This window comes from Nymphalis io, chromosome 11 (genome assembly GCF_905147045.1).
Source record: "Nymphalis io chromosome 11, ilAglIoxx1.1, whole genome shotgun sequence".
NCBI lineage: Eukaryota > Metazoa > Arthropoda > Insecta > Lepidoptera > Nymphalidae > Nymphalis > Nymphalis io.
In genome coordinates, this window is record NC_065898.1 from 8,486,011 (window position 1) to 8,558,099 (window position 72,089).

At 32.8% G+C, this 72,089-nt stretch overlaps 2 protein-coding genes, 2 long non-coding RNA genes and 1 pseudogene across 5 annotated transcripts; 4 read left to right on the plus strand and 1 right to left on the minus strand.

The window, feature by feature from the left end:
• Positions 1–13,029: 13,029 nt before the first annotated feature.
• On the plus strand, positions 13,030–16,594 carry LOC126772058 (uncharacterized). Its single transcript, XM_050492234.1, has 4 exons — positions 13,030–13,087; positions 14,428–14,810; positions 15,568–15,680; positions 16,456–16,594. Exons 1-4 carry the CDS (start codon positions 13,030–13,032, stop codon positions 16,592–16,594), a joined length of 693 nt encoding a protein of 230 aa, XP_050348191.1.
• Positions 16,595–30,109: 13,515 nt separating this feature from the next.
• Positions 30,110–33,934, plus strand: LOC126772059 (uncharacterized). Its single transcript, XM_050492235.1, has 5 exons — positions 30,110–30,167; positions 31,526–31,905; positions 32,668–32,780; positions 33,429–33,572; positions 33,776–33,934. The coding sequence occupies exons 1-5, from the start codon at positions 30,110–30,112 to the stop codon at positions 33,912–33,914; spliced, it is 834 nt and encodes a 277-aa protein (XP_050348192.1). The 3' UTR covers positions 33,915–33,934.
• An 11,750-nt stretch (positions 33,935–45,684) lies between these two features.
• On the plus strand, positions 45,685–46,450 carry LOC126772017 (uncharacterized). Of its 2 annotated transcripts, none has more exons than XR_007669615.1 (2): positions 45,685–45,888; positions 46,286–46,450. It is a non-coding gene; the product is annotated as an uncharacterized LOC126772017 (long non-coding RNA). The 2 variants fall into 2 exon arrangements; XR_007669614.1 differs by having other exon boundaries at positions 46,294–46,450.
• Positions 46,451–60,450: 14,000 nt separating this feature from the next.
• LOC126772060 (uncharacterized) lies at positions 60,451–61,076 on the minus strand (annotated as a pseudogene).
• A 7,406-nt stretch (positions 61,077–68,482) lies between these two features.
• LOC126772012 (uncharacterized) lies at positions 68,483–69,740 on the plus strand. Its single transcript, XR_007669608.1, has 4 exons — positions 68,483–68,602; positions 68,676–68,785; positions 68,866–69,022; positions 69,673–69,740. It is a non-coding gene; the product is annotated as an uncharacterized LOC126772012 (long non-coding RNA).
• Positions 69,741–72,089: the final 2,349 nt, after the last annotated feature.

A 72,089-nucleotide genomic window follows, 5' to 3' on the forward strand; every position in this document is an offset into this window, starting at 1 on the left:
TATATATACTCATGCGAGATGATTTAATATTCATTTATATAATTTGTATTTATGATGAAACGAACAAATATTTAATTTTTATTGTTTATTAGTGATTTACTAGATGGTGAAAAGATTTAATTCACTATTTTTAAATATAGAAATGTGTCCAGGGAGAAAAAAAGTGGTATGCAATGAGACCTCATTATTTTTAATTTTATTTTGCAAATGATTTAAAAAATAGACTTTAAAATTTAATGGGAACTCTAGATGAAGTCTCTCCGGCATTCCAATTACCCACATAACATAAAATAATCATGACCTTATAGGCTAGGCCACCCGCTTAAATTTAGTTGTTTAATTAATAAATGTTTGCGTTCAAATTTATTGTTAATAGATTTAATAAAAATATTGTATTAAACATGTATTTTTTCAGACAAAATATAATTACTAAATAATGAAATTTGTATAATAAGGGTTAACAAACATTTCAAAAAATGATTTCATTTAACTTTATTTGGATTTAATCGGTTATATTGCTTAGTACAACTTTAGTATAATACCTACTAGTTTAAAAAGATACAAGTAGAAACATTCGTTCTAGAAAAGAGGATCCAAAAGGATAAGGAACATAAACAATAGGTTTATTGAGGTTGCCTTGTTATACAAAGTAATGCATAAAACATGTACCTTATATTTTATACCTGAAATGGACAATTTAAAATCACGGTACCTTGAATAACTGCTGACAATTGCTATCGGAATCTTATTTGAACTGTAACTACTAAACAAAATCGAATCGATAATTTTACTGTTTCTTAGTGAGCTTTTATTAAGAAATATTTATTTATTTTAAATTGCAATTCATTTCCCTTTACAAGATGTTCACCGATATCGAGGCGGCTGAAGCGCTGCTTGAGCTTCGCTACAACACACGTGGTAAGTGATAGCTTCTTTTATTATAGATAGATAACAAATCTGAATAAGGATTAATTTTAATCTATAATGTTTAAATTTTAACAGTCGAAACAATATCTATTGGCGTCGCAACGCAGGTAACGATAAAACTAAAATGGTTTCTTTTGAACTAAGGATACCTAAGTACCCAACATTTGTCTCCCAATAAATATCAAACAAAAGATTTCGTTACACATGAGAGTACGCAACCGATGCATTTCTCAAATGTTTTAGATCAATTAATAACTGAAGTAAAATATTATTAGAATATTATAACGATACTATTACTGACCGAACTATACTATATTTATAACTTATATACCTCCCTTGAATACACGGGCGAAAATTTGTAAAAAATAATTTAAAAATTTTCAAGCGAGCCACCTAGCTTAATTTAGGGGAATCATATAACTGTAAAAACGGTCATTATATATCTAAGCCTAAATTTATTTAACTATGACCAGCCTTATAGTTATTAAGACTTATAAAATCTCGTATATTTTATGAATATAATAAATTGTAAGAAGATCGTATATCGATATCGAGATCGCGTCGTAGTATACATTTTTGAAGCATTTATTTTTCGACAGAAGCAATCTCACATTAATCAATACGGTTTTTTTAATCTTTACTATATCCTCGTATATAAAATATATAAACGGAGTACCTATGTTTAATATATACCTACCGAGGTACTAATTAGTATTTGAGTTCTTCAAAAAGTTGTATAACTATTAAGTATGTATACCACATAAAATAATAATCGACAAATAACAGATGTGCTTAAATAATTATAAAAACAATAATCTTCTGCGAAATCATGAACAATATTATTTTGTCATGCATTGATTGTGTGTAAAAAGTGAGCTCGTCGGGAAAGAACGCGTAAACCTTAAGGCCCACGATAATAGTTTTACTCAAATATCTTCCATGTACAGACAGTGATCAGTTACATTTTATTATATATATATATATATATATATATATATATATATATATATATATATATATATATATATATATAGGTATAGGTATAGATATAGTAAAAGACTAAGTGTTCGAAATATACGATTAAATTAAATTAAAAAGTTTTTTGTTTTACCTTGAAAACTTTCAACGCTAGGCGAGCCAGCCAACTGACGATGATTGGTCGGCCGCCGAGTTACAGTACTGATTCAAACATTTACAATTATGTCAATAGGTTACGATTAAAAGTGGTATATTAGCTTTGGGTTACCTTCTCCTGTATATAACGTATTCCCTTTTGACTATAGAAAATCAAAAATAGGAAAGAAGCAATGCAATGCTGAATGTATTATTAAGCCAGTCATAATAGGTTTACTCTTAGCCATTTAAGTCATAAATAACAAGATTTTCTTTTATTTTTCAGCCGCAAATCAGAGGAACGTTCAGAATCTTAAACTGACATTCGATCAAGGAACGCAGACCGATCCTGTTCTCGATTATCCTTCAATTGTCAATTTAGAAGAACTGGAAACGGCATTAAAACACTTGTACCAGCAGGTCCTAGCTGTATTATATAATTCCGAAAAAAATAAAAGTCGATCAATATTGGATAGGACATCTGAAGATCGAGGACTAGATGAGAATGAAGAGATTTTAGCAGTAGAAGAACCGACCATTGTTCTTCAAAATACGTCAAGTGTTGAGCTCGAAATGGATGAGATGGCTGGTGGCTTAAAAATACGTAGAGTATCAGCGCAGACTACTAACGCATGTTTGCCATTGTCGGTTAACAATGTTGATATGGTTTGTATGTTTATATATTATTCATGTGTATACATAAGTAGTTAAGTATATAAAATTTAATTATCTCTAAAGTTCGACGTAAACTTGACCTAATGATCCAAATAGACTTTAATATTAGCACAGAATATATAACGTATCTCTCTATCACTGGCGTCCAATGGGTAAAAGTAATTTTCTGAAAGAGACCAGGTGCAGATCTAAAGGCTTTCGAGCTTTCCGAGGCAAGGCTGTTAAAACTGCTAACTTCGGAAGTCCGAGCTGCTACTGACAATTTCTTAAAAAAAATCCAGCAACATTATTATTGGTCCATCCGGGATCTTTATATATGTGCTTTCACAACTTAAAGGCTGCAAACATATTTATATACATTATCAACTGAATTATAAAATTTCTATGGTCCTAATTTGATTTCAAAATTTTTAAATAAAAACAAATAGCATTAGACTAAAGTTATTTTTTATTATGAATTACGATACAAAATATTTAATAAATTATTATACTCGATTATTTATAGACAGCGATTCTATTTATTCTATGGTCTATTTTGTATGTGGCGCTGTAATGAGGTGCTGACTATATAATACCTTAATCACCTGTTTATAGGGAAAAGATCAATCAATAAATAAAAGCCATTATTGATTAATATAAATTCTAACATAAATAAGTGAATAATGAAAAAAATTAACAACTACCTACTTATACCGACAGTGAAATCAATATAATTATTAAAGTATTTTTAATTCGTAGGTTTCAATTGGAAACGGCAATGTCACCGTGCCTGCCAGACTAATGGCAGAAATCGATTGGACTTCTCACTCCTCAGCGACGAGACGATTGTTGCAATCCGTCTTTCCTAGAAGGTAATTACTAATTTCGGTTAACATTTAAATAGAAATTAATCAAATGCATTATTTCTTACATTGTCCTTGTATAATGCTCCGTTTTAATTATTCTTAGTAAAATTAAAATATATTTAAAAAAATATATAGTTTAATTAATAACGTAATAATAACCGAGATTAATATTTGAAAGCATTTTTCATTTAGATTAAGCCTAATAAAATATGGTACGTAAACGAATTGCCTCGGTGGTCAAGTTCGTTTAATCCGCTGCTGATCCTTATTATACATTAATTTAAAAAATGTCCCTAATAAACGAAGTTATTAGAGTCACTTGCCTCAAACTGAAATCTGCGGCACCAAATGTTAAAATAAAGGACTATGTCTTAATACGTTAAGTATCTTTGAAAATATTAATAAAAATGATTAAATTAAAAATAAACCTTTTTAGAATTCTAGCCACTCATTCCTTAACTGGAAAGCAGTCACCAGCGTTTGCGAATAAACCACCGAAAAAGCAATTGGACCCCAAATTAGTAGACGATATTGTCAACACCGTCGCTGAAAGGTGCAATGTTCCTAAAAGGATTGTTAGGTTGGTATTCATATTTTAATCCCATAACTTTTGTACCCTTAAACTTTTTAATGTTTAGATATTTTATTAAGAAAATAGAATATATTTGTATTATACCATCTAACAAAAATTTTTTTACCTAAAACTAATTATTAAAAGTAATTAAGCAAATGACAAAATATGTTTTTGTAGTCCGGAGACTTAGTGTTAAAAAAATTACAGGAGTTCAATTACGACAAAATGTTCGGACGAAGCAAAGTTATATAGAAATCGTCAACGGTACAGAAAAAAGCGCGAACAACAAAACCGAGAGAACGTCCCGCCATCTTCTGCGACATCGGGCGAATCCACCACTGTTTGAGATTAAGGAGACAAAGATCTAAGATCAATTTTTACCATTTATTCAATTATATATTATTCAATTGAAAATATGTAATTACTATTAAATAAAATATATTTTTTAGCTTTTTTTTTGATCACAATGACCATAATGAATCAAGTACAAATTTAAATGTCATTACCAACAAACCGCGGTAACTGTAACTATAGATATGAAAATAAAGCATAACGGTATCTTAGTTTTTTTTTTGCTCATAAATATAACAGCATCGAAATAACCCAATGTAAACATGTAAAGTTTAATCTAAGATCGAGGGTACACATTTGAACATTTGTAGTAGCAGGGTCAACTAGGTACCTACCACTGAGTTTTCATTTTTTGTGTCAGTCGTTCGCGACTGTCAACCATTGTAAAGCAGTGTAATAGATTAATCTTATGACTTTCTCTCTATAAAAAGAGTCGTACGTTCTTAGTTACTTAACTCAAAAAAAAATATTAAATTTATTATTATTTTAGTAAAGACGAGAGAATTAAAAAAAAAATTCGATTCATACAGAATTTTCGTGTCATATAAACTACATTCATTGGATGTTTATTCAGGGTTTAGTATTTTTAGTATCGTCTATTATAAGTTAGTTATCATAAAACTAAATCTTTTTTAAATTAATTTTCAAATTAAGCTTTTAAAATTGTCGCAATTCGTACCACTGGCACGACTTACACGACTACCACTGTTACGAATAAAATAATACCTTTACAATTTTACCTATATGTTTACAATACATTTGCACTCCATAGATTGGAGACATATTTGAGGCTGCAACAATGTTGGTTAAGATTTGCTTTTAGTAGGTACGCCTTAGTAACCTTGTTATGGAGTTTGATGTAATCTAATAATCGGTAAGTTACAATAATAATCAATGAATCGGTAATCTAAAGTTATAGTCAGACAATCATCATTGTATAAATACAATTACTAGGTAACTAAAATTCACTAAGGATTCACGAAAAAATGGCGTATAGATTCATATCGTAGACAGAAAGTAATAGACGCAATGACGATTTCCTTCTTACTTATACAAGAAAGAGAACGAAAATTACGTTACAAAAGACAAAGATAGAATTATAAAATCTTTTGTTCCTTATCGCATAACTAGTATTATCATATATTTATATATCAGTTCATTGTGTTTATTGTTCAATTTTTGCTTATTTTTATGTTAGAAAACTATTCTAACCCAGTGAAAACCATCCTTATATCATATCGAAGATTATCCAATGGTGCATTGTCGTTTTATTTCATGTTAAAGCGATAGCAAGTAGCAAATTGCCGGCGTGTATTATCACGCGTAAGAATGACGGTTTTATCCCTAATTATAGTTTATCAGTGATCATTATTGATGTTATAGTACGCAACCTTATGTCGCATTAAAATCCTGAACATAATAGGATTTTCTGTTGTTTATTAATCATAACCTATAATTATTTATCACGTAAGTGCTGGCAGCGTCAGCTAATGAAATGTCTGTGAATGCAGTTACTATGGCAACATTATACGCACACATTGACATACTAATTCTGTCTCAATCGCGGTTTGACGGCCCCTTGGTCTATTAGTTTCTCTGTCTAAGTCAAGTATCTAATGTTTCAATTTTCCAACTATGCTGTTAACCACCCTAGGTGGGACAAGGAATGTTGGCATTTATTATCTGTAATAAGTTAAATGTTAATATTTTCAATTTAACTTTTTAGCTTTTATTTGATAGTTTGCTCTTTTACATAATACTATGTTTTAAGAATGAATTAGATAACATATGAAGAATTTTCTATCATTGAGATAGGGTGGGGCTGCGGCCTATCATACTAAATTTTAATTAATATATTTAATATAGAAAAAAAGGATCATGAAAAAAACAGATTCAAAACGCAATTTTTCCCGTACCTATAACGAATATCATAGATTATTTTTTATCTCAACCGTAGACAGAGAAACTAGTCTATGATCTCAAACAATTATATCACGTCAATTGAACGTCAAAGTTTGTTTATTTGTCTTTACTCCTCTAGTGATTAAAAGAGGCTTTAAGTAGGTGTAATGTAAGGAGTAAAACTTAACTTAACTTAACTTATATATAACTAAACTTATATATTAACTTAACTTAACTTATATATATATATATATATATATATATATATATATATAAATATTCATATCACAATTTATAATGGTATATCACTCACACTACAGTAGTACCGCAGGCAGATAAGCTTAGTTTCTCTGTCTACGAGTAGTACCCTTAATTTTACTGCACTCAATGATTACCACATTAAAAATGAAGTTGTTTTGATTCATTTTATTGTTTTGTAAATATTAATGTTTGAGTAAATTAAAACGACAGCACCCGTGTCTATGTTTTATTGAAAATTTTCAGTTGGTAGGCGAAAATATTATTCAATTAAAAAATTAAATTTTAATAGTATATGGTTAAAAAAATGATATGACACGTTTTCAATATTGCATGCAGCCAACTCTCCTCCTAGTTCCAGGCTTGAGACTGGCACTACGAGTCCCTATCCAGCGGCGGAACTACGTAGCGTCCAGACGTTCACGATCCACGTTAAGAGGATACTGCATTTTATCTGAAACATTAGATAACATAATCGGTATTCTAAATTTTCAGAACTTAATTATTCTTTAATATTATTTATTGGAACCCACTACATTTATTGGACAAATAAAATAGCCACATATTAGATTGATAATCTTACATACCTGAAACTTGTGTCCCGGTTCCCCTGACCCCAAATAACTAATTCTAATTTTTAGTTTACTATTAATTAGATGAATTCGAGCAATCGGATTCATAGGGAGAAATATTTTCTTTCTCAACTATTTTGCGCTTCTTCTTATTTTGTTCACGGGTTCTAAACATTTTGCTTTCGTCAGCACATTTCGTGGTTATGCTGGTTCTAAACACAAGAAATAAGAAAAATGAATACAAACTGATATAAAATCAATATATCTTTACATTAATGAAAGTTAGTTAAGCTTTACCTTACTACATTCTCTGGTACAGAACAATTTTCTACCACAGTTTAAACAATATCATATCAGGTTTGTCAGGAAAAGCTGGTGAAGGCTTTCCTGTTAACGAATGAGTTGCCAATACCCTGAAAAGAATATTGTTGCATGATAATATGAATATCGACTTTGAAGTGGTGAACATATCCAAGAATGTCACTTAAACCTACTTTCTTGAAAAGACAGCTGTCAAAAATTTACGAGTGCGATTCGTACAAGATGTCCAGTCCATGTTTTTGAAAAGTCTGGCTGGAACTGATGGATTTTCGTCTCCAATTAAAACCTAAAAGTATTAAGTTTATCTTCTTCTTCGTCGTGACACTCTTGTCAGAGCGATCGTGGTCGCCATGAAGTATTATGAATTATTCGGCGCAGATGTGAAAATTATTCGCCTCACTAGCCTTCGCCATATGTCCCTGTTAGTGGTAAGCCTCGTGCATTCATGCAAAGGACCGCCAACAGTTGTTTTTATTTGGCCGGCCCATAGCATGGGCGTCCTTCCACGTGGTCTGGTGCCATCCACCTTGCCTTGAATGACAAGGCGCTCTATGGAGTTATTTCCTTGCCTTGATTTAGTTTATATTAATTATTAAATATATTCCGTTTAAAATAAACTAAGGCGCCAAAACCCATACCATTTCTTTATTTGACTAATTCGTATTTCTTAGTTTTAAAGTTCTTTTCTCTTCTTTACGAGCTCTCATGTTACTGTTTGTAAAGTCATCGCGTTCATTTGCAAATGTTGAATCACAGTTTCCAAGAGGACTCTAAAAATAATTATAAATAGAAGTTATTTAGTGATGTCAAATAATTAACATTAAAAAAACTATATTATTAAGCAAGTAATATTTTACTAACAAAGTCAGTAGTAGTAGTTTGTTTTGTTTTACTTTTGTAGGATTTTCGGCGGTATGTGTTTTCCGAATATTCATCACTAGAAACACCCGATTTATTACATGTTTATTACATATGAAACAGTAATTGAGGATGTTTCCGTTTTTTTTCTTTTCAGCTTTTACTTAAGACATTCTATTTCAGCGTGTAATTCTTTTATAATATACGTCTTTTTAATTTCGGGTAAATTCAACTCAGTCAGTTTGCGTTCCTTTGTCAGACATCAGTTTATTCTTGACATATTTTAAATTATTTTTCTTAGATTTTTCATTACAATATTTGGGTGAATACTCTTTGGGGTGCTTGTATTAGGAAGTGGCAGTGGCGCTGGCTGCAAAAATGTAGTATTAGATTATTAATTCGAATATTTAAAAAAATATTTATCTTAAATATTACCTACTGTAAAGCTAATAAAGCTGCTTAAAATGCTTACCACAGTTCTTGTCCCGTGATGAAGGTCCAGTAAGGCTTGCGCAGCGTCCATATCAGATATTACAAATGAAGTAATCATTTTAACTGGTAATTAAATAATTAAACAAATATTTCTTAATAAAATCTAAGAAACACTAAGAAACAGTAATCGACTATCGACAAACTACATCGATTACTGTTTATCGATTCGATTTTGTTTAGGTTATAGTTCAAATAAGCTTCCGATAGCAATTGTCAGCAGCTATTCAAAATAGCATTCTTTTCAATTGTCCTTTCCAGGTATAAAATATAAGGTTTTCGGCTAAAATCTTAATATTTCTATCTGTATCTTTTTAATCTAGTAAGTATATTAAAGTTGTACTAAATAATATAACCGATTAAGTCCAAATGTACAAATTTCATTATTTAGTAATAATATTTTGTCTGAAAAAATATATGTTTAATATAATATTTTCATAAAATCAATTAACAAATTTGAACGTAAACATTTTTTATTAAAAAAAAATTATTTAAGCGGGCGGCCTAGCTGATAATGTCATGATTAGTTTATGTTATGTAAGTACGATAACCCACATAACATAATGTCGGAGAGAATACTGTAAGTCTGTTCAGCTAGAGTTCCCATTACATTTTGTTTGTTTTATAATAAATACAAATTATATAAATAAATATTAAATCATCTCGCATGAGTACATATAAAATTTGCGAGGCGAAAAGGTTTTCTACGGAAAGGATAACGGAACTTTGAAATCGAATCAATATAGGTATAGCAGTACGCATAGCAACAACAATACACACGCCACGCATGCCTCATTATACAACGTCATCGTTTGAAACAATGAATAGTTCTGAAAAGAACTGTTTATTTGAAACAAGAAGCAGCATGCAATGACGTAGTATGAGGTAATGTCAAGCTCTTAAAAGAGCTATTTTATATTCATATAATAATCTTCGCTTCAATTGGCTTCACTTCTTCAACGAAAACAACTCAACTTGCTGACTTCTTGAAACACGTCTTACTCCCGCGCTTAATTCCCCACTACCGACGATGCGCGGCTGATTTTACAAATAATCGTTTTACAGCGGCGTCGCGTTCAGTCAGTTCGAGCGGCGCAAACAGTAATTAATTTTATAATGAACCAAACATTTTAGGTCTGTCCTAAATACATATGAAAGTAAAAAATAAAATATAAAATAATATGAGGAAATAGTTGAAGATCTCCTTAGCTATTTTCAAGATGCTTAAATAAATAAATAATATTTTAAATAACATTAAACACTATATAAATAAATAAATTCTCACCGATATTGCCAATTTAGTGTCTCAGTTACTCTTGCAAGAATGGCACTTAAACCTAGATAGGTAATGTTATGTACATATATAGTTATATGGGCGCTGGACCGTGATGCCATCTGGTTTCATTGTAAGTAATAAATTAAACCAAATTTTTATGTATATTTGTAAAGCGCTATCTAATTCAGAACTTAAACAACACAGGAAATATTATTAACAACTTTTTGCTATAAAGTGAATAAAATGTGGAATAATAAATTATAATTCATAATTTAAAGAACTTTCTCATTAAAATAATTTTGGTATGATCAATGAATTAAGCAAGTCACTAACATTTTGTACTTACGGTATTAACACTATGATTTCCTTACAGATTATTTTAAGTAACGAATTAAATAAAATAAGATTTAATAGATATTTTGGGTATGTTTTATGATTATCTAATATTGTTTTAATAATTTTGAAATGTAAATATGATTTATTTTTGTCGCGACTGTGTAAACTCGATATTTCCGGTGCATGTTTTTATTATAGTGAGTAAGAAATAATTAAGCTAATTGAAATATATTTCGACTTTTAATTAAGATTAAAAATAATTTAATATTTTTTTTATAATTATAAACAAATATTGATTTCATTGTCAGTATAAGTAGGTAGTTATTAATTTGTTTCATTATTCACTTATTTATGTTAGAATTTATATTAGTCAATAATGGCTTTTATTTATTGATTGATTTTTTCCATATAAGTAGGTGATTAAAGTATTATATTGTCAGCACCACATTACAGCGCCACGCACAATATAGACCATAGAATAAATAGAATCGCTGTCTATAAATAATCGAGTATAATAATTTATTAAATATTTTGTATCGTAATTAATGTTAGTCTATTTGGATCATTAGGTCAAGTTTACGTCAAACTTTAGAGTTTTCGAAGTAAGATCGAAGAGCTTAGTGCGTGTCAGTATTTTAATAAATATCTTTGTGTTAAAATAAAAAAAAAAACTTATATGTAAAGTCTAGATCGAGAGACAGAGAAATATGTGTAAGGTTCCATTTTATAAAAAAATAATTCGATTGGTAAGAAATAAGTCTTTATTCAATTACAAAATTCTTAATGTTGTCTAATAATGTCTAAAGCCTCCTAACCCTGTTTTAAGATGATCTCCTTAAGATAACAAAAGCGATTGAAGATGAAGAAAATATATTTTATAAATAGTAACATTTTACAACTTCAATAAATTTTATTCATAATATTAGAATTTTAAAGATTTCTAATTGTCGAGAAAATGTGTAAGATAACTCTAAAATAATACAGCAGTAAAGCGCTTAAACATTAATTGTTTCAAAGACAATAAGTAACAATAGTCGTAATTTTTATGATCCCTTTTAGGGTACTGGACAATGAAAGTAGATAGGAAACCTGAAGGCTATAAAACATTATTTTATAAATGCAAGTTCTTGGTAGCTTAATCCGCTGTAAAACAAAATTTTATTCAATATTAAACAAAAGAAGATAACAGAAAGGAGCCGAAACTACAGCCAGTTTAGGTAACTGATTATGAAACAATGGGAGTCGTGTGGTGGTTAAGAAACAGCCCCTCGACTCGAGTTGCAAATTTTCGTCAGTCTTGAGTCAGACGTTGACGTTGACGTTGTGATATTGTAAAGTGACCACCTAATTGGCAATATCAGTGAGTATATATATTGATTTATGTAGTGTTTAATCTCGAAAATAGCTAAGGAGACCCTTAACTATTTTCATATATTATTTTATTTTTTACTTTCATATGTATTTAGGTCAGATCTAAAATGTTTGGATGCATTAAAATTAATAACTGTTTTTGCTTAATCAAAATGCCGTAGTGGATTTTGAGAAGACAAATGTAAAAAAATCCAAAACTCATTTAATATAAAAAACTGTTGCCAATTTTCTATAAAAACATGATAAACCTATATTGATTCGATTTTAAGGTTCCGTTGAAAACCTTTTCGCCTCGCAAGTTTTATATATACTCATGCGAGATGATTTAATATTCATTTATATAATTTGTATTTATGATGAAACGAACAAATATTTAATTTTTATTGTTTATTAGTGATTTACTAGATGGTGAAAAGATTTAATTCACTATTTTTAAATATAGAAATGTGTCCAGGGAGAAAAAAAGTGGTATGCAATGAGACCTCATTATTTTTAATTTTATTTTGCAAATGATTTAAAAAATAGACTTTAAAATTTAATGGGAACTCTAGATGAAGTCTCTCCGGCATTCCAATTACCCACATAACATAAAATAATCATGACCTTATAGGCTAGGCCACCCGCTTAAATTTAGTTGTTTAATTAATAAATGTTTGCGTTCAAATTTATTGTTAATAGATTTAATAAAAATATTGTATTAAGCATGTATTTTTTCAGACAAAATATAATTACTAAATAATGAAATTTGTATAATAAGAGTTAACAAACATTTCAAAAAATGATTTCATTTAACTTTATTTGGACTTAATCGGTTATATTGCTTAGTACAACTTTAGTATAATACCTACTAGTTTAAAAAGATACAAGTAGAAACATTCGTTCTAGAAAAGAGCATCCAAAAGGATAAGGAAATAAACAATAGGTTTATTGAGGTTGCCGTGTTATACAAAGTAATGCATAAAACATCTACCTTATATTTTATACCTGAAATGGACAATTTAAAATCACGGTACCTTGAATAACTGCTGACAATTGCTATCGGAATCTTATTTGAACTGTAACTACTAAACAAAATCGAATCGATAATTTTACTGTTACTTAGTGAGCTTTTATTTAGAAATATTTATTTATTTTAAATTGCAATTCATTTCCCTTTATAAGATGTTCACCGATATCGAGGCGGCTGAAGCGCTGCTTGAGCTTCGCTACAACACACGTGGTAAGTGATAGCTTCTTTTATTATAGATAGATAACAAATCTGAATAAGGATTAATTTTAATTTATAACGTTTAAATTTTAACAGTCGAAACAATATCTATTGGCGTCGCAACGCAGGTAACGATAAAACTAAAATGGTTTCTTTTGAACTAAGGATACCTAAGTACCCAACATTTGTCTCCCAATAAATATCAAACAAAAGATTTCGTTACACATGAGACAGTACGCAACCGATGCATTTCTCAAATGTTTTAGATCAATTAATAACTGAAGTAAAATATTATTAGAATATTGTAACGATACTATTACTGACCGAACTATACTATATTTATAACTTATATACCTCCATTGAATACACGGGCGAAAATTTGTAAAAAATAATTTAAAAATTTTCAAGCGAGCCACCTAGCTTAATTTAGGGGAATCATATAACTGTAAAAACGGTCATTATATATCTAAGCCTAAATTTATTTAACTGTGACCAGCCTTATAGTTATTAAGACTTATAAAATCTCGTATATTTTATGAATATAATAAATTGTAAGAAGATCGTATATCGATATCGAGATCGCGTCGTAGTATACATTTTTGAAGCATTTATTTTTCGACAGAAGCAATCTCACATTAATCAATACGGTTTTTTTAATCTTTACTATATCCTCGTATATAAAATATATAAACGGAGTACCTATGTTTAATATATACCTACCGAGGTACTAATTAGTATTTGAGTTCTTCAAAAAGTTGTATAAGTATTAAGTATGTATACCATATAAAATAATAATCGACAAATAACAGATGTGCTTAAATAATTATAAAAACAATAATCTTCTGCGAAATCGTGAACAATATTATTTTGTCATGCATTGATTGTGTGTAAAAAGTGAGCTCGTCGGGAAAGAACGCGTAAACCTTAAGGCCCACGATAATAGTTTTACTCAAATATCTTGCATGTACAGACAGTGATCAGTTACATTTTATTATATATATATAGTAAAAGACTAAGTGTTCGAAATATACGATTAAATTAAATTAAAAAGTTTTTTGTTTTACCTTGAAAACTTTCAACGCTAGGCGAGTCAGCCAACTGACGATGATTGGTCGGCCGCCGAGTTACAGCACTGATTCAAATATTTACAATTATTTCAATAGGTTACGATTAAAAGTGGTATATTAGCTTTGGGTTACCTTCTCCTGTATATAACATATTCCCTTTTGACAATAGAAAATCAAAAATAGGAAAGAAGCAATGCAATGCTGAATGTTCTATTAAGCCAGTCATAATAGGTTTACTCTTAGCCATTTAAGTCATAAATAACAAGATTTTCTTTTATTTTTCAGCCGCAAATCAATCATTACCCATGCCAAATCTACCCGAGAGGAACGATCAAGGAACGCAGACCGATCCTGTTCTCGATTATCCTTCAAGTGTCAATTTAGAAGAACTGGAAACGGCATTAAAACGCTTGTACCAGCAGGTCCTAGCCGTATTATCTAATTTTGAAAAAAATGAAAGACGATCAATAATGGATAGGACATCTGAAGATCGAGGACTAGATGAGAATGAAGAGATTTTAGCAGTAGAAGAACCGACCATTGTTCTTCAAAATACGTCAAGTGTTGAGCTCGAAATGGATGAGATGGCTGGTGGCTTAAAAATACGTAGAGTATCAGCGCAGACTACTAACGCATGTTTGCCATTGTCGGTTAACAATGTTGATATGGTTTGTATGTTTATATATTATTCATGTGTATACATAAGTAGTTAAGTATATAAAATTTAATTACCTCTAAAGTTCGACGTAAACTTGACCTAATGATCCAAATAGACTTTAATATTAGCACAGAATATATAACGTATCTCTCTATCACTGGCGTCCAATGGGTAAAAGTAATTTACTGAAAGAGACCAGGTGCAGATCTAAAGGCTTTCGAGCTTTCCGAGGCAAGGCTGTTAAAACTGCTAACTTCGGAAGTCCGAGCTGCTACTGACAATTTCTTAAAAAAAATCCAGCAACATTATTATTGGTCCATCCGGGATCTTTATATATGTGCTTTCACAACTTAAAGGCTGCAAACATATTTATATTACATAGGACTCATAATCAACTGAATTATAAAATTTCTATGGTCCTAATTTGATTTCAAAATTTTTAAATAAAAACAAATAGCATTAGACTAAAGTTATTTTTTATTATGAATTACGATACAAAATATTTAATAAATTATTATACTCGATTATTTATAGACAGCGATTCTATTTATTCTATGGTCTATTTTGTATGTGGCGCTGTAATGAGGTGCTGACTATATAATACCTTAATCACCTGTTTATAGGGAAAAGATCAATCAATAAATAAAAGCCATTATTGATTAATATAAATTCTAACATAAATAAGTGAATAATGAAAAAAATTAACAACTACCTACTTATACCGACAGTGAAATCAATATAATTATTAAAGTATTTTTAATTCGTAGGTTTCAATTGGAAACGGCAATGTCACCGTGCCTGCCAGACTAATGGCAGAAATCGATTGGACTTCTCACACCTCAGCGACGAGACGATTGTTGCAATCCGTCTTTCCTAGAAGGTAATTACTAATTTCGGTTAACATTTAAATAGAAATTAATCAAATGCATTATTTCTTACATTGTCCTTGTATAATGCTCCGTTTTAATTATTCTTAGTAAAATTAAAATATATTTAAAAAAATATATAGTTTAATTAATAACGTAATAATAACCGAGATTAATATTTGAAAGCATTTTTCATTTAGATTAAGCCTAATAAAATATGGTACGTAAACGAATTGCCTCGGTGGTCAAGTTCGTTTAATCCGCTGCTGATCCTTATTATACATTAATTTAAAAAATGTCCCTAATAAACGAAGTTATTAGAGTCACTTGCCTCAAACTGAAATCTGCGGCACCAAATGTTAAAATAAAGGACTATGTCTTAATACGTTAAGTATCTTTGAAAATATTAATAAAAATGAATTAATTAAAAATAAACCTTTTTAGAATTCTAGCCACTCATTCCTTAACTGGAAAGCAGTCACCAGCGTTTGCGAATAAACCACCGAAAAAGCAATTGGACCCCAAATTAGTAGACGATATTGTCAACACCGTCGCTGAAAGGTGCAATGTTCCTAAAAGGATTGTTAGGTTGGTATTCATATTTTAATCCCATAACTTTTGTACCCTTAAACTTTTTAATGTTTAGATATTTTATTAAGAAAATAGAATATATTTGTATTATACCATCTAACAAAAAATTTTTTACCTAAAACTAATTATTAAAAGTAATTAAGCAAATGACAAAATATGTTTTTGTAGTCCGGAGACTTAGTGTTAAAAAAATTACAGGAGTTCAATTACGACAAAATGTTCGGACGAAGCAAAGTTATATAGAAATCGTCAACGGTACAGAAAAAAGCGCGAACAACAAAACCGAGAGAACGTCCCGCCATCTTCTGCGACATCGGGCGAATCCACCACTGTTTGAGATTAAGGAGACAAAGATCTAAGATCAATTTTTACCATTTATTCAATTATATATTATTCAATTGAAAATATGTAATTACTATTAAATAAAATATATTTTTTAGCTTTTTTTTTGACCACAATGACCATAATGAATCAAGTACAAATTTAAATGTCATTACCAACAAACCGCGGTAACTGTAACTATAGATATGAAAATAAAGCATAACGGTATCTTAGTTTTTTTTTTGCTCATAAATATAACAGCATCGAAATAACCCAATGTAAACATGTAAAGTTTAATCTAAGATCGAGGGTACACATTTGAACATTTGTAGTAGCAGGGTCAACTAGGTACCTACCACTGAGTTTTCATTTTTTGTGTCAGTCGTTCGCGACTGTCAACCATTGTAAAGCAGTGTAATAGATTAATCTTATGACTTTCTCTCTATAAAAAGAGTCGTACGTACTTAGTTACTTAACTCAAAAAAAAATATTAAATTTATTATTATTTTAGTAAAGACGAGAGAATTAAAAAAAAAAATTCGATTCATACAGAATTTTCGTGTCATATAAACTACATTCATTGGATGTTTATTCAGGGTTTAGTATTTTTAGTATCGTCTATTATAAGTTAGTTATCATAAAACTAAATCTTTTTTAAATTAATTTTCAAATTAAGCTTTTAAAATTGTCGCAATTCGTACCACTGGCACGACTTACACGACTACCACTGTTACGAATAAAATAATACCTTTACAATTTTACCTATATGTTTACAATACATTTGCACTCCATAGATTGGAGACATATTTGAGGCTGCAACAATGTTGGTTAAGATTTGCTTTTAGTAGGTACGCCTTAGTAACCTTGTTATGGAGTTTGATGTAATCTAATAATCGGTAAGTTACAATAATAATCAATGAATCGGTAATCTAAAGTTATAGTCAGACAATCATCATTGTATAAATACAATTACTAGGTAACTAAAATTCACTAAGGATTCACGAAAAAATGGCGTATAGATTCATATCGTAGACAGAGAAAGTAATAGACGCAATGACGATTTCCTTCTTACTTATACAAGAAAGAGAACGAAAATTACGTTACAAAAGACAAAGATAGAATTATAAAATCTTTTGTTCCTTATCGCATAACTAGTATTATCATATATTTATATATCAGTTCATTGTGTTTATTGTTCAATTTTTGCTTATTTTTATGTTAGAAAACTATTCTAACCCAGTGAAAACCATCCTTATATCATATCGAAGATTATCCAATGGTGCATTGTCGTTTTATTTCATGTTAAAGCGATAGCAAGTAGCAAATTGCCGGCGTGTATTATCACGCGTAAGAATGACGGTTTTATCCCTAATTATAGTTTATCAGTGATCATTATTGATGTTATAGTACGCAACCTTATGTCGCATTAAAATCCTGAACATAATAGGATTTTCTGTTGTTTATTAATCATAACCTATAATTATTTATCACGTAAGTGCTGGCAGCGTCAGCTAATGAAATGTCTGTGAATGCAGTTACTATGGCAACATTATACGCATACATTGACATACTAATTCTGTCTCAATCGCGGTTTGACGGCCCCTTGGTCTATTAGTTTCTCTGTTAAGTCAAGTATCTAATGTTTCAATTTTCCAACTATGCTGTTAACCACCCTAGGTGGGACAAGGAATGTTGGCATTTATTATCTGTAATAAGTTAAATGTTAATATTTTCAATTTAACTTTTTAGCTTTTATTTGATAGTTTGCTCTTTTACTTTTTAAGAATGAATTAGATAACATATGAAGAATTTTCTATCATTGAGATAGGGTGGGGCTGCGGCCTATCATACTAAATTTTAATTAATATATTTAATATAGAAAAAAAGGATCATGAAAAAAACAGATTCAAAACGCAATTTTTCCCGTATCCATAACGATTATCATAGATTATTTTTTATCTCAACCGTAGACAGAGAAACTAGTCTATGATCTCAAACAATTATATCACGTCAATTGAATGTCAAAGTTTGTTTATTTGTCTTTACTCCTCTAGTGATTAAAAGAGGCTTTAAGTAGGTGTAATGTAAGGAGTAAAACTTAATATATATAAATATTCACATCACAGTTTATAATGGTATATCACTCACACTACAGTAGTACCGCAGGCAGATAAGCTTAGTTTCTCTGTCTACGAGTAGTACCCTTAATTTCACTGCAGTCAATGATTACCACATTAAAAATGAAGTTGTTTTGATTCATTTTATTGTTTTGTAAATATTAATGTTTGAGTAAAATAATACGACAGCACCCGTGTCTATGTTTTATTGAAAATTTTCAGTTGGTAGGCGAAAATATTATTCAATTAAAAAATTAAATTTCAATAGTATATGGTTAAAAAAATGATATGACACGTTTTCAATATTGCATGCAGCCAACTCTCCTCCTAGTTCCAGGCTTGAGACTGGCACTACGAGTCCCTATCCAGCGGCGGAACTACGTAGCGTCCAGACGTTCACGATCCACGTTAAGAGGATACTGCATTTTATCTGAAACATTAGATAACATAATCGGTATTCTAAATTTTCAGAACTTAATTATTCTTTAATATTATTTATTGGAACCCACTACATTTATTGGACAAATAAAATAGCCACATATTAGATTGATAATCTTACATACCTGAAACTTGTGTCCCGGTTCCCCTGACCCCAAATAACTAATTCTAATTTTTAGTTTACTATTAATTAGATGAATTCGAGCAATCGGATTCATAGGGAGAAATATTTTCTTTCTCAACTATTTTGCGCTTCTTCTTATTTTGTTCACGGGTTCTAAACATTTTGCTTTCGTCAGCACATTTCGTGGTTATGCTGGTTCTAAAAACAAGAAATAAGAAAAATGAATACAAACTGATATAAAATCAATATATCTTTACATTAATGAAAGTTAGTTAAACTTTACCTTACTACATTCTTTGGTACAGAACAATTTTCTACCACAGTTTAAACAATATCATAGTTCGATTTCTGTAATCGTTGTAGACATAATCAGGTACCTAAACTGGCTGTAGTTTCGGCTCCTTTCTGTTATCTTCTTTTGTTTAATATTGAATAAAATTTTGTTTTACAGCGGATTAAGCTACCAAGGACTTGCATTTATAAAATAATGTTTTATAGCCTTCAGGTTTCCTATCTACTTTCATTGTCCAGTACCCTAAAAGGGATCATAAAAATTACGACTATTGTTACTTATTGTCTTTGAAACAATTAATGTTTAAGCGCTTTACTGCTGTATTATTTTAGAGTTATCTTATACATTTTCTCGACAATTAGAAATCTTTAAAATTCTAATATTATGAATAAAATTTATTGAAGTTGTAAAATGTTACTATTTATAAAATATATTTTCTTCATCTTCAATCGCTTTTGTTATCTTAAGGAGATAATCTTAAAACAGGGTTAGGAGGCTTTAGACATTATTAGACAACATTAAGAATTTTGTAATTGAATAAAGACTTATTTCTTAACAATCGAATTATTTTTTTATAAAATGGAACCTTACACATATTTCTCTGTCTCTCGATCTAGACTTTACATATAAGTTTTTTTTTTTTTTATTTTAACCCAAAGATATTTATTAAAATACTGACACGCACTAAGCTAATGATCCAAATAGACTAACATTAATTACGATACAAAATATTTAATAAATTATTATACTCGATTATTTATAGACAGCGATTCTATTTATTCTATGGTCTATATTGTGCGTGGCGCTGTAATGTGGTGCTGACAATATAATACCTTAGTCACCTACGTATATGGAAAAAATCAATCAATAAATAAAAGCCATTATTGACTAATATAAATTCTAACATAAATAAGTGAATAATGAAACAAATTAACAACTACCCACTTATACTGACAACGAAATCAATATTTGTTTATAATTATAAAAACAATATTAAATTATTTTTAATCTTAATTAAAAGTCGAAATATATATCAATTAGCTTAATTATTTATTACTCACTATAATAAAAACATGCACCGGAAATATCGAGTTTACACAGTCGTGACAAAAATAAATCATATTTACATTTCAAAATTATTAAAACAACATTAGATAATCATAAAACATACCCAAAATATCTATTAAATCTTATTTAATTTAATTCGTTACTTAAAATAATCTGTAAGGAAATCATAGTGTTAACACCGTAAGTACAAAATGTTAGTGACTTGCTTAATTCATTGATCATACCAAAATTATTTTAATGAGAAATTTCTTTAAATTATGAATTATAATTTATTATTCCACATTTTATTCACTTTATAGCAAAAAGTTGTTAATAATATTTCCTGTGTTGTTTAAGATCTGAATTAGATAGCGCTTTAAAAATATACATAAAAATTTGGTTTAATTTATTACTTACAATGAAACCAGATGACAGCACGGTCCAGCGCCCATATAACTATATATGTACATAAGATTACGTAACTAGGTTTAAGTGCCATTCTTGCAAGAGTAACTGAGACACTAAATTGGCAATATCGGTGAGAATTTATTTATTTATATAGTGTTTAATGTTATTTAAAATATTATTTATTTATTTAAGCATCTTGAAAATAGCTAAGGAGATCCTCAACTATTTCCTCATATTATTTTATATTTTATTTTTTACTTTCATATGTATTTAGGACAGACCTAAAATGTTTGGTTCATTATAAAATTAATAACTGTTTGCGCCGCTCGAACTGATTGAACGCGACGCCGCTGTAAAACGATTATTTGTAAAATCAGCCGCGCATCGTCGGTAGTGGGGAATTAAGCGCGGGAGTAAGACGTGTTTCAAGAAGTCAGCAAGTTGAGTTGTTTTCGTTGAAGAAGTGAAGCCAATTGAAGCGAAGATTATTATATGAATATAAAATAGCTCTTTTAAGAGCTTGACATTACCTCATACTACGTCATTGCATGCTGCTTCTTGTTTCAAATAAACAGTTCTTTTCAGAACTATTCATTGTTTCAAACGATGACGTTGTATAATGAGGCATGCGTGGCGTGTGTATTGTTGTTGCTATGCGTACTGCTATACCTATATTGATTCGATTTCAAAGTTCCGTTATCCTTTCCGTAGAAAACCTTTTCGCCTCGCAAATTTTATATGTACTCATGCGAGATGATTTAATATTTATTTATATAATTTGTATTTATTATAAAACAAACAAAATGTAATGGGAACTCTAGCTGAACAGACTTACAGTATTCTCTCCGACATTATGTTATGTGGGTTATCGTACTTACATAACATAAACTAATCATGACATTATCAGCTAGGCCGCCCGCTTAAATAATTTTTTTTTTAATAAAAAATGTTTACGTTCAAATTTGTTAATTGATTTTATGAAAATATTATATTAAACATGTATTTTTTCAGACAAAATATTATTACTAAATAATGTAATTTGTATATTTGGACTTAATCAGTTATATTATTTAGTACAACTTTAATATGCTTACTAGATTAAAAAGATACAGATAGAAATATTAAGATTTTAGCCGAAAACCTTATATTTTATACCTGAAAAGGACAATTGAAAAGAATGGTATTTTGAATAGCTGCTGACAATTGCTATCGGAAGCTTATTTGAACTATAACCTAAACAAAATCGAATCGATAAACAGTAATCGATGTAGTTTGTCGATAGTCGATTACTGTTTCTTAGTGTTTCTTAGATTTTATTAAGAAATATTTGTTTAATTATTTAATTACCAGTTAAAATGATTACTTCATTTGTAATATCTGATATGGACGCTGCGCAAGCCTTACTGGACCTTCATCACGGGACAAGAACTGTGGTAAGCATTTTAAGCAGCTTTATTAGCTTTACAGTAGGTAATATTTAAGATAAATATTTTTTTAAATATTCGAATTAATAATCTAATACTACATTTTTGCAGCCAGCGCCACTGCCACTTCCTAATACAAGCACCCCAAAGAGTATTCACCCAAATATTGTAATGAAAAATCTAAGAAAAATAATTTAAAATATGTCAAGAATAAACTGATGTCTGACAAAGGAACGCAAACTGACTGAGTTGAATTTACCCGAAATTAAAAAGACGTATATTATAAAAGAATTACACGCTGAAATAGAATGTCTTAAGTAAAAGCTGAAAAGAAAAAAAACGGAAACATCCTCAATTACTGTTTCATATGTAATAAACATGTAATAAATCGGGTGTTTCTAGTGATGAATATTCGGAAAACACATACCGCCGAAAATCCTACAAAAGTAAAACAAAACAAACTACTACTACTGACTTTGTTAGTAAAATATTACTTGCTTAATAATATAGTTTTTTTAATGTTAATTATTTGACATCACTAAATAACTTCTATTTATAATTATTTTTAGAGTCCTCTTGGAAACTGTGATTCAACATTTGCAAATGAACGCGATGACTTTACAAACAGTAACATGAGAGCTCGTAAAGAAGAGAAAAGAACTAATTACGTTGGGTGCAACCGGAGGAACCAAAAAAAAAAAATGCAAATTAAATTTAAAATGAATATATTGACTGTTGTAAAGAAACTATGACTAAATTTAATTAATGCCAATTGGTCGATGTTTGTACCAAGAGTGGCGCTTCCACATTTTAGGCTTCGAAGGAAATTTTCGATTGACGTCAATGATTGACGTCAATGCTGCTTGTAGTTGCTGCGCTTGTAAAACGTGGAGCCTATGTAGGTCGTAGGTGCCGTGTGCATTAGGCAAGCATGCTGATGCAGCGATCTACTGGCTATGTGTAACACCGCCCCCCGAAGAACAGCGAGTATCGATGGACTTGTGCGAGATGGTCGCTGCTAGGCATCCAGGATCAACCCTTATTTGGCTGGGGTTGATAGTGCGTGGAGCTGGGACTGCACAAACGATTTCAGGGTTGCTGCTGTAGTTTTCCTTGACGACTTTGGATACTTTTCTTGCGTAGCCGGCGGTAGAGTAAAGTAGCGATGAGCGCGCATGTACCGAAGAGTGTGAGGTACATGGGTATAGTCGTGTGATATATGACTGGGTTTAAGGGGAGCCGATAACAACCTAGGCTCTCTACTGTCAACCTCACCTGCTCGTGGTACATCCTGCTAATCAACGAACGAGGCTCTGGCGACCGAAATCGTGGCGGTATAACCACACAAATGCTGGAATCCGAAAATGCAAATCCTGATAGCGGGCAGCAGCGCTATTAGTGAAAGATTTCCAGCCACTGCGGTCACCAACCCGCCTGCCAAGCGTGGTGACTAAGGAAAAAACCCCCCTATGAGCGACGACAAAAATTCACGGCCCCCAATTCCCGGTAATCACACTATTCCTGGCCACGGTACCGGCCATGGTAACGGTGCGATGGGGGGTGCTAAGAATCCCCGGGCTACGGCAGGGTACCACAAACAGCGACTGTTTCTGGCCACGTATAATGGACGCTCTCTGCGGCTGGACGAACGTCTGACAGAATTGGAAGTAGAGTTAAGTCGTATTAACTGGGATATAGTAGGTCTATCAGAAGTCCGAAGACAGGGCGAGGACACGATGACACTAGATGCCGGTCACTTACTCTACTTCCGAGAAGGACACATAATCGGTATAACATAATCGGTATTCTAAATTTTCAGAACTTAATTAGTTTTTAATATTATTTATTGGAACCCACTACATTTATTGGACAAATAAAATAGCCACATATTAGATTGATAATCTTATATACCTGAAACTTGTGTCCCGGTTCCCCTGACCCCAAATAACTAATTCTAATTTTTAGTTTACTATTAATTAGATGAATTCGAGCAATCGGATTCATAGGGAGAAATATTTTCTTTCTCAACTATTTTGCGCTTCTTCTTATTTTGTTCACGGGTTCTAAACATTTTGCTTTCGTCAGCACATTTCGTGGTTATGCTGGTTCTAAAAACAAGAAATAAGAAAAATGAATACAAACTGATATAAAATCAATATATTTTCTTTACATTAATGAATGTTACTTAAACTACCTTACTACATTCTCTGGTACAGAACAATTTTCTATCACAGTTTAAACAATATCATATCAGGTTTGTCAGGAAAAGCTGGTGAAGGCTTTCCTGCTAGCGAATGAGTTGCCAATGCCCTGAAAAGAATATTGTTCCATGATAATATGAATATCGACTTTGAAGTGGTGAACATATCCAAGAATGTCACTTAAACCTACTTTCTTGAAAAGACAGCTGTCAAAAATTTACGAGTGCGATTCGTATAAGATGTCCAGTCCATGTTTTTGAAAAGTCTGGCTGGAACTGATGAATTTTCGTCTCCAATTAAAACCTAAAAGTATTAAGTTTATCTTCTTCTTCGTCGTGACACTCTTGTCAGAGCGATCGTGGTCGCCATGAAGTATTATGAATTATTCGGCGCAGATGTGAAAATTATTCGCCTCACTAGCCTTCGCCATATGTCCCTGTTAGTGGTAAGCCTCGTGCATTCATGCAAAGGACCGCCAACAGTTGTTTTTATTTGGCCGGTCCATCGCATGGGCGTCCTTCCACGTGGTCTGGTGCCATCCACCTTGCCTTGAATGACAAGGCGCTCTATGGAGTTATTTCCTTGCCTTGATTTAGTTTATATTAATTATTAAATATATTCCGTTTAAAATAAACTAAGGCGCCAAAACCCATACCATTTCTTTATTTGGCTAATTCGTATTTCTTAGTTTTAAAGTTCTTTTCTCTTCTTTACGAGCTCTCATGTTACTGTTTGTAAAGTCATCGCGTTCATTTGCAAATGTTGAATCACAGTTTCCAAGAGGACTCTAAAAATAATTATAAATAGAAGTTATTTAGTGATGTCAAATAATTAACATTAAAAAAACTATATTATTAAGCAAGTAATATTTTACTAACAAAGTCAGTAGTAGTAGTTTGTTTTATTTTACTTTTGTAGGATTTTCGGCGGTATGTGTTTTCCGAATATTCATCACTAGAAACACCCGATTTATTACATGTTTATTACATATGAAACAGTAATTGAGGATGTTTCCGTTTTTTTTCTTTTCAGCTTTTACTTAAGACATTCTATTTCAGCGTGTAATTCTTTTATAATATACGTCTTTTTAATTTCGGGTAAATTCAACTCAGTCAGTTTGCGTTCCTTTGTCAGACATCAGTTTATTCTTGACATATTTTGAATTATTTTTCTTAGATTTTTCATTACAATATTTGGGTGAATACTCTTTGGGGTGCTTGTATTAGGAAGTGGCAGTGGCGCTGGCTGCAAAAATGTAGTATTAGATTATTAATTCGAATATTTAAAAAAATATTTATCTTAAATATTACCTACTGTAGAGCTAATAAAGCTGCTTAAAATGCTTACCACAGTTCTTGTCCCGTGATGAAGGTCCAGTAAGGCTTGCGCAGCGTCCATATCAGATATTACAAATGAAGTAATAATTTTAACTGGTAATTAAATAATTAAACAAATATTTCTTAATAAAATCTAAGAAACACTAAGAAACAGTAATCGACTATCGACAAACTACATCGATTACTGTTTATCGATTCGATTTTGTTTAGGTTATAGTTCAAATAAGCTTCCGATAGCAATTGTCAGCAGCTATTCAAAATAGCATTCTTTTCAATTGTCCTTTCCAGGTATAAAATATAAGGTTTTCGGCTAAAATCTTAATATTTCTATCTGTATCTTTTTAATCTAGTAAGTATATTAAAGTTGTACTAAATAATATAACCGATTAAGTCCAAATGTACAAATTTCATTATTTAGTAATAATATTTTGTCTGAAAAAATATATGTTTAATATAATATTTTCATAAAATCAATTAACAAATTTGAACGTAAACATTTTTTATTAAAAAAAAATTATTTAAGCGGGCGGCCTAGCTGATAATGTCATGATTAGTTTATGTTATGTAAGTACGATAACCCACATAACATAATGTCGGAGAGAATACTGTAAGTCTGTTCAGCTAGAGTTCCCATTACATTTTGTTTGTTTTATAATAAATACAAATTATATAAATAAATATTAAATCATCTCGCATGAGTACATATAAAATTTGCGAGGCGAAAAGGTTTTCTACGGAAAGGATAACGGAACTTTGAAATCGAATCAATATAGGTATAGCAGTACGCATAGCAACAACAATACACACGCCACGCATGCCTCATTATACAACGTCATCGTTTGAAACAATGAATAGTTCTGAAAAGAACTGTTTATTTGAAACAAGAAGCAGCATGCAATGACGTAGTATGAGGTAATGTCAAGCTCTTAAAAGAGCTATTTTATATTCATATAATAATCTTCGCTTCAATTGGCTTCACTTCTTCAACGAAAACAACTCAACTTGCTGACTTCTTGAAACACGTCTTACTCCCGCGCTTAATTCCCCACTACCGACGATGCGCGTCTGATTTTACAAATAATCGTTTTACAGCGGCGTCGCGTTCAGTCAGTTCGAGCGGCGCAAACAGTTATTAATTTTATAATGAACCAAACATTTTAGGTCTGTCCTAAATACATATGAAAGTAAAAAATAAAATATAAAATAATATGAGGAAATAGTTGAAGATCTCCTTAGCTATTTTCAAGATGCTTAAATAAATAAATAATATTTTAAATAACATTAAACACTATATAAATAAATAAATTCTCACCGATATTGCCAATTTAGTGTCTCAGTTACTCTTGCAAGAATGGCACTTAAACCTAGTTAGGTAATGTTATGTACATATATAGTTATATGGGCGCTGGACCGTGATGCCATCTGGTTTCATTGTAAGTAATAAATTAAACCAAATTTTTATGTATATTTGTAAAGCGCTATCTAATTCAGAACTTAAACAACACAGGAAATATTATTAACAACTTTTTGCTATAAAGTGAATAAAATGTGGAATAATAAATTATAATTCATAATTTAAAGAACTTTCTCATTAAAATAATTTTGGTATGATCAATGAATTAAGCAAGTCACTAACATTTTGTACTTACGGTATTAACACTATGATTTCCTTACAGATTATTTTAAGTAACGAATTAAATAAAATAAGATTTAATAGATATTTTGGGTATGTTTTATGATTATCTAATATTGTTTTAATAATTTTGAAATGTAAATATGATTTATTTTTGTCGCGACTGTGTAAACTCGATATTTCCGGTGCATGTTTTTATTATAGTGAGTAAGAAATAATTAAGCTAATTGAAATATATTTCGACTTTTAATTATGATTAAAAATAATTTAATATTTTTTTTATAATTATAAACAAATATTGATTTCATTGTCAGTATAAGTAGGTAGTTATTAATTTGTTTCATTATTCACTTATTTATGTTAGAATTTATATTAGTCAATAATGGCTTTTATTTATTGATTGATTTTTTCCATATAAGTAGGTGATTAAAGTATTATATTGTCAGCACCACATTACAGCGCCACGCACAATATAGACCATAGAATAAATAGAATCGCTGTCTATAAATAATCGAGTATAATAATTTATTAAATATTTTGTATCGTAATTAATGTTAGTCTGTTTGGATCATTAGCTTAGTGCGTGTCAGTATTTTAATAAATATCTTTGTGTTAAAATAAAAAAAAAAAACTTATATGTAAAGTCTAGATCGAGAGACAGAGAAATATGTGTAAGGTTCCATTTTATAAAAAAATAATTCGATTGGTAAGAAATAAGTCTTTATTCAATTACAAAATTCTTAATGTTGTCTAATAATGTCTAAAGCCTCCTAACCCCGTTTTAAGATTATCTCCTTAAGATAACAAAAGCGATTGAAGATGAAGAAAATATATTTTATAAATAGTAACATTTTACAACTTCAATAAATTTTATTCATAATATTAGAATTTTAAAGATTTCTAATTGTCGAGAAAAGGTATAAGATAACTCTAAAATAATAGAGCAGTAAAGCGCTTAAACATTAATTGTTTCAAAGACAATAAGTAACTATAGTCGTAATTTTTATGATCCCTTTTAGGGTACTGGACAATGAAAGTAGATAGGAAATTACCTGAAGGCTATAAAACATTATTTTATAAATGCAAATTTCTTGGTAGCTTAATCCACTGTAAAACAAAATTTTATTCAATATTAAACAAAAGAAGATAACAGAAAGGAGCCGAAACTACAGCCAGTTTAGGTACCTGATTATGAAACAATGGGAGTCGTGTGATGGTTAAGAAACAGCCCCTCGACTCGAGTTGCAAATTTTCGTCAGTCTTGAGTCAGACGTTGACGTTGACGTTGTGATATTGTAAAGTGACCACCTTTATTGGCAATATCAGTGAGTATATATATTGATTTATGTAGTGTTTAATCTCGAAAATAGCTAAGGAGACCCTTAACTATTTTCATATATTATTTTATTTTTTACTTTCATATGTATTTAGGTCAGATCTAAAATGTTTGGATACATTAAAATTAATAACTGTTTTTGCTTAATCAAAATGCCGTAGTGGATTTTGAGAAGACAAATGTAAAAAAATCCAAAACTCATTTAATATAAAAAACTGTTGCCAATTTTCTATAAAAACATGATAAACCTATATTGATTCGATTTTAAGGTTCCGTTGTCCTTTCCGTAGAAAACCTTTTCGCCTCGCAAGTTTTATATATACTCATGCGAGATGATTTAATATTCATTTATATAATTTGTATTTATTATGAAACGAACAAATATTTAATTTTTATTGTTTATTAGTGATTTACTAGATGATGAAAAGATTTAATTCACTATTTTTAAATATAGAAATGTGTCCAGGGAGAAAAAAAGTGGTATGCAATGAGACCTCATTATTTTTAATTTTATTTTGCAAATGATTTAAAAAATAGACTTTAAAATTTAATGGGAACTCTAGATGAAGTCTCTCCGGCATTCCAATTACCCACATAACATAAAATAATCATGACCTTATAGGCTAGGCCACCCGCTTAAATTTAGTTGTTTAATTAATAAATGTTTGCGTTCAAATTTATTGTTAGTAGATTTAATAAAAATATTGTATTAAACATGTATTTTTTCAGACAAAATATAATTACTAAATAATGAAATTTGTATAATAAGGGTTAACAAACATTTCAAAAAATGATTTCATTTAACTTTATTAGGAATTAATCGGTTATATTGCTTAGTACAACTTTAGTATAATACCTACTAGTTTAAAAAGATACAAGTAGAAACATTCGTTCTAGAAAAGAGCATCCAAAAGGATAAGGAAAATAAACAATAGGTTTATTGAGGTTGCCTTGTTATACAAAGTAATGCATAAAACATGTACCTTATATTTTATACCTGAAATGGACAATTTAAAATCACGGTACCTTGAATAACTGCTGACAATTGCTATCGGAATCTTATTTGAACTGTAACTACTAAACAAAATCGAATCGATAATTTTACTGTTTCTTAGTGAGCTTTTATTAAGAAATATTTATTTATTTTAAATTGCAATTCATTTCCCTTTACAAGATGTTCACCGATATCGAGGCGGCTGAAGCGCTGCTTGAGCTTCGCTACAACACACGTGGTAAGTGATAGCTTCTTTTATTATAGATAGATAACAAATCTGAATAAGGATTAATTTTAATTTATAACGTTTAAATTTTAACAGTCGAAACAATATCTATTGGCGTCGCAACGCAGGTAACGATAAAACTAAAATGGTTTCTTTTGAACTAAGGATACCTAAGTACCCAACATTTGTCTCCCAATAAATATCAAACAAAAGTTTTCGTTACACATGAGACAGTACGCAACCGATGCATTTCTCAAATGTTTTAGATCAATTAATAACTGAAGTAAAATATTATTAGAATATTGTAACGATACTATTACTGACCGAACTATACTATATTTATAACTTATATACCTCCATTGAATACACGGGCGAAAATTTGTAAAAAATAATTTAAAAATTTTCAAGCGAGCCACCTAGCTTAATTTAGGGGAATCATATAACTGTAAAAACGGTCATTATATATCTAAGCCTAAATTTATTTAACTGTGACCAGCCTTATAGTTATTAAGACTTATAAAATCTCGTATATTTTATGAATATAATAAATTGTAAGAAGATCGTATATCGATATCGAGATCGCGTCGTAGTATACATTTTTGAAGCATTTATTTTTCGACAGAAGCAATCTCACATTAATCAATACGGTTTTTTTAATCTTTACTATATCCTCGTATATAAAATATATAAATGGAGTTCCTATGTTTAATATATACCTACCGAGGTACTAATTAGTATTTGAGTTCTTCAAAAAGTTGTATAACTATTAAGTATGTATACCACATAAAATAATAATCGACAAATAACAGATGTGCTTAAATAATTATAAAAACAATAATCTTCTGCGAAATCGTGAACAATATTATTTTGTCATGCATTGATTGTGTGTAAAAAGTGAGCTCGTCGGGAAAGAACGCGTAAACCTTAAGGCCCACGATAATAGTTTTACTCAAATATCTTCCATGTACAGACAGTGATCAGTTACATTTTATTATATATATATAGGTATAGGTATAGATATAGTAAAAGACTAAGTGTTCGAAATATACGATTAAATTAAATTAAAAAGTTTTTTGTTTTACCTTGAAAACTTTCAACGCTAGGCGAGTCAGCCAACTGACGATGATTGGTCGGCCGCCGAGTTACAGCACTGATTCAAACATTTACAATTATTTCAATAGGTTACGATTAAAAGTGGTATATTAGCTTTGGGTTACCTTCTCCTGTATATAACGTATTCCCTTTTGACAATAGAAAATCAAAAATAGGAAAGAAGCAATGCAATGCTGAATGTTCTATTAAGCCAGTCATAATAGGTTTACTCTTAGCCATTTAAGTCATAAATAACAAGATTTTCTTTTATTTTTCAGCCGCAAATCAGAGGAACGTTCAGAATCTTAAACTGACATTCGATCAAGGAACGCAGACCGATCCTGTTCTCGATTATCCTTCAAGTGTCAATTTAGAAGAACTGGAAACGGCATTAAAACGCTTGTACCAGCAGGTCCTAGTCTTGTTATCTAATGTTGAAATAAATGAAAGTCGATCAATAATGGATAGGACATCTGAAGATCGAGGACTAGATGAGAATGAAGAGATTTTAGCAGTAGAAGAACCGACCGTTGTTCTTCAAAATACGTCAAGTGTTGAGCTCGAAATGGATGAGATGGCTGGTGGCTTAAAAATACGTAGAGTATCAGCGCAGACTACTAACGCATGTTTGCCATTGTCAGTTAACAATGTTGATATGGTTTGTATGTTTATATATTATTCATGTGTATACATAAGTAGTTAAGTATATAAAATTTAATTACCTCTAAAGTTTGACGTAAACTTGACCTAATGATCCAAATCGACTTTAACATTAGCACAGAATATATAATGTATCTCTCTATTCCTTCACTGGCGTCCAATGGGTAAAAGTAATTTACTGAAAGAGACCAGGTACAGATCTAAAGTCTTTGTGCTTTCCGAGGCAAGGGTGTTAAAACTGCTAACTTCGGAAGTCCGAGCTGCTACTGACAATTTCTTTAAAAAAATCCAGCAACATTATTATTGGTCCATCCGGGATCTTTATATATGTGCTTCCACAACTTAAAGGCTGCAAACATATTTATATTACATAGGACTCATAATCAACTGAATTATAGAATTTCTATGGTCCTAATTTGATTTCAAAATTATTAAATAAAAACAAATTGCATTAGTCTAAAATTATTTTTTATTATGAATTACGATACAAAATATTTAATAAATTATTATATTCGATTATTTTAAAGACAGCAATTATATTTATTCTATGGTCTATTTTGTATGTGGCGCTGTAATGAGGTGCTGACTATATAATACCTTAATCACCTGTTTATAGGGAAAAGATCAATCAATAAATAAAAGCCATTATTGATTAATATAAATTCTAAGATAAATAAGTGAATAATGAAAAAAATTAACAACTACCTACTTATACCGACAGTGAAATCAATATAATTATTAAAGTATTTTTAATTCGTAGGTTTCAATTGGAAACGGCAATGTCACCGTGCCTGCCAGACTAATGACAGAAATCGATTGGACTTCCCACACCTCAGCGACGAGACGATTGTTGCTAGCCGTCTTTCCTAGAAGGTAATTACTAATTCCGGTTAACATTTAAACAGAAATTAATCAAATGCATTATTTCTTACATTGTCCTTGTATTATGCTCCGTTTTAATTATTTTTAGTGAAATTAAAATATATTTAAAAAAATATATAGATTAATTAATAACGTATAAATAACCGAGATTAATATTTGAAAGCATTTTCCATTTTGATTAAGCCTAATAAAATATGGTGCGTAAACGAATTGCCTCGGTGGTCAAGTTCGTTTAATCCGCTGCTGATCCCGACGTCCCAGGGTAGACAATGACTGACAAACTAGCAATGTACAGTTTTTTTAATCCGATCCTATACGGGGAAAAATATAACGATTTGAGACAATACTTAAGTCGATCGTCGATTTGCGATTACCTATCTACAGAATAAATAAATGTACTTTGAGATGTAAAAACATTATTCGAAACAGATTATACATTAATTAAAAAAAATTTACCTAATAAACGAAGTTGATTCTTATACACGTTTAAATATTCAAGATGTAGGATACTATTAGAGTCACTTGCCTAAAACTGAAATCTGCGGCACCAAATGTTAAAATAAAGGACTATGTCTTAATACGTTAAGTATCTTTGAAAATATTAATAAAAATGATTAAATTAAAAATAAACCTTTTTAGAATTCTAGCTACTCATTCCTTAACTGGAAAGCAGTCACCAGCGTTTGCGAATAAACCACCGAAAAAGCAATTGGACCCCAAATTAGTAGACGATATTGTCAACACCGTCGCTGAAAGGTGCAATGTTTCTAAAAGGATTGTTAGGTTGGTATTCATATTTTAATCCCATAAATTTCGTACCTTTTAACTTTTAAATTTTTAGATATTTTATTAAGAAATTGGAATATTTTTTGTATTATAACATCTAACAAAAAATCAGATAACATAAAACTAATTATTAACAGTAATTAAGCAAATGACAAAATATGTTTTTGTAGTCCGGAGACTAAGTGTTAATAAAATTACAGGAGCTCCATTACGACGAAATGTTCGGACGAAGCAAAGTTATATAGAAATCGTCAACGGTTTAGAAAAAAGCGCGAACAACAAAACCGAGAGAACGTCCCGCCATCTTCTGCGACATCGGGCGAATCCACCACTGTTTGAGATTAAGGAGACAAAGATCTAAAATCAATTTTTACCATTTATTCAATTATATATTATTCAATTGAAAATATGTAATTACTATTAAATAAAATATATTTTATAGCTTTTTTTTTGACCAAATAATGAATCAATTATTTCTTAATAAAATCTAAGAAACACAAGAAACAGTAATCGACTATCGACAAACTATATCGATTACTGTTTATCGATTCGATTTTGTTTAGGTTATAGTTAAAATAAGCTTCCGATAGCAATTGTCAGCAGCTATTCAAAATACCATTCTTTTCATTTGTCCTTTCCAGGCATAAAATATAAGGTTTTGCGGCTAAACTCTTAATATTACTATCTGTATCTTTTTAATCTAGTAAGTATATTAAAGTTGTACTAAATAATATAACTGATTGAGTCCAAATATACAAATTTCATTATTTAGTAATAATATTTTGTCTGAAAAAATACATGTTTAATATAATATTTTCATAAAATCAATTAAGAAATTTGAACGTAAACATTTTTTATTAAAAAAAAATATTTAAGCGGGCGGCATAGCTGATACATTCATGATTAGTTTATGTTATGTAGGTACGATAACCCACATAACATAATGTCGGAGAGAATACTGTAAGTCTGTTCAGCTAGAGTTCCCATTACATTTTAGTCTATTTTTCAAATAATTTGCAAAAAAAATTCCATTAATTTTTTTTCTGTCTCATTACTTACCACTCTTTTTTAATCCCTGTACATATTTCTATATTTAAAAATAGTGAATTAAATCTTTTCACGGTCTAGTAAATCACTAATATAACATCTAATTTAAATAAATTTGTTTGCTTTATAATAAATACAAATTATATAAATAAATATTAAGTCATCTCGCATGAGTACATATAAAATTTGCGAGGCGAAAAGGTTTTCTACGGAAAGGATAACGGAACTTTGATATCGAATCAATATAGGTGTAGCAGTACGCATAGCAACAAGAATACACACGCCACGCATGCCTCATTATACAACGTCATCGTTTGAAACAATGAATAGTTCTGAAAAGAACTGTTTATTTGAAACAAGAAGCAGCATGCAATGACGTAGTATGACGTAATGTCAAGCTCTTGAAAGAGCTATTTTATATTCATATAATAATCTTCGCTTCAATTGGCTTCACTTCTTCAACGAAAACAACTCAACTTGCTGACTTCTTGAAACACGTCTTACTCCCGCGCTTAATTCCCCACTACCGACGATGCGCGGCTGATTTTACAAATAATCGTTTTACAGCGGCGTCGCGTTCAGTCAGTTCGAGCGGCGCAAACAGTTATTAATTTTATAATAAACCAAACATTTTAGGTCTGCCCTAAATACATATGAAAGTAAAAAATAAAATATAAAATAATATGAGGAAATAGTTGAGGATCTCCTTAGCTATTTTCAAGATGCTTAAATAAATAAATAATATTTTAAATAACATTAAACACTATATAAATAAATAAATTCTCACCGATATTGCCAATTTAGTGTCTCAGTTACTCTTGCAAGAATGTCACTTGAACCTAGATAGGTAATGTTATGTACATATATAGTTATATGGGCGCTGGACCGTGCTGCCATCTGGTTTCATTGTAAGTAATAAATTAAACCAAATTTTTATATATATTTGTAAAGCGCTATCTAATTCAGAACTTAAACAACACAGGAAATATTATTAACAACTTTTTGCTATAAAGTGAGTAAAAGGTGGAATAATAAATTATAATTCATAATTTAAAGAACTTTCTCATTAAAATAATTTTGGTATGATCAATGAATTAAGCAAGTCACTAACATTTTGTACTTACGGTGTTAACACTATGATTTCCTTACAGATTATTATAAGTAACGAATTAAATTAAATAAGATTTAATAGATATTTTGGGTATGTTTTATGATTATCTAATATTGTTTTAATAATTTTGAAATGTAAATATGATTTATTTTTGTCACGACTGTGTAAACTCGATATTTCCGGTGCATGTTTTTATTATAGTGAGTAATAAATAATTAAGCTAATTGAAATATATTTCGACTTTTAATTAAGATTAAAAATAATTTAATATTGTTTTTATAATTATAAAACCTTAATATTAATTATATTTGTAATAAAGTACATATGGTATTTTTATTGCTAAAAATAAACATGTCGTAATTTAGTTATTTAAAAAGTAAGGATTTGCTGGCGGCTGGCATTCTTTTGACGATTGTTGTACTGAGTAGTTGATCAAAAATATAATTAAGTTCATTTATATTATATTGTCTCATTATTATGGATCCTGGGGACAATTCTGGCGAGTCGCTGACATACGCTATCACTCAACGTAGATGGACGAAAATTTGCAACCCGATTAAAAAATCAACTCGCTCGAGGGGCTGTTTCTTAACCAGCAGACGATCCCATTGTTTCGAAATCAGGTAAATAAGCTGGCTTTACTTTCGGCTCCTTTCTGTTATTTTCTTTTGTTTCATATTGAATGAAATTTTGTTTCACAGCGGCTTAAGGTACCAAGAACTTGCATTTATAAAAAATAATCTTTTTTAGCCTTCAGGTTTCCTATCTTCTTTCTTTGTCCAGTACCCTAAAAGGGATCATAAAAATTAGGACTAAGTTATTGATTATCTTTGAAACAATTAATGTTTAAGCACTTTACTGCTGTATTATTTTAGACTTATCTTATACATTTTCTGGACAATAAGAAGTCTTTAAAATCCTAATATCATGAATAAAATGTATTAAAGTTGTAAAATGTTACTATTTCTAAAATATATTTTTTTCATCTTCAATCGCTTTTGTTAGTTTAAGGAGATAATCTTAAAACAGGGTTAGGAGGTTTTAAACATTATTAAATAAAATTAAGATTTTGTAATTGAATGAAAACTTATCTTACCAATCGGATACCTATCGATTCCTTATTATTATTATCCACATATTTAACCCAGTAATCTTCATACACAATACAACTACTCATGTAGTCTTTGAAGAGGGTTGCTACGTTTTCTTACATGTAGGTTATTTTGGTGGTAGTTATTTTGGTAAATTAAATTACGTCAAAACGTAAATTAACATACTTTTTTGACATCATAAAATAATGTAATAATAATATGAATATTGAGTTATTATACGTGTATAATATGTGTGTATGTCAGTATTAATAAACTACCCCACAAGCTCATTCGTTTGTCTCCGTTACCATGGCAACGATACTATAAATACCGACCCGAGCAGAGAGGTCAGTCGTTGTTGGACCGTGGATGGAAGCACTATTACGTCACTATACAAGAACAACGTATTATACATTGGCGACGAGGATTTAAACTTTTTTTTCTTACAAAAAAGGAAGAAGGTACCTTTTAATTCGGAATTAAACCTAGTGAGTACGTAAGTAAAGGCAATAGTAAGCAGTAGTATAGCTACTGGTCATTAAATTGACAGTCATGCGAGAATGACAAAATTAATATGCAGTAGTATAACTAGTGGTCATTAAATTGACAGTCATGCATGAATGACAAAATTAATAAGCAGTATTATAGCTACTGGTCATTAAATTGTCAGTCATGAAAGAATGACAAAGTTAATATGCAGTAGTATTAATAAACAGTGGTATATAGCCACGGTCAATAAGTTGACATATCATCAGACGTCAAACATAGTTAACAATTATAGTTAAAATACATTTATCAGTTTCAGGTTCTAAATGATGAGCTCTCAATTAACATTGGATAAATTTGATTGTGAAGGAGAGCCTACTTCGGTAGGGGCAAGATGGGAGCGCTGGAAGAGGGCACTGCTTTTTTATCTCGATGCTGCTGGTATCGAGACGAATGAAAAGAAACGAGCGTCTTTACTACATTTTGGAGGAATTGAGCTACAAGAAATATTTTATAACATACCAGGAGCAAATTTGTCACCAGATGATGGAGTTGATGTTTTTGAAGTGGCTATAGCTAAACTTGATACATTCTTTCTACCGAAACAAAGTAAGGTCATATTTTCCGATTAATAAAGCAGGAAACAAATGAGAAATTTGAAATTTTTTTGGTACGGCTGAGAAAACAAGCCGATAAGTGTCAGTTTAAAGATAAAGAAGACCAAATAATTGATCAAATAACCGAAAAATGTTCCTCAAAAGAGCTCAGGAAGAAAATACTACAAAATGGAGATACATTCTCATTAACAAACATAATAGCCGAAGCGAATACTCTTCAGGCTGTGCTGTCTCAACCATTAAGGAGGATACCTATACCACTTGAAGAAAAGGTTGAGAGGAAAATTCAGGAACTCATAGAGAGAGACATTATTGAAGAGGTTCAAAGGTCTTCGAGATGGGTATCTCCAATAGTGCCGGTCTTCAAAACCACTGGAGAAATTAGGCTTTGCGTAGACATGAGACGGGCTACTAAAAACGTGGAAATCATCCATTACCCACTATGGACAAACTGCTTCCGAAAATGAAAAATGCAAAATACTTTTCAAAACTGGACATTAAAGACGCTTTTCATCAAATTGGACTCCATCCTACTTCTAGACATATAACTGCCTTCATAACAACTAAAGGTCTTTTTAGATATAAGCGACTAATGTCCCAAACATCTCGAGTGCTCCGGAAATTTTTCAAAAGACCTTAGAACGAATATTATTAAGGTGTGAAGGTGTAATTAATTTCGTTGATGACATATATGTATATGGAAAGATTATAGAAAGTTATGGAGACTCTCAGACAAAATAATGTGGTTCTTAGAAAAGACAAATGTGTCTTCAGAGAACAAAACGTACAATTTCTAGGACATGAACTGTCCTACAAAGGAGTTAAACCTTTAGACAAATATATATCAACTATATATATATATATATGTTCAATGGAGAATGAACACAGGTGAGCTTCAGAGCTTCTTGGGATTAATAAACTACGTTGGTAAATGGATTCCAAACTTGGCGACAACTACGGAACCGCTGAAAATGCTACTGAGAAACAAACAAAATAAAACCACAGAAATCACCACTTTATGGTGGACCAAACAGGAATATGCGTTTAACAAACTAAAAATGGCATTGTCCGACATTTCCACCTTAGGGTCCGTTCACACAGACCGGCTCGGAGAGGAGAGCAGATTTTTATCACGTTGGAAACAGTGTTTTGAGTGATTGTAGTAAAGTTTATTTTTGCATTTGCACCTTTTTTGTCATTAAAAATGCCTGAACGCGCTTCGTGTGAAGTAATAAAAGGAGCCGACCGGCTCCGCTTGCGTGCTCTTTCTCGCTCGCACCCGCTTTCAGATCTCTTCCAGCCGGTCGATGTGAAATAGTTGGCGGCTCCGCTCCGGCCAATTCCAAGCGTATACGACCCGGTCTGTGTGAAAAGAAAAAAGCAGGCCGATGCTCTCCGAGCCGGTCTGTGTGAACGGACCCTTAGGATATTATGACGTCAATGACCGAACTGTAGTCATAGCAGATGCCAGTCCAGTAGGACTGGGATCTGCTATTAGTTCAAATTAACGATCACGGACCACGAATTATAGCATATGGTCATCGGACTTTAACTGATTGCGAGAGAAGATATTGTCAAACAAAAAAGAAGCCTTAGCTTTGGTCTTGCCCAGACCAGTCGAACATTTTTATGTATTTTTATTTGGGAAAGAGTGAGCTAGTGACGGATCATAAACCACTAGAGGTTATATTTGGCCCTAAATCCAAACCATGTGCAAGAATAGAAAGATGGTTATTACGCCTTCAAGCGTATAGATTCAAAGTAGTTTATAAACCCGGAAAAGAAAACATTGCAGATTGCTTATCAATATTATACAAATCGGAAAAACTACCACAATACGTTTCAGAAAGCTATATACATCAAGTTGTCGAAGCTAGCCGACCAATTGCGCTATCCTTCAAAAAAATTTCAGAGTTGGGTTTCTCCCTTGGGAACATACATTGCTATGCAGATGATAGTACAGTGCATGGTGGATACCACGGACGCGCAGTAATTATAAGCAAAAATTGAACAATAAACACAATGAACGCACCTACTGTCAAGTTTGTTTCATACTTGAGTATCCGACCTTGATAAAACTAGTTACGCGATAAGGGACAAAAGATTTGATTATTCTATCTCTGTCTAAAACATTTATTTTCCATAGTGAATATCATAGATTATTCAAGATGTCGACCAATGTTATCGCGTCAATTGATATCGGTGACCAATGGTCGGTGTCTTATCTGGGTTTATTTGTTTTTTATTTGGGTTTACTCCTCTAGTGATTAGAATAGGCTATCGGTAGATGTAATGGAAGGAGTAATACTTAATATATGTATATAAATGTTGGAATAGGCTAATAAGTAGTACTTCAATGTGAAGTGTGATCCTCAGGTGTCACCGGTTAAGATATAATAGTTGACACTTTTTACATGGCCAGTAGATATAGCCTCCCGTATTTTACTAAAAATAATGAACGGTCCTGGGGTTGGGGTAGAGTGAAAGGAGCAAACGTGCCAGATAGCAAAGCGGGCCAAAATCTCAATTAATACGAAAAACAAATTCCAGTTAAAAAATTTGACGGCGCGGCGGGGGGTAAATTTCGTAATTATTAGGATGAAGAACATAATTAAGCATCTTTTTATTTTCATTTTATATTCCTTAAATAATGTAATTTCATTTTATTTATTGTGTAAATAAAACAAAATTGTAAATATAAAATTTGTTTATTAATAAAAAAGCAAATAGTAATAGTATACGATCGCAACTTTCATTATCATGATCCTACTAACTTAGTAGTTTTTTCTTTTTATATTTGGAGGATATATTCGCAGGCTTATGACAAACTTTTGATCGTTAATGTTTTTTTGTTCTGTTTTATGCCATTTCCATCTTAATTCTTGCTCTTATTACAGTTACTCGCAGTTTCTAGTTCCCAATTGATTTTTACTGCGTTATATAGTTTTTTTAATAGTATTTATGATTGGAAGTATTTTTATAAATTCAAATATAATGCTACCAAATCTTGGCAGTCATTTAGCCTTCTTTTGAATGGCATAAAATGCGATGTTTTGCAACGCCATCTAGTGACGAAGTATAAAAAATGGATAATAGAAAATAAATTTCCTTCTTTTCCATAGAAGTCCTATGTAAAAGAAGGAAATGCATAGTCAGACAACCATAATTGTATTTATACAGTGATGATTGTCTGACTATAACTTTATATTACCGATTCATTGATTATTATTGTAACTTACTGATTATTACATCGAACTTCATAACAGGGTTACCTACTAGAAGCAAATCTTAACCAACATTGTTGCAGCCTCAAATATGTCTTCAATCTATGGAGGGCAAACGTATTGTAAAAATAAAGGTAAAATTGTAAAGGTATTATTTTATTCGTATCGTACCTGTACTAGAGTTACGCATTGGGACAATTATAAAAGCTTAATTTGAAAATAATTTAAAATCGATTTAGTTTTATGATAATTAACTTATAATAGACGATACTAAAATCACTAATCACTAAATAAATACCCAATGAATGAAGTTTATATGACACGAAAGTTCTGTTTGAATCGATTATTTTAATTCTCTCGGCTCGGATACCGTTATGCTTTATTTTCATATATATAGCTACAGTTAACCCCGGTTTTTTGGTTATGACATTTAAATTTGTACTTGATTCATTATTTTGTCCAAAAAAAGCTATTAATATATTTTATACTTTATTTAAAAGTAATTACATATTTTTAATTAATTAATAAATGGTACAAACTGATATTAGATCTTTGTCTCCTTAATTTCAAACAATGGGACGTCCTATCGGTTTTGTTGTTCGTGCTTTTTTCTAAACCGTTGACGATTTCTATATAACTTTGCTTCGTCCGAACATTTCGTCGTAATGGAGCTCCTGTAATTTTATTAACACTTAGTCTCCGGACTACAAAAACATATTGTCAAGTTTCCATGAAGGCGTGGCTAAGGTCCAAAGTGTTGTAGCCTGGTATGACAAGGAAACGGAAAACTTAATAAAATGCTGCAAGGGGTGCACATTAGTCTCAACTCCCAATCCTCCTAACCCCTTAAAAAGAAGGGCATTACCAAGCGAACCCTGGGTAGATACATGTATCGATTTGCTAGGGCCCCTACCAAGCAACGATTACATATTTGTAATCGTAGATTATTTCAGCCGGTATAAGGAAGTAAAGATTCTTCGCAAAATAACAAGTATGGACATAATACGAATACTTGAGGAAATTTTTAGTAGATTAGGGAATCCAATAACAATAACAGCTGATAATGGACGACAATTTTGTAGTGATGATTTAAAAAAAAAATGTTCTGAATAAACTACCATACAAGCTCATTCGTTTGTCTCCGTTACCATGGCAACGATACTATATAAATACCGAACCGAGCAGAGAGAAGTCAGTCGTTGTTGGACCGTGGATGGAAGCACTACTATGTGACTATACAAGAACAACGTATTATACAATACGATAATAAATTAGATATAGTCGATATAAAGTCGTCGAAATGTAAATGGAACTGTGTCTGTCTGGTTCTTACGCTTTATACATGATATTTCGTATTAAGCTGAAACCCCAAGGAAGGACATAGGCTGTACTATACAATATTTATATCTAATATTGTAATAAATTTATTTAACTGTGACCAGGCTTATGGATATTAAGATTTATAAAATGTCGTATATTTTACGAATATTATAAAACAGTAAGAAGATCGTACATCGATATCGAGATCGTATATCGAATGATCGTGTCGTAGTATACATTTTTGAAGTATTTATTTTTCGACAGAAACAATCTCAAATTATTCAATACGGTTTTTTTCAATCTTTACTATATTCTCGTGTATAAAATATATAAATAGGCTACCTATGTTTAATATATACCTACCGAGGTACTAGTTAGTATTTGCGTACTTCAAAAATTTGTATAAATTTACAGCTCCTGGAGCTGCACAACAACCCCCGTCAAGGTAATTACGAAAATATTTGTAAGTGATAGCTTCTTATTATAGATAGATAACAAATCTGAATAAGGATTAATTTTAATTTATAACGTTTAAATTTTAACAGTCGAAACAATATCTATTGGCGTCGCAACGCAGGTAACGATAAAACTAAAATGGTTTCTTTTGAACTAAGGATACCTAAGTACCCAACATTTGTCTCCCAATAAATATCAAACAAAAGATTTCGTTACACATGAGACAGTACGCAACCGATGCATTTCTCAAATGTTTTAGATCAATTAATAACTGAAGTAAAATATTATTAGAATATTATAACGATACTATTACTGACCGAACTATACTATATTTATAACTTATATACCTCCCTTGAATACGCGGGCGAAAATTTGTAAAAAATAATTTAAAAATTTTCAAGCGAGCCTATTTAGTTTAATTTAGGTGAATCATATAAGTGAATGACCTGTACATATTCTCTAAACCTAAATTTATTTAACTATGATCAACCTTATCAAATCTTGTACTTTTTATGAATATAATAAATTGTAAGAAGATCGTAGATCGATATCGAGATCGCACCTAGTATACATTTTTGTCATCAGCGTTTGCGAATAAACCACCGAAAAAGCAATTGGACCCCAAATTAATAAATTATTAGTAGACGATATTGTCAACACCGTCGCTGAAAGGTGCAATGTTCCTAAAAGGATTGTTAGGTTGGTATTCATATTTTAATCCCATAACTTTTGTACCCTTAAACTTTTTAATGTTTAGATATTTTATTAAGAAAATAAAATATATTTGTATTATACCATCTAACAAAAAATCAGATAACATAAAACTAATTATTAACAGTAATTAAGCAAATGACAAAATATGTTTTTGTAGTCCGGAGACTAAGTGTTAATAAAATTACAGGAGCTCCATTACGACGAAATGTTCGGACGAAGCAAAGTTATATAGAAATCGTCAACGGTTTAGAAAAAAGCACGAACAACAAAACCGATAGGACGTCCCATTGTTTGAAATTAAGGAGACAAAGATCTAATATCAGTTTGTACCATTTATTAATTAATTAAAAATATGTAATTACTTTTAAATAAAGTATAAAATATATTAATAGCTTTTTTTGGACAAAATAATGAATCAAGTACAAATTTAAATGTCATAACCAAAAAACCGGGGTTAACTGTAGCTATATATATGAAAATAAAGCATAACGGTATGCGAGCCGAGAGAATTAAAATAATCGATTCAAACAGAACTTTCGTGTCATATAAACTTCATTCATTGGGTATTTATTTAGTGATTAGTGATTTTAGTATCGTCTATTATAAGTTAATTATCATAAAACTAAATCGATTTTAAATTATTTTCAAATTAAGCTTTTATAATTGTCCCAATGCGTAACTCTAGTACAGGTACGATACGAATAAAATAATACCTTTACAATTTTACCTTTATTTTTACAATACGTTTGCCCTCCATAGATTGAAGACATATTTGAGGCTGCAACAATGTTGGTTAAGATTTGCTTCTAGTAGGTAACCCTGTTATGAAGTTCGATGTAATAATCAGTAAGTTACAATAATAATCAATGAATCGGTAATCTAAAGTTATAGTCAGACAATCATCACTGTATAAATACAATTATGGTTGTCTGACTATGCATTTCCTTCTTTTACATAGGACTTCTATGGAAAAGAAGGAAATTTATTTTCTATTATCCATTTTTTATACTTTGTCACTAGATGGCGTTGCAAAACATCGCATTTTATGCCATTCAAAAGAAGGCTAAATGACTGCCAAGATTTGGTAGCATTATATTTGAATTTATAAAAATACTTCCAATCATAAATACTATTAAAAAAACTATATAACGCAGTAAAAATCAATTGGGAACTAGAAACTGCGAGTAACTGTAATAAGAGCAAGAATTAAGATGGAAATGGCATAAAACAGAACAAAAAAACATTAACGATCAAAAGTTTGTCATAAGCCTGCGAATATATCCTCCAAATATAAAAAGAAAAAACTACTAAGTTAGTAGGATCATGATAATGAAAGTTGCGATCGTATACTATTACTATTTGCTTTTTTATTAATAAACAAATTTTATATTTACAATTTTGTTTTATTTACACAATAAATAAAATGAAATTACATTATTTAAGGAATATAAAATGAAAATAAAAAGGTGCTTAATTATGTTCTTCATCCTAATAATTACGAAATTTACCGCCCGCCGCGCCGTCAAATTTTTTAACTGGAATTTGTTTTTCGTATTAATTGAGATTTTGGCCCGCTTTGCTATCTGGCACGTTTGCTCCTTTCACTCTACCCCAACCCCAGGACCGTTCATTATTTTTAGTAAAATACGGGAGGCTATATCTACTGGCCATGTAAAAAGTGTCAACTATTATATCTTAACCGGTGACACCTGAGGATCACACTTCACATTGAAGTACTACTTATTAGCCTATTCCAACATTTATATACATATATTAAGTATTACTCCTTCCATTACATCTACCGATAGCCTATTCTAATCACTAGAGGAGTAAACCCAAATAAAAAACAAATAAACCCAGATAAGACACCGACCATTGGTCACCGATATCAATTGACGCGATAACATTGGTCGACATCTTGAATAATCTATGATATTCACTATGGAAAATAAATGTTTTAGACAGAGATAGAATAATCAAATCTTTTGTCCCTTATCGCGTAACTAGTTTTATCAAGGTCGGATACTCAAGTATGAAACAAACTTGACAGTAGGTGCGTTCATTGTGTTTATTGTTCAATTTTTGCTTATTTTTATATTAGAAAACGATTCTAACCCAGTGAAAAGTAAAACAAACATAATGATATAAGAATTTATATTATATCGAAGATTATACAATGGTGCATTGTCGTTTTATTTCATGTTAAAGCGATAGCAAGAATAAAATTGCCAGCGTGTGTTTTCACAGGTAAGAAAGACCGTTTTATCCCTATATATAGTTTCTTATTGATGATTATTTATGCCATAGCATGACGCCACCTTATATCGCATTAAAATCCTGAAGATAATAGGATTTGTTGTTATCATTCATAACCTATAAATATTTATCATGTAAGGGCTGGCAGCGTCACCTAATAAAATGTCTCGATTTTTGATTAAAAGTTGCGAAATAAATTCGGAGTCTAATAACAGCCTACAATGCTTCGTTATCTATAAATATGTTATTTTAATTTATTCTTTCTCCTATTTGTAATTTCCTAATGACAATATTATTTAATATTCTTCTTGAATTTATTATTATTATAATTTATTATATTAACATAGAATACATGTGGCAAACATGCTTTATAAATAATTTAATTAAGTATTTTAGATTGCAACATCTGAGGAAAATGCTAATCCAGTACCATATAAAGATACTGAAGCACTATTGATAACGGAAACAAAAACAAACAATGTAACGGTTTTTGGGTGTAGTTGGAAAACAAAACAAAAATTAACTAAAAAATAAAAAGTAAAATTTAATAACATCATTTTGTTTTAATTAAATCCTGAAAATTATTTATCTCCCAAAACAGGGAATGCAGTTACTATGGCAACATTATACGCACACATTGGTATATTGACTTGGTCAAAGTGAAATCATCTCATGTCGTATCTACATTTTGACACGTATATACGACTTACCGAGGAGACCAGGACCCCCTGTTAGTGGTTAGAACACGTGAATCTTAACCGACGATCGTGGATTCAAACCCGGGCAAGCACCACTGAATTTTCATGTGCTTAATTTGTGATTATAATTCATCTCGTGCTTTACGGTGAAGGAAAACATCGTGAGGAAACCTGCATGTGTCTAATTTCATTGAAATTATGCCACATGTGTATTCTACCAATACGCATTGGAGCAGCGTGGTGGAATAAGCTCCAAACCTTCTCCTCAAAAGGGAGAGGAGGCCTTAGCCCAGCAGTGGGACATTAACAGGCTGTTACTACTACTACTACTATTGGCATATTAGGTCCTTACATATGAAATTGGCGTTTTGTACGGGAGGAATATAAAGTCAATTTTTTTTTGTAAAATGTATTTAATAAACCAACGTTTGCACCGTTGTTATCTATGCACTTTTGCCATCTCATGGCTAGTTCATTGATCCCTTTACTAAAAAAACCATGGTGGCAAGAATCAATAAACTCTATGAAGGCGGTTTGAACTACCGCATCGGAGTTGAAATTTTTCCTTGTAAGAAGTTGTCCAAATTCCGGAAAAAATGGTAAGCTGTTGGAGCAAGGTCCGGGGAGTACGGTGAATATCGCAGACATTCCAATTGTAGCTCATCTAACTTAATGGTTGTTTGTTGTGCAGTGTGTGGTCTTGCGTTGTCGTGAAGCAGCAGTGGCCTAGAGCGATTGACCAATCTCGGTTGTTTAGCAGCTAGTTCTTCCTTCATTGTTTGCAGTTGCTGACAATAGATATCTGCCGTAATCGTTTGGCCAGATTTTAGAAAGCTGAAGTGAACGACACCGGCGCTAGTCCACCAACACTCACAAGTAACTTTTTCTGAGTCAATTTTCGTTTAGCGCAGGATTTGGCAGGGTCTCCAGGGTTCAGCCATTGCGACGAGCGCTTTCGATTATCGTACAGTATCCACTTAATTAAGGTTATTTGAAAAGCCGAGATGGTCCAGTGGTTAGACACGTGAATCTTAACCGATGATCGTGGGTGAAAACTTAATTTGTGTTTATAATTCATTTCGTGCTTGACGGTGAAGGAAAACATCGCGAGGAAATCTGCATGTGTATGATTTCATTGAAATTAAGCCTCATGTGTTTTCTACTAACCCGCATTCGAGCAGCGTGGTGGAGTAAGCTCCAAACCTTCTACTTAAAAGGAAGACGAAGCCTTTGCCCAGCAGTGGGATATTAACAGGTTGTTACTGTATACTGTGTATATAACTCTAAAAACGACCTACATATATTCTCTAAACCTGAATTTATTTAGCTGTGACAAGGCTTCTAGATATTAAGATTTATAAAATGTCGTATATTTTACGAATATTATAAAATAGTAAGAAGATCGTACATCGATATCGAGATCGTATATCGAATGATCTTGTCGTCATTTTTGAAGTATTTATTTTTCGACAGAAACAATCTCAAATTATTCAATACGGTTTTTTTCAATCTTTTCTATATTCTCGTGTATAAAATATATAAATAGGCTACCTATGTTTAATATATACCTACCGAGGTACTAGTTAGTATTTGCGTACTTCAAAAGTTTGTATAAGTTTTAAGTTTATAAAGAAAGTAAAATGCTGAGTGTTCGTAATCTGTTTATTCAAAAATCTGTCTGTGTTTCGACTACAAATGTTATTAGCTCCAACGATTACAATGATATGCCAAAGCGTCGTGTTTTTAAAGCACCAGTCCCAATCGTTAATTCTTCGTTCGCTCAACGCTTTGATCCATTCATTTCGCCTTTCATGTATAATAAAGTAATCAAATTATGCGACATCAAAGTCTGCACTATAAAAAAAAGCTAAACAGGCTCTCTATATTTGGTTAGTCACACTTTCGTATGATATGACAGAAAGTATTCTTACCGTGTTATCGTGATTAAAAAAAAATATATAAATAAAATATAATATATATAAATAATGTATCTATATAGCACCCACATTATATTGTATTTATATATACATACATTTAATATTATTGACATTTTATATAGTTTTAATAGTCTTGCGTAGTTTGCTTAAAATTATATATATATCTATAAAGTTAACAACAATGTTTTAAGAACACGTTATTAACCGTAGGTAAAACGCTGTCTATAAATCGTAGCAAGGTATTCACGATACAAGCTTGCTTAGTGTGGAGTCCACCGAAAATACAATTATGATATCGTTTCAGCAAACAACCCAGCTATTGTATCAAGTGTGTAATATTTACTGTAAATTAAACAATTTTTTATTTTTAAGTATGTATACCTACATATATATCGACTTATAACAGATGTGCTTAAATAATTAAAAAACGGGTTTCTGCGAAATCGTTAACAATATTATTTTGTCATGCATTGATTGTGTGTAAAAAGTTAGTTCGTCGGGAAAGAAGACGTAAACCTTAACAGAAGATTGCTGGTTTGTTAACGAGTAGGACCTTTGATTTATCAATTAGTAGCAATAGTAGTGTACGATTATTCATAGAATTAACTTTAGTTAAATGGTCACGTAAAATGCAAACTTTTAACTTAATTTATTAAGGCTTTTACGAACATTTATTCTCATTACATCACCATACTACCGATTATATATTATATTATACTGATTCCGATAAGATATTTTTTGTCGAGTTGTAATTTATACCTCATTTAAGAAGAGAGAAATTTAAATATTTAGTTTACCGAGCGTGGGATTCTGATTACTTTATGGTCTTTGACAAAATGTATTGAAAAGCTGTAACATTCATTTTTAGATTAAAGGTGTCGTAAAAGGCCTATTAAGACAAATAAATGTCATCATGTATATAAATATATATATATATGGTTTAATATTTTTATTACTTATAATAAATATGGTGAACTTCTGCTAGTATCGTTGTTATAATATTCTAATAATATTTTACTTCAGTTATTAATCGATATAAAACATTTGAGAAATGCATCGGTTGCGTATTGCCTCATGTGTAACGAATTTGTTTGATATTTATTGGGGGACAAATGTCGGGTACTTGGGTATCTTTAGTTCAATAGAAGCCATTGTATGATTGTAGCCATTTTATCTTTACCTGCGTACTGACACGCACCGCACCTACCCTCTACTGTTCGGTTAATTTTTGTACAGCATCGTGTTAGGAAGAAATTGCATATTACATTTTATTATATTAGATAGATATTGACTACGTCGTGTAGATTTAAATTTAATAGAACATGGATCAAAAGTTGTGGCTTCTCGTCGAATGGGTAGACGAACAAAACATATTTTACTTCGTGACAAGCGTAACGATGGTGCACGCAGGGCGCGAATTCTTCGAGTTTCTGGTGAGTCACTTTCGTTATTTAATTTCGTTTTGTCTGTCTGTTCGTCTGTTTGTGCAGGCTAATCTTTGAAACGGCTGAATACCAAATTGACCGTACCCAAATCAGTTAAGCCGTTTCTAAGATTATCGTGCACAAGCAGACAAAAATTCTAACAATCATTGATTTGGGTTTTATTGCGTTGATAAAGGCCCACGATAAAAGTTTTACTCAAATATCTTCCATGTACAGACAGTATCAGTTACATTTTTATCATATGTATAGGTATAGATTATTTGATTTTCAACTACCGACATGCTCTATAGGTAAAGAGAGGTAAGTACCTCCTTTTTTTCACGCAATTATTATAAAATAAGTGTATTTGACACAGCTGTTCCGACAGAAGTATTTTTTTTAGAAATTATTTGGAGATTTTATATTTTAAATATCGTATGAATTTTTATGTTCATATATTATATCTTGTTATCATATAATTATATACATTTTCAGATAACAAACATTATGTCAAAGAGTTGAAAGTGATGTTGAAAGACAAGACCATCAAGTGAAAACTGTTCTTTCATTGTGTGTGAATACTATAAAAGAGATGAAAACGGGTCCAATGGTGAGTATAAGATTATTCATTTATTACAGATAATACTTATTTATATATGTAATTATTATTCCTCCGTCAATTTGTATTTATTTACAGCAATTATAAAACTATTTGCTCATACTACATACATTATCCTCTTTAGGCGTAAGCCAAGATTGTAGATACTACAGACGGCGACCATAAGATTTGGCCCGTCCATTTGTTTAATGTATATTGTTTGAAGAAAAAACATTTTACGTAATTTTATATACATATAAATCAAACGAAACTTTGAGATTATAAAAACGAAGCGATTATAAAAATACTATCTTACCTTACCTTACTTATACTATACTAGATTCGCCTTTCGGACGTCGTTGAGCGAGGTTGTGTTTCTTAGTGCGATAAGATTGTTCGAATTGGCGAATTTTAACATCTAGTTCGAAACCGAGGGTCGCCTGTTAAAAATAAACTTTTATTGTTGAAAGTTTAGATATTCTTTTTATATACTTAGCATTATAAGAATGTAAAATCAGGAAACCTTGTATGTATATAATGCAATAGGTAAATTCTAAAACGCAGTGGGATAATATGGTAGAATGGGCTCAAAGTGAAGAAGATCTTTGAAAATGTTAAATATGGCTTATAAGAACCGACTGATATTTTACTTTAATAAATACCTACTTAACATTTTTCGTGGAATTATTACACATTGTAATAAATAAATCTTAACAAAAGATAAAAATATATACACAGAAATACAAAACCAACAATCACCAAGAAAACAAAATTTAGAAACACCAATGACATAAAACTATCAAAGCCTCGTACTATTAACTATGCGAAGAAAAATATTATGTTTGACGGAGCGAAACATTTTTATAGTTTACCAAAAAATATTAAAGAAGCAAAAAGTATGCGTCAGTTTATGAGACTATTAAAAATATATGTTCGAAGCAATATAAAATAACACAGGTACATAAAATGAAACAAACTGTATAATTATGTACAATAATTTATTACATTTAATAAAAAAAAATTAATAAATAAAATAAAACAAATAATAATAAAGTCATAAATTCTCTCTCTTTCACTCATACCACTTCCTAGCTGTACTTAATCCGTGTATTTGCGATAAGACCAGTCTATCGACAATAATGCAGGGTTTTCACAGATACCCTCTTCGAAACTGTATTTTTTTTCATTTTTTACTAATATTCTTTATACATTATATAATTATACTTTACTACGCTGATGTTATTGTAATTATCTTATGTTCTCATGTCAGTTAATTTGATTCTTAATGAGAAATAAAGTTGCATTAACCCTTATCAATTTATTATGGTAATAAACCTTTTTAGTAAGATTTAAATTAACATTATATAATCTTCAATAACTAAACCAAGCTCGCCTACTAATATAATCAGTATCTTTTTAGGATTGACATGAAAGATTAAGGATTCTGTGCGGATTTTTTTGAATTTTAACTTTTTTAAATTCTTGTCTTGATATTCTTGCATTAGAAATAGTCGGTGATCCTGACTGCATTCAAGTTTTGTGTTTCGATTGGTTTATAATAATTTCATCCAGAAGCGTAGGATTTTGGACGAAATTCTCACCTAGACTTTACGGTCAAAATCAATTAAATCACGGGTATTTAGATCAGGCTTGTGATGAGACCAGCACACCGAGAGTCTTGGATATATTATATACGCAGGCTGATTGGCTTCAGCCACTATTTATAGGTTCTGGTCGGTCCGTCAAAATTGACGGAAGGAAGTCGGTCATCGAAAAAGTTTCTATTTTGTGTAAATTCCTGTGGAAAAAGATCTATTTAGAGCGTTGTGCGAACTAGCCAGTTTTAAATAGGGCCTCCAAATAATATTGCCACCTCATTGAGAAACTATGCGTCTAACGTGGCTTCGTTACGTTACGTTACGTTTACGTTTTTTAATAATTTTCAAATATTTTAGTGTAAATGAAATTAAAAAGTTTTTTGTTTTAATTTGAAAACTTTTAAGGCTTGGCGAGCGAGCCAACTCATGATGATTGGTCGACCGCCGAGGTACAGTACTGCATTCAAACATTTACAATTATGTCAATAGCTTACGGGTAAAAGTGGTGTGCCCGCTTTGGGCATTCCCCTATATATTCCCCCTTCACTATTACCCCTTCACTGGTGGTAGGGCTTTGTGCAAGCTCGTCTGGGTAGGTACCACCCACTCATCAGATATTCTACCGCAAAACAGCAATACTTGATATTGTTGTGTTCCGGTTTGAAGGGTGAGTGAGCCAGTGTAATAACAGGCACAAGGGACATAAAATCTTAGTTCCCAAGGTTGGTGGCGCATTGGATATGTAAGCGATGGTTGACATTTCTTACAATGCCAATGTCTAAGAGCGTTGGTGACCACTTACCATCAGGTGGCTCATATGCTCGTCCGCCTTTCTATTCTATAAAAAAAAAAAATATTACGTATTCCCTTTGGCAATTAATCGAAAATCAAAAATAAGGAAAGAAGCAATACAATGATGAATGTTCTATTAAGCCAGTCGTAATGAGTTTACTCTTAAGCCATTTAAGTCATATATAACAAGATTTAATGTTGAAATTAATCAGATGTCCTATCTATAATGGATAGGACTCTGCGGCAGCGTCCGGCCTGCGTAAGCACGTCGCCGTCGATGAGGTCTCCTTCTTCGTTGCGGGAGTGAGTACACGTCGTCCTCCCACTCCCGCTCTGCTTCCTCCTTTTGCGACATGACGCATCCGCTGAACCGGGACACTGCCACCCAGATCTCTTCGCTTCCGGCCATCTTCTCGACGACCGAACCGTGAACCGTGGCCGGTCAAAAGCTGTGTCAGGTGATACGTGGGTGGGCCATGCTTGCGCTCGACCCACTTCCTCAGCACCGGCCGAATGGCCGCAACGAGGTCCCGGCTAGCACCCAGTTTCTCCGACCACTCGGCGAATACCCTTTCGCGGGCCTCCTCCCGCCACATCCGTCCGACACCGTGCGGTACGCCCGAGCTGCTCTGAGCGCCATCGCCGACGTTACGGTTGTTCAGAGCCCTACCTAGCGCCCCGGCTGCAGTCACCAACTTTGGGGCCAAGCGCCGGAAGTGCTATTCGAACTTCCACCTGCCGTCGAGTACGAGTCCCAGGTACTTCATCGTCGACCCGACGGCGATGGAAATTCCGCCCACCGTTATCGCCGCCCCCGGAGGTGGCGCATTCCGAGGCCCGTGAAAGACGAGGGCCTCGGATTTGTGTAGGGCCACCTCGATTCCCAGCGCGCGTATTCGGTGGACCACGTGCGCCACCCCAGCCGTGGCGAGATAAGCCGCCTCCCGGTATGATCTGCCGCGGGCCGACACGAGGGTGTCGTCAGCGTAGCACGTGACGCTGACCCCCCGCAACGTGGCCCCGCGCAGCACCCAGTCGTAGCCGATGCACCACAGGAGCGGTCCTAGTACCGACCCCTGCGGAACACCGCACGACGACGACCTGACGGCCCATCCGTCCGCAGTCGGGAAGGCCACCGCCCTGCCCGAGAAGTAATCGGCCACGGTACGCCGCAGGTAGCCCGGCACAACGTGGAACCGCAGGGCCTCCATCACCGTATGGCAGGGTGTTGAAGGCATTGGAAATATCCAGCGACACTGCCAACACCACCCCGCCCCGAGACACTTCCTCCTCGGCCAGGGCCCTCACCCTGGCGATTGCATCGAGCGTCGAGCGGCCGGGACGGAACCCGTATTGCCGCTCGTCGAGTCCCGGCTCCATGCTGCCGACGAGACGGGCAGCGGGCACCTGCTCGAAGAGCTTGCTCACCTCGTCGAGCAACACGATTGGGCGGTAGGCCGACGGCTGATCGGGCGGACGCCCGTCCTTGCGGATCAGAACGAGCGTGCCCGTTTTCCACAGAGTATGTTCTAACCTTAGCTAAGATAGCAAAAGTCAGAATAAGTCATAAGTTTGGTGGCAGACCACAATACCTACTCTGTTTAGATTTCGGAACTAAGAAACGTCAAACGTGAATTTTGACTTCTGAGGATTGTGATAGATATGTTACAATTAAGAACTACGAATTTGTTTTGATATGAATTATGCAATTATACTGCGATTATAGTGCGTGATTTCGATCGCATCGTTTATCAAATAATGTCAAACGAAACGGATCTGTTTATATCAGTTCTGTTAACAAGTGTGGCTTATAATAACTACTCCCAATGATATTTATCTTCGTGATTTATTTACCTATACCTTATTATGTCTATAATTCATTATTAATAATTTCGTTAATCATCATACTATTAAATTACGATGTAAACAATAATTTAACTTTATTAGTTTGTAAACTGACTTCTGATTATTTTTTGTATAAAGTGGGTAGGACGCACGAAATGAGCTCAATCATTTTAAATAATTCCTGGCACAACGTTACGCTGTCTGAATATTATAAATTGAGTGTATTAATTATTGGACTGTTTTTCATTAACTCATTTAACCCACATAAAACACACAAGTGTTAACAGTTCCTCGGTCATGTTTAAACGTATAGTTATTTATTATTATTATTTATTTATTAAGGTTTACCAACAGTTGTTTTCACTGAATATAACACATAATACATTTTAAAATATATATATACATAGAATAGTGCAACAACTAATTATAGGTAAACACCGCTTGTAATACTTACATTACATAAAAAGAAAAAAGTAGCTACAGCAAATTCATTTAACACTAATCATAGATAAACGAAAATTTAATTACGATACACGAAAAAAAAAAATGAATAACAAGAATATGTATATCTGAAAGTGTCTTATAAAAGTAGTTATTTTACTAATCAAAGTAAGATAAGCCAGTACAAGTTGATTTCAATCATAATGTAGATCGATTTGATCACTGCAAGTATTTATCACTTTACATAATCTCGAACAGGAAGAGTTGGCACCTAACGCAGTCTTTCTAAGAGGTGGACAGAGTGGTGTGATCGAGCTGCGAGGGAGCCTAGTACCATACCAGCACCATAGTATGAGCCTATTGATGTCGCTTTGTAAACGTATAGATCTTCATTTGACTTAATTACACTGACAAACTTTAAATCATCAGCAAACATAAAACGTCAGAGAAAAGAAAACAGTTTGGAAAATCATTAATAAAGTAATTGAACAACACTGGTCCCAAATGGGAACCTTGAGGAACACCTGACGATATTTTTTGTATATTCGATTCATAACCATTCATTACCACAAAGAATTGTCTGTCTTGTAGATATGAACTCAATCGCTTTAGGAAACAACCAGAAATACCGTAAGCACGTAGTTTGGAAATTAAAATATTGTGTGGAACTTTATCAAAGGCCTTGCTGAAGTCGGTGTTTATTACATTAGCTTGATGGCCCGAGTATTGCACCAATTAATAATTCTGTAAATGGAACCAGATTTGAATCGGTGGATCGGAAATCAACAAATCCGTGCTGATGATCTCTTAATTATAATTTGAGGTGCTTATAGATGTAAGGACAAATTAATGATTCGAATATTTTTGCGAATTTTGATAAAATTGAGATTGGTCTGTAGTTGAATAAAGATTCTTTGTCGTCTGATTTATAAATAGGAACCACCTTTGCAACTTTCCACACTGATGGAAAAACCCCAGACACTAAAGACTTATTATAAATTATTGACAGTGGGTGAACTAATTCAGAGGAGCATGCAACGATAAACATCGGTGGAATTCCATCAGGAACGGCACCCTTATTGATACCTACACTTTTTAGTTTTTTAAGTATAGTATCTTCGTCTAAAACAGGCTGATTTAAACATATACTATAGACTATAATTTTCTAATAATTTAAGATAGTTTGAATTGAATAGAATATAATAATAGACAGAGGAAAAGTAATTTGAAAATAGCTTACAAATTTCTGTAGCATCTGAAGTGGTAGTTTTTCCATATCTTCTAAAGATTTTATTTAATTATTATAGCATACGGTGGCTAGTCTATCACATTTTTTACTAATATATTTTAAATCTACTTCATCTAACGGGTTTTTATATTTTCTGTAACGTATTCTTATCCTATATTTCACTTTTATTATTTTAATAAATCTGTAGTTAAGCCAGACAGTATATGTGTTACTCTTAGGCACACGAAATGGTATAAATTCTTTGATGACTGCGTTCAGTGTATCATAAAAGATCCGTAACATCCCATTCACATCAAACTGTCCCCTAAATATAGCATCCCAGTCTATGTTTTTAATTTTTCACAAATTGATAGATAATCTCCCTTCAGAAAAATTGGTCTTGCTTTAATGTTTTCATACGGAAGCCTTGTTACAATTTTCAAGGGAATTACAATATCAAGAGGTGGATACTGTTGGTCAACATTACTTAAGGGGGTTAACAGATTGCCTGATATAACATAAAGAATTCGTCGAGAGGATAAGATCTAGTATCCGATCAGCAGTGTTCTTCACAAAATTAAACTGATTGAGTCCATTGATATGAATAAAATCTAACAAAATTTCACTTGTACTGGTACAATATTATTGCTTGAACTCTCTGCTAATTGCCAATCAATGTTACTTAAATTAAAATCTCCCACAATACTCACAAGAGAGTCTGTCGATTGCTCAAAAACTGTATTGCAGTGATCCAGAAAGCATTAGTGTAGAACGGCGCACTGGCGGAGGGAGATACATTGCACAGAAAGCTGCATGACAAGCAGAACGTAATCCAGGAATATCCATGACCACTCAGAGATCCTCACAACTACTTTCCCAGGCTTTAACTCGTTTTGATTTAATGGTTTTCTTAATAGCAATTAAAACTCCCCCTTCCTCTTTACACTGCAAACTAGAAGTATCTCTGTCCCTCCTATAAACCAAGTAACGGTTGTCAAACAGTTCACTGCAGAGTACAGAATTATTGAGCAAGGTCTTTGTGAGAATTATAGCGTCATTGTTGGAGCGCCTGATTATTATTTAAAGCAATGACGTAAACCTGTGTACCGACAACTTAATTTTACTTATAGTTACCGCTCACCGTCACCGTTTGATGATGATTTTTATTGTTTATTAGTGCTTTACTAGACCGTGAAAAGATTTAATTCACTATTTTCAAATATAGAAGTATGTACAGGGATAAAAAAGTGGTATGCAATGAGACCTCATTATTTTTAATTTTATTTTGCAAATGATTTAAAAATAGACTAAAAATTAATGGGAAGTCAAGGTGTAGTCTCTCCGGCATTACAGTTACCCACATAACATAAAATAATCATGACCTTATAGGCTAGGCCTCCCGCTTAAATTTATTTCTTTAATTAATAAAGGTTTGCGTTCAAATTTATTGTTAATAGATTTAATGAAAATATTATATTAAACATGTATATTTTCAGACAAAATATAATTAATAAATAATGAAATTTGTATAATAAGGGTTAAACAAACATTTCAGAAAATGATTTTATTTAACTGTATTTGGACTTAATCGGTTATATTGCTTAGTACTAACTTTAGTATAATACTAGTTTAAAAAGATACAGGTAAAAACATTGGTTCTAGAAAAGAGCATCCAATAGGATAAGGAAATAAACAATAGGTTTATTGAGGTTGCCTTGTTATACAAAATAATGCTTAGCGACCGAGTTTAGCCCAAAACATGTACCTTATATTTTATACCTGGAATTGACAATTTAAAAGGCACGGTACTCTGAATAACTGCTGACAATTGCTATCGGAATCTTATTTGAGCTGGAACTACTAAACAAAATCGAATCGATAATTTTACAGTTTCTTAGTGAGCTTTTACTAAGAAATATTTATTTATTTTAAATTGCAATTTATTTCCCTATACACAACCCCCATCAAGCTGCACAACAACCCCCATCAAGGTAATTACGAAAATATTTGTAAGTGATAGCTTCTTATTATAGATAGATAACAAATCTGAATAAGGATTAATTTTAATTTATAACGTTTAAATTTTAACAGTCGAAACAAGATCTATTGGCGTCGCCACGCAGGTAACGATATAACTAAAATGGTTTCTTTTGAACTAAGGATACCTAAGTACCCGACATTTGTCTCCCAATAAATATCAAACAAAAGATTTCGTTACACATGAGACAGTACGCAACCGATGCATTTCTCAAATGTTTTAGATCAAATAATAACTGAAGTAAAATATTATTAGAATATTATAACGATACTATTACTGACTGAACTATACTATATTTATAACTTATATACCTCCCTTGAATACACGGGCGAAAATTTGTAAAAAATAATTTAAAAATTTTCAAGCGAGCCACCTAGCTTAATTTAGGTGAATCATATAACTATAAAAACGGTCATTATATATCTAAGCCTAAATTTATTTAACTGCGACCAGCCTTATAGTTATTAAGATTTATAAAATCTCGTATATTTTATGAATATAATAAATTGTAAGAAGATCGTATATCGATATCGAGATCGCGTCGTAGTATACATTTTTGAAGCATTTATTTTTCGACAGAAGCAATCTCACATTAATCAATACGGTTTTTTTAATCTTTACTATATCCTCATATATAAAATATATAAATAGAGTACCTCTGTTTAATATATACCTACCGAGGTACTAGTTAGTAATTATTTATTTATTTAACACTTTTTGCACAACATATACATTAGATGAGAGAAGTAGGAAACAATCAAAGAAAAAGAAAATAAAAAAATGGTGCGCAAAGGCAGTCTTATCGCTTATAGCGATCTCTAACAGACAACCTTTGGTGAAAGAATTTTTGTAAGAGAACAGGTAAGTGCATTTACATATAAAAAGGAGATACTAAATATTACGGGCTTAGCCCGCGGAGGCCGTATTCCATAGGATAAATAAATTAAGTCATGGTTAGAAAAGGCTTCAGCGGGAAGCTGACCATGCGCATCAACATGACTAGGCGAGGAAACAACCATTAAGTCCAACAGCGATGGCAAACAATTCGGAAAAAAATGAGTTGCGTTCGTATGAAGTACATTAAGGTTACAGCTATTAATTATATTTTTAAAACGTTTGGCGCGTTGATCATCTTTAATTAAACAAGTATTGAAAGCTCCCATAATTATTGCGTGATCAATAGACGCACTAAATTGTTCCAACAAATTTTCAAAATTATCAAAATAATTAATAGTAAGGGACGGACTATAAAAAACGCCCAGTAGTAGTTTGAGATGGCCGAATAAGACTTCAATAAAAATATATTCAGATGACTCACAGTATTGTGTAGGAGATTTATTTAAAATAGTAAAGGGGATATGACTACAGAGATATATTGCCACTCCACCACCACCTTTACCGGTACGATCATTCCGGATCAGATGAAAGCCAGGCAAACAGTGAGAAGTTGAAGGTAAGCAGGGTTTCAGGAAAGATTCGGATATAAGGACGGCATGAATATTTTTACTATCGAAGGAAGACAGCAAATTGGGGTAATGAGAAGGTATACTCTGTGCATTTATATGCACTACATTAAAGTTTCTAGTGAAACCGGAGAAAGTTGAATCTAAAAGAGAGTTTAGAGGAAGAGAAGCACTATGCTAACTATCATCACTACGTCACTAAGATACTCACTATTGTCTTTCGAGTCGATTAAACTGAGAGTATTTGAAATCATGCTGGTTATATTAACAACCAACTATTATATGTATGTATAAAATACTAAAAATAATAATAATTAAAAAATAAATATATATAAAAATTGATAAAAAGTTAAAATATATATGAATAAAAAAAAAATAAAAAAAAAAACAAAATATATATTAGTAGATTTAGCAATTGAGTCAACAGAACTGGTACTGGGAATAGCAGCAGGAATAATAGCCAAAGTAATATCATTTTGTGTGCATTTAATTCAATTAAGTTCAGCTGTTGTGACAAAACGATGGCGCTTACCGTCTGACCCAGTAACAATAACGGCACCATCCTTCGTCCAGCATTTAGATATTCCAAACTTCCGTCTCGCAGCCATAAACAGTTCATGTCTCTCCTTAGTAAGGAATTCCGAAAGAGTCACACCCGTATTTTTGGAGATGTTTTCGAGTACCAGATTTTATTACGAAGCAACGCGTCATGGAATTTGACAAGAATAGCTCGAGGCTTATCTCGCGTGGATTGACCCAATCGCTGGCATCGGCTGAGCTTATCCATGGTAAGCTCAGGCAACTTGAGATGATCTGATAAAACCCTCGACACCACAGTTGGTACATTCTCCTTTACTTCTTCAGGAATTCCATGCAAGAGCATCTTCCTTCTACTAACTAACTCCATTTGGATGTATTGCTTTGACAGGAGTTCAACTTGCTTCTGAAGGCTCTCCAACGCAGTTAAAACAAAGACTCTAAATGTATTAAACTGAGCCGCTATGTTGGTGGTTGGACTTGATGCTGGGATAGAACTCTGAAGAGTCTTTTGAAATTCAGCCATCCGTGAGTTGAAGTGTTCAGTCAGTTCTTGAATTGAGTGCTTGATGGACTTCATAGTGCAAGTATTTTTTTTTTTTTAAATATTTCAATGTTTCTGTTTCTGGGGGATTAAATCCGTGTTATGGAGATTTAGCTGGCAGGTAGGGAGAACAATTAGAACATTTGTATTAGTGTAATTATTGATCTTCCAATTTATTTAATAAAAATTAACAAGAGCTCTTATAAAACCGTGTTATCTTTTATTTGACACCTACCCAAAACCTATTTGAGTTCTTCAAAAAGTTGTATAAGTAGTAAGTATGTATACCACATACAAATACATCGACAAATAACAGATGTGCTCAAATAATTATAAAAACAATAATCTTCTGCGAAATCGTTAACAATATTATTTTGTCATGCATTGATTGTGTGTAAAAAGTTAGCTCGTCGGGAAAGAACGCTAGACCTTAAGGCCCACGATAATAGTTTTACTCAAATATCTTCCATGTACAGACAGTGATCAGTTACATTTTATTATATATATATAGGTATAGATTATATGATTTTCAACTACCGACATGCTCATACATACATATATATATATATATATATATATATATATATATATATATATATTATATCTCATATAATTATGTACATTTTCAGATAACAAACGGGTCCAAACGGGTCCAAACGGGTGAAACGGGTCCAATGGTGAGTGTAAGATTAATCATTTTTCACAGATAATAATTATTTATATAGGTATTTATTATTCCTCCGTCAATTTGTATTTATTTACAGCAATGATAAAACTATTTGCTCCTACGAATTATTCTCTCTTTAGGCACAAGCCAAGATTGTAGACACTACAGACGGCGGCCATATATTTGGCCCGTTCGTTTGTTTAACTTATATTGTTTGAAGAAAAAACATTTTACATAATTTCATATAGATATAATAGATCAAACGAAACTTCGCTTTTATAAAAATACTATCTTACCTTACCTATATTTTACCTTTACGTCTTATAAATTTCGTTGTTTGACTGTCATTGATGTAATAGCCAAATATAGAACAAATATTTAGTTATATTTAAAGCATACATGTAAATGGTGAATCATCAGGCGATCGTCGATTTACGTTTACCTATTTACAGAATAAATAAATGTACCTTGAGATGTAAAAACATTACTCGGAACAGATTATACATTAATTTAAAAAATGTCCCTAATAAACGAAGTTGATTTTTATACACGTTTAAATATTCAAGATGTAGGATACAATTAGTGTCACTTGCCTCAATTTGAAATCTATTCTGCGACACAAAATGTTAAAATAAAGGACTATGTTTTATACGTTAAGTATCTTTGGAAATCCCTACATACAGACATAGATACAGACACTAGTCTGCGGACCGTTGACTCAATCGAGTCAGCAGCAGGAAGAGGACGACTCTGGAGAGCCAGAAAACGGCCTAGAACTGGACCAGCTTCGTCCAGCGATGAAGATGAAGGCGAAGATACAAACCTGAAATCGTTGAAGTCGAATAGTTCAAAAACGACGTCGCGAGCAAAGAAGCGTGAAGCTGCAAGCCTAGAGGCGGAAAAAGAGCTTGAAGAGCGAACACGCTCTGCAAACGAGAACCGACAAGCTCTAGGTTTGCATACGGTGGAGGGTGACGATGCTCGAACTGCTGTTGCCCTAAATAAACAGGTTGTTGATGATGTCGATATCATACTTAAAGTAGCAACAAGGTCGAAAAACTTAAAGGGCACATTCCAACGTGCCCTAAAAGAAGCAGCGGCCTCTATCAAAGCTGCAGTAGAAGCTCTACACAGTAGGACGTCAACATCGGAGACATAAAAGCTACAGGTGGAAATCGGCCAACTTATGAGGCAAGTTAATGATCTTCGAGGGGAAAATTGTGAACTGCGGGAAGAAATCACGCGACTTAAACAGAGTTCTCCCGAATATCTTGCTTCTACCGAGATCAATCGGAAAGCAAACGATTCAACAAACGGAGAAAGCACCAAAGAAGACGCTGACAGACGAATTCGTACGTTCGATAATGATTCAAGTGGGGACCATAATGGATGCGATCGAGATAGAATCCCTAAATGACACGCTTCTACCGAGAAGACCTCTACGGCCGCCACTAGCTGCGGACCGTGCAAACAACGTGGATAAGACGGGCACGAACACTTCTTCGCAAACAAAAGGCAGAACCGAGTGCCTGATGGCTAACCTTCTTTTTTGATGGTTAGCCATCAAAAAAGAAGAAAAAGAAGAAGTTGACAAAAAAGAAAACGACCCTTGCCGCTCAAGATGCAGCTGCAGCAAGAGCCATGCAACATGGAGAGTCTTCTGTACCATCTGAGGAACCGGAATCCACGAATCAAACTTGGGCCACGGTATTGAAGAAAGGCGCTAAAAAACAAGTAACAATAGTTACAGAGAAAAACGTGGAGAGCAAGAAACGAGTGAAACTTCGCACTCCGAAATCTTCAGCGGTGGTCATAATGCTGCAACCGGGAGCAGAGGACAGAGGTATAACCTACGCAACAACACTAACCGAGGTAAAGAACAAAATAGCACTTTCTGAGTTTGGCATAAAATCACTTAGATTCCGTCAAGCTGCTACATGAGCTCGAATTCTTGAGGTGCCGAGCATAGCCAGTGCCGAGCAGGCAGATGCCTTGGCCAAAAAGATAAGGGAACACCTGAATGAGGGTAATGTCCGTATAACTACACCGACAAAGTGTGCTGATATCGGTATTTCTGGTCTGGACGACTCTGCCTCCATTTCAGAGGTAGCAGCAGCAGTAGCTCAGGCTGGGAATTGCCCAGTGGAAACCATAAAAAACCTGGTGTAATCCGGGTTATGCCAACTGGGCTAGGATCTGTATAGGTTCGATGCCCTATAAAAGCAGCGAAAACGATCGTCAATTCTGGTCGGCTACAAGTTGGATGGGTATCGGCTAAGGTCAAACTCCTAGAACCCAAGCAATTCCGTTATAGGGCACAAAGGGGCGAAATGCACAGCACAGGTTGACCGCAGTCAGTCACGCATCGGGGTGCAAAGCTTGCAATGCATCTGGTTCTGATAAGAATAGGCCTAGGAACGCTGTTACCTTGAAGCCCTCACAGACGACATGTCAGGCAAGTGACGTCATAGCCATGGAGGAAGACAATTAGCCATAAAACGGCTATGAACCTTAAGGTGTTACAAGATAACATCAACCACTGTGCCCGAGCGCAAGATCTACTCGTACAGAGTATGCTCGAGTGGTCCACACATGTGGCCGACGGTTATAATTGGGTTGGGGATGCAAATAATACGGTAGCCCTGGTCCTACAGAACCCTGGTGCCCTTCATTTTGGCAGTGTTCAAAGGTTGTGGATGGATTGCGGCATACGTCGGGAAAGTTCTAGTCATCGGGACATACTTTTCTCCGAACAAAACCGTGGCAGAATTTGAACAATTTCTGAATGGGGTCGAGGCCGTGTTCAGTCACACCAACCACATTTCCGTGGTTCTTGCGGGTGATCTGAACGCAAAATCAGTGATGTGGGGATGTCCAACTACTGACGCCCGTGGAAAACTCGTGGAAGAATGGTTGTCAGAAGTCGATCTTAGCATCAACACATGTGTGAGGCAACAAGGCGGGTCAATTGTTGATATCACATTCGCGAGTACCACTTTGATAAACCGCGTTCAGAACTGGAGGGTCGCTGAGGACATAGAAACCCTATCTGATCACCGGTATATTCTTTTCGAAATCACTGGAAGTCAAATAACAACGAATGCGCAAGCTGGAAGACTGACCAAACTTCGATGGAGCTCGAAACGTCTGAACAAGGATGTATTGATCGAAGCCGCAATTGTTCAGACATGGATATTCAGTCCGATAGAGCAACCTGTCGATATTGATGAGATAGCTAGCTCACTGCGTAGCGCTATGGCTGACATCTGTGACGCTTCTATGCCTCGGATCGAGGCAACTCCCTCCAGACAGCAAGTTTATTGGTGGTCGGACGAAATTGCCGCATTGCGTAAAACCTGCGTTAAAGCCCGACGGAGATACGCAAGACATCGCAGACGACGGCGACGACAGCAGGCTCAATTAGAAGCTGGAGAAGAACAATTCTATGCGGCCTACAAAGATGCAAAAAAGGCTCTAAAGCTTGCCAATCAAAGTGCGAAGGAGACTGCATACCATCACATGATAGACCTGCTCAATCGAGACCCATGGGGGCAGTCCATATCGATTGGTTCGAGGTAAGCTCCACCCTTGGGCGCCGCCGATATGTCGACGCCTCACATAGAAGAAAATGTAGACACATTGTTGCCTGGTTGGTTGATGGTCACTCAAGATGAGCTTGAAGCAGCTTTGTCAAGTCTGCGTTCCAAAAATGCAGCCCCTGGACCGGATGGGATCTCAGGCTGAATCTGGCTCAACGTCCTGATGTTCGAAGCATTTGCAACGAAGCTCAGGTGTATTTTTTCGTCCTGCTTAGAGCAAGGCCGATTCCCGGTGACATGGAAGGAGGGTCACTTAGTCCTACTTCGTAAGGATGGACGGCCGGCCGATAGCCCATCTGCATATCGTCCTATCGTGCTTCTTGACGAGATAGGCAAGCTTTTTGAACGAATTGTAGCTTCCCGTGTCGTCGTGCACTTAAGTACAGTTGGCCCCGGACTCTCCGATAATCAATTCGGTTTTCGGAGAGGACGATCGACGCTGGACGCAATCATGCGGGTCAAGTTTGACGCTGAACAAGCACAAGGTGATATCTGTTTGGCTGTGTCCTTGGACATAGCCAATGCATTCAACACCTTGCCGTGGGCTGGTGTTAGAGAAGCGTTAAGGTATCACCGAGTACCTTTCTATCTACGCCGTTTGATTGACTCCTACCTCACAGATCGAACAGTGTCGTATAAAGGACAAGGAGGATGGAGTCGACGTAAGCTATCTTGTGGTGTCCCCCAGGGCTCTGTTCTTGGCCCACTTCTATGGAACCTTGGATACGATTGGGTTTTGAGAGGTGACTTGACACAAGGTGTAAACCTGGTCTGCTATGCAGACGATACCCTCGTGGCAGCCCGAGGAGGTGACTTTAGAACGGCCGCTATTCTTGCTACTGCCGGAGTGTCTCAGGCGGTAGAGAGAATTCGAAATTTAGGGCTAGAGGTAGCTCTCTACAAATCCAGAGCGATCTGCTTCCATCGTCCCGCTAGTATTACAGTCGGAGGAGTTGCCATCGAAGTCGGATCGACTCTTAGGTATTTAGGCCTCGTTCTTGATAGTCGATAGTAATTCCTGGATCACTTCCGACAAGTGTGTCCTAGACTGGTGGCCACAGCAAATACACTTGGACGCCTACTCCCAAATGTCGCTGGTCCAAACGATGGATGCAGTCGCCTCTATACCGCGGTGATCAAATCGATGCCACTGTACGGGGCTCCCATTTGGGTCAACGCTCTTAAAAACAAAAGCAAAGCACTGATAAGGCGACCACAGCGAATCATGGCTACGAGAACCATCAGAGGATACCGAACACGGACGTTTCGGGAGATATCTGTGGAAAATCGCTGGAAGGGAACCAACTACAATTTGCCATGCTTGCGGAGCGCAGGAGGACACAGCGACACGTACTTTACAAGTGTGCCCTGCATGGGAGGAATCGAGACGCCACTTGATTGCAGCTGTAGGAGAAGATTTATCGCTACCAGCTGTGGTAAAGTCCATGCTAGAGAGCGAAAAGTCCTGGAAGGCGATGATAACCTTTTGCGATGGTGTCATGAAGCAAAAGGTGGCGGCGGAGAGAGAAAGGGAGAAAGATGCACTCGTAGGCCCACTCGAGAACAGGGTACAGACGGCATCGCAACGCCAACTATTTACCTCCATGAAGAGAACCTCCGGGCAATGGGGTCCTTCAGGTCGAAAAATATGTGAGCATAACCGGCACATTCCAACAGTGGTATTTAACATCGAAGGGTTCGACAAAAAGAATAGCTACAGGTGGAGGCGCGGAAGAATGCGCAAGCGTACCCGCAACTTCGCCAAGTGTGGATCGCTGGAACCGTGGTGGTTTTAGTCGGTAAGAGTCCGACATAACCCTCCATGTATCATCAAATATGGAGGGTATCCATGAGGATTTCCCCACGATAAAAAAAAAGGTTAATGATATGAGTGTAAAAACGACCTACATATATTCTCTAAACCTAAATTTATTTAACCGAGACCAGGCTTATAGATATAAAGATGTATATAAAATGTTGTATTTTTTATGAATATAATAAAATTGTAAGAAGATCGTATATCGATATTGAGATCGTATATAGGTAGTTATTATTCCTCCGTCAATTTGTATTTATTTACAGCAATTATAAAACGATTTGCTCATACGAATTATCCTCTTTAGGCGTAAGCCAAGATTGTAGACACTACAGACGCCGGCCATAAGATTTGGCCCGTCCGTTTGTTTAATTTATATTGTTTAAAGAAAAAATATTTTACGTAATTAATATACGTATAAATCAAACGAAACTTAGCTATTATAAAATTACTATCTTACCTTACCTTACCCTACTTATATTATACTACCTTCTTATAAACACTTATCTCGTTGTTTGACTGTAATTGATGTAATAGCCAAATATAGAACGAATATTTGATTATATTTCAAGCATACATCTAAATAGTGGATAAAACACTTAGTTCGAAACAGAGGGTCACCTGTTAAAAATAAACCTTTATTGTTGAAGTTGAAGAAAGTTTAGTTAGTTCTTTTTATAAATTAAGCATCATAAGAAAGTAAAATCAGAAAACCTTGTATGTTTATAAAGGAATAGGTAAATTTTAAAACGCAGTGGAACAGTATGGTAGAATGAGCTCAAAGTGAAGAAGATCTTTGAAAATTTTCAACAAGTACAAGTTCCTTGAACATTTATTTATCAATTAAAAATATGTAATTACTTCTAAATAAAGTATATTTTATAGCTTTTTTTGACAAAATAATGAATCGAGTACAAATTTAAATGTCATGACCAAAAAACCGCGGTTAACTGACAATAATGAAGATAGAATAATGAGAAATGACAATAAATCATAATGGTGTCTTAGTTTTTTTTTGCTCAAAAATATAACAACATCAAAATAACCCAATGGGAACATGTGAAGCTTAATCTAAGATCGAGGGTACATATTTGAACATTTGTAGTAGCAGGGTCAAGTAGGTATCTACCACTGAGTTTTCATGTTTAATTTATGTCTGTCGTTCGCGACTGTCAACCATGTACTTAGTTAATTAAATCAAAATCATATTAGAATTTTAATAAAGACGAGAGGATTAAAATAATTCGATTCATACAGAGTTTTCGTAATGTGTGTATATGTAATATAGTTTTTTTTAATGTTAACTATGAGACATTACTAAATAACTTCTATTTATAATTAATTTTAGAGTCCTCTTGGAGACTGTGATTGAACATTTGCAAAAGAACGCGATGTCTTTACAAACAGTAACATGAGAGCTCATAAAGAAGAGAAAGGAACTTTAAAACTAAGAAATTCGAATAAGTCAAATAACGAAATGGTATGGGTTTTGGCGCCTTAGTTTATTTTACATGGAATATATTTAATAATTAATATAAACATAATCATTTTAGGTTTTAATTGGAGACGGAAATGCATCAGTTCCAGCCAGACTTCTCGAGAACATGGACTAGACTTATACGAATGGCACTCGTAAACTTTTGACAGCTGCCTTTTCAAGAAAGTAGGTTTAAATGACATTCTTGGACATGTTCACCACTTCATGTCGATATTCATATTAACATGGCACAATATTCTTTTCAGGGTATTGGCGGCTCATTTAGCATCTCTGTTAGCGAACAGGAAAGCCTTCACCGGCTTTTCCTGACAAACCTGCTAAAAAGAAACTAGACGCAGCTCTAGTAAATGATATTGTTTAAACTGTGGTAGAAAATTATTCTGTACCAGAGAATGTAGTAAGGTAAAGTTTAACTAACTTTCATTAATGTAAAGATATATTGATTTTATATCAGTTTGTATTCATTTTTCTTATTTCTTGTGTTTAGAACCAGCATAACCACGAAATGTGCTGACGAAAGCAAAATGTTTAGAACCCGTGAACAAAATAAGATGAAAATATTATATTAAACATGTATTTTTTCAAAGAAAATATTAATACTAAATAATGAAATTTTTATAATAAGGGTTAACAAACATTTCAGAAAATGATTTTATTTAAATGTATTTGGACTTAATCGGTTATATTGCTTAGTACAACTTTAGTATAATACTTACTAGCTTAAAAAGATACAGGTAGAAACATTCGTTCTAGAAAAGAGCATCCAATAGGATAAGGAAAATAAACAATAGGTTTATTGAGGTTGCCTTGTTATACAAAGTAATGCTTAGCGGCCGAGTTTAGCCGAAAACATGTACCTTATATTTTATACTAGGAATGAAAAGCACGGTACTTTGAATAACTGCTGACAATTGCCATCGAAAGCTTATTTGAACTTCTAAACAATAACGAATCGATAAACAGTTTTACAGTTTCTTAGTGAGCTTTTACTTAGAAGTATTTATTTATTTTAAATTGCAGTTAATTAAGCGTTAAAATGACTACGTTTTCAGATATCGACGCTGCGTAAGCTTTACTGGAGTTGCACATAAACCCCCACCGGAGTCATCATGATAATACTTGTAAGTGATAGCTTCTAATTGTATATAGATAACGAATCTAAATAAGGATTTATTTTAATTAATTACGTTTAAATTTTTACAGTCGAAACCAGATCTATTGGCGTCGAAACACAGGTAAAGATAAAACTAAAATGGTATGGTGGATAAACTTCTATTGAACTGAGGACACCCAAGTACCCGACGGTTGTCCTCCAATAAATATCAAACAAAAGATTTCATTATGCGTGACCACAGTATGCAACCGATGCATTTCTCAAATGTTTTAGATCTAATAATAACTGAAGTAAAATATTATTAGAGTATTATAACCACGATACTATTACTGGCTGTACTCTATTTATACCTAATATACCGCTTAAAATTTTTAAAATTATTTATTACAAGTTTTCGCCCGCGTATTCGGGGAGATATATTCGGAATAAATATTTATTTATTTGTAATAGCATACTTACAACATACATATAAAGCATTAAAAATAATTATTTTATTAAACAGGAATAGTAAATCTAATATGCATGTCAATTACAATAGCACTTCCAGATTCCATCTAATCTAATTTAAATTAAAAGTAACAAAAAATCATCTGTAACTATTAAAAATGTCAAAATTAAATAATAAATAATGTCATTGTTATTATAAAGAATCAATCGTCGAAATCATAATTAAAATTATTAAAAGTAATAATTAAAACGAATCATGCATTTTATAATAATTAAGTAACTTATTTCTGAAGATTAAGGTAGAGTCATAAAAAATGTCAATCTCGGTATTGATCTAACGATATTATTATATTTACTATACAACCGTACTAAGGGAGCTTGTTTACCAATATGAGACTTACGCAAGGAGTATGAAATATTTTGTGTGTGTGAGTACTTCTGTGTGCCCTAGACGGAACTGATATCAGTATTCTCTCAATTAAGTCTGAGTTGGTTACCTTATAGTTAATATTACTGTGTAGGAATTTAAGTTCTAACATTTCGCGCCTACTCCGAAGAGAAATACTTTTCATGAAAAAGCAAGATGTTTCGTAATGGCTCGCTGAATACTCTCAATACGCTGAGATTGTACGCTATACAGTGGGTTCCATATAACACTAGCATACTCAAGACTAAGCTACGCACCAATGAATTGTACAAGAGTAATTTAGTTTTCCTTGAAAAGCCTTGAGTGTTCCGCTTGATAAAACCAAGATTTTGAGCCGCTTTAACAAATATGTTATCAACATGAGTTACAAAGGTTAGACGCCTGTCAATAGTGACTCCTAAGTCTTTAATTTGCGATAATTCTTGTAATATTTTATTTTCAATTGAGTAACTAGAAACAAGCGGTTTTTTCTTACAGGTAAATTTTATATGAAAACATTTGCCTACGTTAACAGTCATATTTTTGAGATGACAGCATGCAATAATATTGTTGAGGTCGTACAATACGACCGTATTTTACTGTTTTGTATATTTTGAGATCGTCTGCAAACACAAATGAACACATACAATACTTTATATTCTCAGTAATATCGTTTATAAAAACGAGAAACAAGAGGCGACCCAAATGTGAGCCATTAGAACCCCACTTTTAGCTAAATATATCTGAGATTCAAACCCAGTTACGGCAACTGTAAGAGATCTTTATGCCAAATATGACTGAAACCATCTAAGTAGAGTGGTTCCAAGGCCATACTGATGTAATTTATTAAGAAGTATTTGATGGTTTACTTTGTCAAATGCGCTACTGAAATCAGCATGTATAGCATCTATCTGGTCCCCCCTGTCCATTGCTAATGCCAAGTCTGAAGTAAAATGTGTTAGATTAGTTTGAACTGTGCTGCGAGTGTGTGATGATGTTGTTAAAATGTTTATTAAGCAAGGGATACACTAGGCTCTCTAACAGCTTAAAAAGATAGGAAAGGATAGAGATTGGACGGTAGTTATTCGATCGGTCTCCATATTTGTGAACTGGTACTATTCGCGCTTTATTCCATTCCTCGGGGAAAATACCGTCCTTTATAGAATTATTAAAAATTAACGTCAATGGAAAAGCTAGAGCAGAGCCGCATCTTTTTATTCAAATAGGTGGAATTTCGTCTGGACCCGCTCCTTTTTCAGGATCTAATGATTTAATTTTTTTTAACACCTCTTCGTTAAATGTTATTTTAGTAAGTGTTGTAATGTGAGTTATATGTGTGTGAAGTGTAATGTATATTATTTGGAGTTATCGTGTGTGTAGATTCATTAGGATAGACAGAAGAAAAGTGGCTAGCGAAAAGGTTGGCTATTTCTACGCCTGAACTAGCGCTAATGCCACCCAACGACATAGATGCAGGCAAAAAATTTACATTACGTTTGCTT

What these genes read in the sequence shown, in the direction of transcription:
- LOC126772058 (XM_050492234.1), top strand. Translation starts at nt 13,030, where the DNA reads ATGTTCACCGATATCGAGGCGGCTGAAGCGCTGCTTGAGCTTCGCTAC. An exon ending in CGGTTAACAATGTTGATATG is followed by an intron (nt 14,811 to 15,567) that starts GTTTGTATGTTT and finishes TTTAATTCGTAG; the next exon opens with GTTTCAATTGGAAACGGCAA. An exon ending in CAATCCGTCTTTCCTAGAAG is followed by an intron (nt 15,681 to 16,455) that starts GTAATTACTAAT and finishes AAAAAATTACAG; the next exon opens with GAGTTCAATTACGACAAAAT.
- LOC126772059 (XM_050492235.1), top strand. Translation starts at nt 30,110, where the DNA reads ATGTTCACCGATATCGAGGCGGCTGAAGCGCTGCTTGAGCTTCGCTAC. An exon ending in GCTTCGCTACAACACACGTG is followed by an intron (nt 30,168 to 31,525) that starts GTAAGTGATAGC and finishes TTTATTTTTCAG; the next exon opens with CCGCAAATCAGAGGAACGTT. An exon ending in CTAGCCGTCTTTCCTAGAAG is followed by an intron (nt 32,781 to 33,428) that starts GTAATTACTAAT and finishes AAACCTTTTTAG; the next exon opens with AATTCTAGCTACTCATTCCT.